We start from the raw sequence: 72089 nt of genomic DNA on the forward strand, positions 1-72089 counted from the left end.
TTCTAAAATTGGAACAAATTGGATCTATATGCAGTAATAGTAATAAAAATGTAATAGTAATGAACAAAAGGCTTCTTCTATGTTGCCACTTGTTTTCTACCTATATGTTTTTGGTTCATCAATTTTCCCACTAATGTCTATTAATGATTCATTTTTCTTATGTACCATTTTTATTTTATTTTCTTCTTTTGGCACATGTTTTAGTTTTTCCTTAGTGACTGTTTTGGGAGCTCTAACATCTTACATTTATGACAATCAGTTTTTATTCATGCCAAATTAGTTTCAATAGTATAGAAAAATTTTGCTGATCTCACAGATTTGTCCCTCAGTCTTGTTTTTATCTTTGTCATAGACTATAACTTCATGCATTGTGTGTCTCCTATGGCTTGATAGCATTTGTCCCCATACAAGCTTATGTTTTGGACACTTGTTCCTCATTATGGTAGCACTGAGCCAGGGGAACCTTTAAAATGTGCTATTTGGTGTTAATTTAGTCATTGTGGACACCAACCTCAGGAGGAATGGACCTTAGTCTCTTGGAATGACTTTTTGAGAAAATGATTTATGACAAATCAAGACTGCCCCTCTCTGCTCTATGGCTTTTATGGGTCCATATGATTTTTCATTTTCCACTTGCCCCACTCTGATGACAGCCACCATGCTGGAATAGAGCAAAGTGGGTACTCCCCAGAAGCCAAGTGGATGGGGTCCCTTTATCTTGTACTCCCAGACTCTAAAATTCTGACCTAAATGACTTTCTAATCACAAACTACTCAGCCTTAGGTATTTTCTGATGCAATAAAAAATGGAGTCTTGTAGTCATTCAGCATCAATGTTTGTTTGGTTCTACTGTTATTTCTATGTTCTCAATGTTATTTTTATGTTCTAAGTGTTACTTTTGCACTCATTTATCTTTAAGTAATTTTTAATTTTATATTTTAAAACACACCACAATGGAATGCATATTCTTATTACACATATTTGACACTTATATTTTTAAAACAAGAGTAAAGTGTTAGAAACTAAATACTCCATGACACTGACTATATTTAGCTACCATATAGAGCTACTGAGCTATAACTACCACTACTTCTAATTATTTTATGTGGGCTCAAGGTTCTGTCTTTTTTCATTTCCTTTAACCTTGATGGCTCTAATGGCATTTCTGGAAGAGTTGTTTACTCGCCACAAACCTTTTCTTGTAGAAATCTCCCCTTATGTTTTGAAGCACAGTTTTGCAAGGTATAGAATTATTGATTGTTAAAAAAGAAAACAAGTTCATTATGTCCTCCAATTGCCTTCCAGCATCTTGGATTCTCTAAGGAAACCCACTAATTCTGTCTTGTTCCCGATCAACTGTTTCTCCTGACCACTCACGAAATTGCCTCTTGCTATATGTTTTACAGCAATTTGACTACTATAGTTCCTCTTATCTGTGGATTCCCTTTCTGTAAGCTATAGAAAATTCCAGAATGAGCAACATATGAGTTTTAAATTGCAAAGTGTTCTGAGTAGCATGATGCAGTCTCACCCCACCCCACCCCACCCCTCCAGGGCATGAGCCTCTGCCTTCTCCAGCAGTTTCCCAGTTGATATACTGTTTTTGTAATACCTTTCTGATAGTTTCGAGTTGCCATCTTTGTTGAGAGACTGACAGTCATGATAGTGCTCCACTTGTGTAGAAGAGAACTTCTCTCCAATTACTCATGCACCACATTCTGTTTGTGCCCATGTTGCATTGTTAGCACCTTGGAGCCTAAGAAGAGAAGATACACCTTGACCCTATCCTAATGGAAAACATGATTTCCCACGAGACTATGACCCAAAAAATTGAGATATGTTTAATAAGTTTAGGATGAAACTCTTTCACAAATAACCTCAAGAGAAAGTACCAGTGACTAGGAAGTCAATTCTACTTCATTGTAATGCTAAAATGTCCAACCAGGAAGGAAGTAGAACCATGTTTCCATAGTATATGGTTGTATGCCAAAGTGTCCTTAAGAATGGCTCATGTGTAACCAAGGCAGTCTGGTGCATGCCTAACTCCCAGGATTGAACCTGATTTCATCTGACAATGCAAGGTAAACCTCCACCCCCACCACAATGCCACCATGATCTGAGGGATGAGGTATCAGTCCCTGGGCATAATGAGGAGCCAGTGGAGGCCCTTGTTCTCTCCAAAAAGAAAATTCCATAGTAGTCATCCATGGGAGAATTTAAGCCTCATTCTCATACCATGTAATACATGCAGAAGCACATATTTCTCGTGATCCTGGGCTAACATTTCGCAACCTCTACCAATTACTAACCTCTGAGAGTTTGAAAGTTTCTTAGAAGGAATTTCAGTGGTCAATTCTGCTCATTATTTATTTATTTGTTTTTGGGCACCAGGGATTGATCCCAGGGCTGCTTAACCACTGAGCCACATCTCCAGGCCACCCCCCTTTTTAAAATATATACTTTATTTAGAGACAGAGTCTCACTTGGTTTCTTAGTCCTGACTAAGTTTCTGAGGCTACCTTTGAACTCACGATCCTCCTGCCTTAGCCTCCCCAGTTGCTGGGATCATGGGCATGCACCATTCAGCATGGCTCAGTTAATTTTTCTTAATGATTAAAAGAATAATTGTTTTGATGATAAAGGTTGAAGTCAAGAAGTCAGAGAAAAGTTGTTTTTGATTTGTTTTTAGTCCCACCAGTTTAAGCAAGAGCCAGTAAGTGTTCGTACCAGTGCTGGATGAGAAGAGACTTACAGAAAAACTTCCATATGAAGTTGATTGCATGTAATAGAATGGATATCTGGCCAAGGACAAGGAGTCAAAGGCCACTTCAAAGTTCTTGGTGACAAAATGTGAGAACCCAGATGAAAAACAAGTTTGTGGGAGGAGAAAAGTGAAGACTGAGTCCAGCAGTGGAGATGTCTTGCAGTTTTCATTCACCATGGGTGGGTGATTTGTTCCAGGCCAGCAATCCCCAAAGGATTGCAAATTGCATGAATTTATGTATACAGTTTGCAGACAGTCTGCTCACCTCCTCCTATAATTTAAATGATCTCTAGGTTACTAGTACAATTTGATACAGGGCTTGGGCTGGGGCTCAGTGGCAGAGTGCTCACCTAGCACTTATGAGGGACTGGGTTTGATCCTCAGCACCACATGAAAATAAATAAATAGAAAAAAAGTTATTGTGTCCATCTACAACTGAGAATATCTTTAAAAAAAAAACTGGTACAAAGTAACCACTATGTAAGTAGCCATTATACCTTTGTCATTAATTGGGAGAAAGTCTGTACATTTACTTGGTACACAAGCACATCATGTTCAAATCCTTCCCAGCCACCAGGGTTTGAGACCTTGGGTGCAGAATCTAGGCATGTGGACACAGGTATTTCCAATCCCTGGAGAACACCCAGGGCAGGTTGTCTAGAAAAGGCTTAGAAATATGTTGTAGGAATTCCAATAACATCTGGCCCAGAGAGAGAGGCAAGTAGAGGGTCAGGGATGGCACTTGGGAAAGCAGGGGGGTGACAAGCAGAGCCTTGAGTGTTGGGGTGGCAAAGAGGACAGGCAGAACCTTTGGGGACACAGGGATGGTAAGCAGATATTGTGATGGGAAAACACTGAATGCTTGGGGAAGCAGATGGAGAGAAAAGACGTCACTGTTAATAAAATAAAAAATGGGGACAGAATAGATTTAGAAGCTCAGGAAGTCTTGACATTCAAACTCCTTCTCCATTCCAGAAGATTGCATTTCCCTTTCTGAGGAGAACTCACTTTGGGTTTTTTGTTTTGTTTTTGTTTTTTTTTTTTTTTTTTTTTTTTTTTTTTTTTTTTTAGAAAACTGGTAAAAGTGTTCAGTGGTTTTGAAAGATGATTTATGGCCCATGATTAAGGTTTTCTCTAGTTTCTGGTCACACAGTATTGGTCTCTACTTTTTTCCATTTTTCATGAATATCTAATCCCTGGCCTAACAGTGGATACTAAATTTATAAGCCAATGATTGTATTTTTAAAATGCAAAATTATTATGGAACTCTATAGGGTGATACATAATTGGTTCTCAAAGATGCAGCTCATCCCTGCCTTAGTTTATCTATCTATCTATCTATCTATCTATCTATCTATCTATCTATTTTCAGTGCTGGTGGTGGATCTACCACTCAGCTACATACTGATGGTGATGGATGTTTAGCATGCAGACGTGATTGATGGTATCATGCAGGTCAGGGAGTCATTTTATAAACCTGTCCCACTTTGCAGACCCCCACTTTTCTTTAAGAAAAGTTATTTATCTAGAGTCCTCTCTGGGCCAAGTCAATGTACTATCTTCCATTCCTCATCCAACAACCTGTGATTTCTGTTGCTTGAGAACACAAGTTACCCTGGAGGGAATTAGTTCCGGGACACTTTCACAGACCAGATTCCAGAACTCTAGGAGACAAGATGATTGCACCTAACCATCAAGTATGTAAGAACCATTCCAGACCAGCATGGGCCAAAGTGACCTAGAGTTGTCCTGGATCTTTGGCATGTCAACTTCCTGTTCCTGTCACTAGTGTGCATCTGCTAACTACTATTTCAGACACGTCCCTCACTCTATCAGATATCAGCTTATTTAAAGACATAGAGAAGGGAAAGAAGTACACTCTCAAGTGGGAATGTCCTCTCTGATAGTATGTTCTGCCCCTATTTTCCTACTGGTCCCAGAAAAATTCCAATGAAAACTGGTCAGTGCAGACCAAGGTGACTTAAGGATTGCATTTATATATTTAGAATATCATCTTCAACTTTTCATAATAAGTTTTTTCTATTGATTTTTTAAAAACTAAATGACAGCAGAATGCATCACAATTCTTTATTACACATATAAAGCACAGTTTTTCATTGCTTATTTACATATAAAGTATGTTAACACCAATTTGTGTCTTCATACATGTATTTTGGATAATGATGTCCAACACATTCTACAATTCTTGCTAACCCCCTGCCCCCACCCTTTCCCTTCCTCCCTTATTTCCTATCTAGAATTCTATTCCTCCCATGCTCCCCCTCCCTACCCCACTATGAATCAGCCTCCTCATATCAGAGAAAACATTCCACATTTGTTTTTTTGGGGGATTGGCTAAATTCACTTAGCATTATCTTCTACAATGCCATTCATTTACCTGCAAATGCCATGATTTTATTCTCTTTTGTTGCTGAATAAAATTCCATTGTGTATATATAATGCATATTTTTTTATCCATGCATCCTCTAAATGGCATCTAGATTGGCTCCACAGTTTAGCTATTGTGAATTGCACTGCTATAAACATCGATGTGGTTGTGTCCCTGTAGTGTGCCGATTTTAAGTCCTTTGGGTTTAGACTGTGGAGAGGGATAGCTAGGTCAAATAGTGGTTCCATTCCCAGATTTCCAAGGAATCTCCATACTGCTTTCCATATTAGCTGCACCAATTTTCAGTACCACAAGAAATGTATGAGTGTACCTTTTCCCCCACATCCTCACCAACACTTATTGTCATTTGCCTTCACAATAGCTGCCATAAAAAAAGTTTTAAAACAGTAAATTCACACACACACACACACACACACACACACACACACACTTTAATCCTACTTTCAGTTAAGAACTAGGATTTGGACCATGGGCAGGCCTCTGAAATCACACACAGCATCTCCCATAAAGTTGGGGCCTCAAGATGTCAGAGAAGCCTCACTGTTTCCTCTCTTTTGATTGTGATTTCTGGGCCAATAAAATTTCCTCTAGTTTGACTATATTTTATGTATTATCTAAAATCCTCTCTTGCTTTTTTTATTTTTATTTTTAAAAATAGTTTTTAGTTGGACAGGATACCTTTATTTTATATATTTCTTTTCATTGTGGTGCTGAGGATCGAATCCAGTGCCTCACAGGTGTCAGGCAGGTGCTCTGTCACTGAGCCACAACCTGAGTCCCTTGTTTATAGTTTCAAATTTTTGTGGGCATTCCTCCATTCTGGTGATTTATGAACCTTTTTATTTGAGGTTCATTGTGACTTTCTTCTTGGCATCCCAGCATTTCTGTCCCAACCAGACATGCTCTACAGTTCTTTATGGACCTCAAGTGTTACTAGAGGAACAATTAAATGATCATTTAGTTATCAAAGCACATAGGGCAGTGTTTCCAGGATGGAAGTCTTAAGAGGATGCTCATTATTATATTTCTATTTTTACTTATGTATTTAGCCATGGACTCTTGTGGTTTTTGCAGTGATCCACAAACGTGGTCCACAAACCAGCAGATTTCAGAAATTTTTCACATTGACAGCTATTTTCAAATAGTTGCATTCTGATTGAGGCACATTTTACCAAGGGTAAATATTAAGATTCTTTTAAAGTGCTCATGAATTTTCCTGGCTAGAATATTGCAGAGGGTTTTGCCAGTTTTCTTGCCACTCTGCTTATCTAATTATTGCTGAAAAACCTCTGGGATGCAAGGAATGCACCCCAGAGGCAAGATCCTGCAGCTGGCCACCCACAGACACCCACACCCACCCATCCAATTCTCCATCCCCCATTAATTGGGTGTCAGGTGCTGTTGGATTGTTAATTATTGGATAAAACCCAGTGTTTTGCCCCCAAGGAGCCCAAGGTCTAGCTTGTTGGTTATTGAACCACTGGGTTGGTTATTCACTTTTCCTTGCCTCTCAAGACAAATCTGAGCTCCATCCAGCGACCTATATCTAGTGGCACTGAGGCTTAGTAAAATCTCTCATTCTGGTTAAGAAAACTAACAGCAATAATAATATCTCTCATGAGCGAAGGCAGGGTTCTCGCCCCAAGGTGTACCTGGCTTTTTCCCTCTTCTCACCCACATAATCTTCTCCTCATCCTGGGCAAGACAACTGTATACTGCTCATCCCTGGAATCCTGGAAATGTGGCTTGACCTTCTCAGTCTTCCTTCAAGAAAAATGTTCCCATTTTACAAATGCAGCAATACTGGTCCCTCAAATACCCGGGCTGCTGGTACTGAGAAGCAAAAGTAAAAATACTGAAGATGGGGACTCGGGCTGGGGCTCAGTGATAGAACTCTCACCTAGCACGTGCGAGTCACTGGGTTCCAACCTCAGAACCACAGAAAAATAAATGGATAGAATAAATGTATTGGGTCCAACTCCAACTAGAAAAAAATGTCTTAAAATATAAATACCTAAAAGGCAATGTATCTAGCAATTAGGAAAATGCAAATTGAAACTGCATTGAGCTTCTCTTTCACTCCAGTCAGAATGGCAATTATCAAGACTACAGTAACAATAAATTGGTGAGGATATGGGGACAGGGAATGCTCACACCTTTTTGGAGAAACTGCACATTGGTGCAACCCCTCTGGAAAGCAGAATGGAGATTCCTCAAGAAATTAAGACTGGAACCACCCTCTGACTGAGTTATCCCTCTCCTCAGCATAAATCCAGAAGATAAAATCAGCATACTACAAGGACACAGCCACATCAATGTTTATGAGAGAACAACTCACAATAGCTAAGCTATGGAGCCAGCCTAAATGCCCATCAACAGATGAATAGATAAAGAAATTGTGGTGTGTATACATGGTGGAATATTACTCAGCTTTAAAAAAGGATGACTTCGTAACATTGGCCAGTAAATGAATGGATCTGGAGATTATCATGCTAAAGTAAAATTAGGCAATCCCCCAAAACCAAAGGTCACATGTTTTCCATGACATGCATTATCTATATCACAAGGAAGGTGGGGGGCAAGAAGAGAAGTTTTGTAGATGAGACAAAGGGGAGCAACAGGAAGGGAGGGGAGATAAGAACAGGAAAGACAGTAGCATGAAGTGACCATAATGTTTCTATTTAATTATATGAAAATACCTAAGTGAATCTACCCATCATGCCCACTCACAAGAATGGGGTCCTAAGGAGAATAAGGTATATTTTATGTTTGGATAAGTTTACCACAATGGATTCTATGGTCATAAATATCTAAGAAGAACCAATAAAACAGAAAAAAATTAAAAGTACTGAAAAGGACCATGGGACCAAATTGATAGCATCCTAGCCACATGAGGAAATGTCTTTAGGTACATTCCAGAATTTTCTAAACTGCTCCCTCATTGGATGGTGCCAAAGGTGTTGGAGCCTGTGGGAAGGTGGAGGTTCAGGGAGTTGCATGGAGAAGAAAGGACCCCTCCCCCGCATTCATCTGCAGGAGCAGAGGTCCCAGAGGGCAGGTAATCTGGAGATCTCCACGGTTAACTAAGGCAGAGAGGAGCATGGTGCACTCAAGTCTATGGAGTTATTTACCAAATTAGGAAAATCTGGAATTGGCTTTCCTGGACTCCCAATCAAACGCAAATTGTTTTTCCTTAAAGAGAGAGACCCTTGAGCCCCTCTTAATGAGAAGACTTCTGTGTATTATGTGATTTTTTGCACCACTGAGTTGGGGGGACAAGACCAGAGCTCTCTTTGGAAACACATCAGCTTTGTTTGCATCAAGACAAGCAGGTACAGTCTGTCTTTTTTTAATTTATTTTTTCTTGTCAAGTGCAGAGTATTCAGCTGATACTAAGGATGCACACCTGGGCGGGGGGGTCTCTGGTTTTTGGAGGAGGCAGGATCCCATTGCCTGCCATCCAAGGGGACTGGCGGGAACCAGGGAGAGCACCCAGGGTAGCCTTGATCTGTGCAAGGCTGTTATCCTGTGGCCACTGCAGGTATTTCCTCTCAAAAATAAAGAAAGGAAAAAAATTGTCACATGCCTGTTATTCCAGTGGCTGGGGAGGCTGAGGCAGGAGGATGGTGAATTCAAAGCCAGCCTCAGCCAAAGCAAGGTGCTAAGCCACTCAGTGAGACCCTGTCTCTAAATAAAATTCAAACTAGGACTTGGGAAGGGGCTCAGAGGTCGAGTCCTCTGAATTCAACCCCCCAGTGTCCAGAGAGCGAAGAAGCCCTGGTACAGCTGGGGTTTACCCAGGTCTGTGCTCTCCTGGGTCTCTTCTGTGCTGATCTCCTTATTCTGCCTCTAACTCAATGTGGGCTCCAGACACAGATTCAACTCAGCTGGAGGAACATCAGCTCTCAAGCTGCCAACCGGGTGGAAGCCTCCTTTAAGGCGCCTTCCAGGCCCCTTGTGAGCCTCTACCAGCAGTTCCCAAGGGGCAAAAGGGGACTTCTGCTTGTAGATTTTTGCGCAGATAAACTGAGGATAAGTCAGCACCCCGGAGATGCTCTGGGAAGTCTTATTATAGGTGGAGGCCCAGGTGATGAAACTTTCAAGAAATGACTTCAATTTTCTAACATTCAAACACAACAGAACTTAGAATTCTGGTCACCTTGACCCTAACCCAATGCCCAGACCCCAAAAGGAAAGGAAAAAAGAAAAAAGCTGAACCCAAACCCTGCCATTCTGGCCTCCTTCTTGCCTGGAGCGGATATCACCCGCTGTCACTCAAAAAGAAGGCTCCCTGGGTTTGGGCTGGGGTAGCGGTGTGGGAGCAGAGACTGACAGACGCCCTGACCAATCAGAAGCCCCTGTGCTGAGCGCTGTCCAATCCTGAGTGCAGCCAGTGATCTGGTGGAGGGCCTCCGTGCTCAGGTTGGAATTTTTTTCTCTGTGGTCCGCACTTCTAGGATTCCTGCAGTTGGACTTCAGGCTTCCCTCTGTGCCCAGGATCCCACGTGGGCCTGCCATGCAGGAGCCTAAGCTCCCCAGGGCAGGCTTGGTTGATCGGCATCAGGAAATGGTGAGTGTGCAGTGGCACTTGGTGCCTGGACAGGCAGCCTCAGGAGGGAGATGGGGCAGGGAAGCCGTCCAGGGGGACCCAGAGCTGGCCAACACCGACTCCTGGTGCTCTCTGCGTCCACAGGCCTGAGCCCATTGGGGACAGCGCACCTCAGTCCCCCTGGCCAGCCGGGTGGAAAGCGTGACAATGGCGGAGACTCCTGCAGCCTCCCCATCCGCCAGGGCAGCCTCAGCCCCTGCTCAAGTCATAAGTGGCAGGTGAGCGAGGCAGCCTGGCGTCTTCCTGGGCTGTGGTGGTTGACAGGTGGGACCACTAGAAGAATCCAATCTCCTAGCCCAGCGATGGTGCACACCTGTCATCCCAGAGGCAGGGGAGCAGGGGAGAGGCTGATGCAGGAAGATTGCGAGGTCAAGGCCAGGCTTGGCAACTTGGCGAGGCACTTAGAGACCACCTAGATGAGACTCTGCCTCTAAATGAAATGCAAAATCCTTCAAACACTTTTTTTTTTCCTGTAGGATGGGAGCTGCTGTGTACAGGGACCCTGCTTATTCCTGAGCTAGTTTTGTGGAGTTTATTTGTTTTGTGTTTTGGTAATTAACAGAAGAGTGCTTTACCACTCAGCTCTGACCCTGGTAGTTTTTAGTTTTTATTCTGAGCGTAGGTCTAGCTACATTGCTGAGGGTGGCCTGGTTAGGGTTTGATTGATAATGACTTTTCCATTGCAATTAAGTGTATGATTATTACATCCACGGGGGTCTGTGGGTGGACTCTGTTGACGTCATGATTCCTTGATGATAATTGTAACAGTTATACCAAATTATACCAGGAGTCTCCTATTTTGGTATAATTTTGAAACATAATTCTACTCAGTATGTGCTTCTTTGGGATGCTGGAGTGTAATTCAGTACCACGCACATCCTGCCCGCAAGCCCTACCAGTGCTCTGGGCCTCCAGTTCCCACACCACCCATCATGCTGGGTTGTCTTGTTCATTCACATCAAATCCTCTGCTGGAGATGGTTGCACTTATCTAGGCCTTTTCATTGCACTTCATAAAAAAAACGACATTTACATACATGTGGAGTCATCCATGAAATTGCTGCATTGTGATTTTCTTGGTCCTCAAATCACTGCATTATGATAATTTTATAATATGCATTAGTGCCTGGTAATTATAGCTCCTGCTTTTGCTCTTAGAGTTCAGAATTCTTGTCTAATTTTATATCAATTTAGCCTTCCAGGAGAATTTTCAAACTTTTTGGTTAGTTTCCTTCTTCAATGAAAAGGAAATCATGGTGAAATTTTGATGGGGTGTTATCATAGATGAACCTGAGGGAAGCAGTCCTCTTTATAATGCGGAGTCCTATCATCTATTCCCAGGGTGTGTAATTCAGTCTGTTTTGTGGTGATCTGTATTTGTATTTTTTTCAAATTCTGCAGGTGTCCTTTTAAAATATGTTTATGTGAAATGTGATATTTATGAAACATCAATATAATACTGACACAATGTTGCATAGTATTTGTCCAACTGTATGTAATATGGCAAACAAAATGTGGCTGATTGCCAGAAATGGTTATTTCTGGATGGAATTTCCAGGGTATCCTATTACTGAACTATATCCTCAGCCCTTTTTAAAATTTTATTTTAAAAAATTAATTTTTAAATGTTTTTTGAATTTAATTTTTTAAAATTACTATTACTTTTTTAAACATTAAGGCAGGGTTTCACTCCGTTGCTGGGGTCAGCTTCACAATTGTGATTTCACCTGCCTAAGCCTCCAGAAGACTGGATATATCAGGTGTGTAGCACCACATGCATCCCATCTCACAATTTCTTTCTTTTTTTTCAGATTTTTTAAAGTCATGATTTATTTTTTTATTTTTTGTTTTTAATATTTTTTTATTATTTTTAAAGATAAACAATAATAGTGGAATGAATTATGATCTTTCTTACACATATATAGCACAATTTTTCATCTCTGTATATAAAGTATGTTCACATCAACTTGTAACATTATATATGAACTCATTTCTTTCTGCATTACAATTGTTAATATACAGATATATCACAAATTTCATGTCTTTGTATATAAGATATGTTGACACCCAAATCAAGTCTTCATACATGTATCTTGAATAATGATGTTGATCATATCATTGTATAGTGAAAACCATGATGTTGTTAATTTCTGTCCATTTAAATTGTGACATTTGTCAATAATATTATTTATAGCTGACTAAAAACTCCATTGTGTGTATCACATTTTATTACTCAATTCATCTATTGGGAAATGCGTCCATAATGGGAAGTGCTTCCATAATTTGGCTATGGTGAATTGGGATGCTGGGAAAAAAATGCGGCTCTATCTAAAATAAACTATTAATTAAAATTACAGACAGCCAATATTCATGGCTACTCGGACATGTTTTTCTGATACAAATATGTCAGGCATAAGAAAACAATTCACTCTTGATCATTATATATACGTAGTAGCATATTCAAATAATTTTTTTCATTATGGAAATAGTGTTATTTTGGGGGCAAATGTCACTTGCATTTTTGTTTGCCTTTTGAAATCTTTTATTATTTTATAATTATTATTTTTGCTATGGTTTTGACTTTTTTCTTGTTCCTCTACAAAAACTTTTTTTTCTGGCAAAATATAATTAAAATCTAACTTACAATTTTTAAGGTTACAATCCCACAGATTATACAGTAGTCACAATGTTGTAAAGTGATCACCAGTGTTTAGTTTCTGATATTTTTATACATAAAAAATAATTTCCTTCTAAAACCTATTTACATTCTCCCAAATAATTATTTTTAATTTTTGCATCCCTTGTCATTTTTAAATCTGTTTTCTTACATTTTTAGGTTTGTGTAAATTTTAATACTGGTTTGTTCACTAGACAACAACCTTTGGAAAGATAAAAGGCATAAAAATTTGTTCCTTATGGATTTGACTTTTAAGAACGTACTGATACATGGGCTCATCCAGGGCAGGGCTATCAGTCTAGATTCCCTAAGGGGGCAGTGTGTACATTTGAGCTACAGTTTTTGGAACAGTGGTGTTTGAACTGGAGGAATAATTTGGGGACTTTATGAATTCCAAAATAAAGAAGGGTGGACACTAAGTAGAAACAAAGAAAAGTAAAAAATGAAAGTTTAAATAAAAATTATGCTTATGGTACACTAGGATCATGATTGATTGTTTTAACTTAATGATATTAGAAATTAATGGGGATTGGTAAAAAATATTTCAAGTAGAAGTTTTCAGACATTGAAGTTTCTACTACATATAGGAGACACAGAAACCCACTAAATTCTGTGGTTTTCCAAGAAAATGACTGAAATATCTGTCAAATGTCACTATGTTATCATGGCCTTAGTGGAAACTATTGCATTTGTTTTTGTGCTGCTGTAATCAAACCCAAGGTCTTGCACAAGCTGTACAAATTCTGCACCACTTAACTACAACCATAACTCCATAAAATATTATTGTGTAAATATCTCTAAGTGAAAACCTTACAAGTTATTCTGTATTTATGCAAAAATTATATACAATGAGTCATTAATGAATGGATTATAATAAAGGTTTTTAAGATACATGCTTAAACTATGTAATTCTGTATTTTATATATCAATAATTATAAATCTAAGTATATACATATACAGAAGTCTATAGAAAAACAGATGTAGATAGAACTCAAATCTCATCTCCATGGATCTGTATATATTTATTATAACTTCTAATTATATTATTCTTACTATTGCTCCTTATGAGTTTCTAATATCATTATATGTGATAGTGCCATTTTGAAACTCATTGTTTTCTTGCTCAGTGTTTTCTAAAAATATTATTTAGTTATCAATGGACCTTTATTTGTTATTAATTTATATGTGGTGCTGGAGATCAAACCCAGTGCCTCATACATATGTATATGTATATTTGGCAAATACTTCATCTAGTTTCTTCTCATTCAACTTATAGCATACTTCAAAATACAGAATAATTTTCAACAGAATAAAAATTCATTAAGTTTCTCATTTATAGATGCTGCTTCTGGCTTTGAATGTTCATGTCAAGGACAAAGCCATATAGAATTTCTGCTATGTTGTCTGACACAAGCTACAAATTTAACATTTTCTATCAGATGAATGATTTCATTTTTTAAAAGTTGTAAGTTCTGTGTCAAATTTATTTCTTTGCATACAGATGCCAAGTTATTCATAATTAATTAAAAATATTATATCATCTCCAGTGAAGTCCTTCCCTTTCTTGTAGTTTTTGAGTTTCTTTCTAGGCTTTGTTCTATTCCACTAATCTGTTTGTATACTCCTTGCCACATATCTCACCTTTTGGGTTACTTTAAGTTCTTAGTACATCTCAGCATTCAATATTTCAGTCCTGTAAACTTATTCTACAGAATTGTTGACCACTCTATATGCCTGCCTTCTCCATTTAGCCTTTAGAAGCCAATTTTTCAATATTTATGCAAAAAACTTGTTAGGATTTTATCATGCTTGTGTTTAATCATTTATTAGAGTTGTAGATAACTAACACTTAATATTGAATGTTCCTTTATATGTTTGCTAGTTGTAGGGTCCACTAACTTACAGGAAGTTGATCAACAGTGTAGATGATATTCTGGGACTTATAATTGACATCAGAATTAAGTAAAAGACTGCAAGTTTGACACCTGAACTAGTGACATTTGTGCAAACCAGTGTCAAATATATGTTTTATAAAAAATATTTTTTAGTTGTTGATGTACCTTTATTCTTTATTTATATGTGGTGCTGACGATCAGACCTGGTGCCTCACACATGCTAGGAAAGTGTTCTGCCACAAAGCCACAACCCCAATTTGATTTTCTGCAAATTGATTTTCTGCAAATTCACACTTTTTTTTAGAAAAAATAAATTTTAAATGACATTGTAGGTGAGGACCCTAAACTGACTGCAGCTATGTGTCTTTTAACTGGTGAGAATTGTGTATCTGGAAGACTAAGCATTTCCTTTCTTTGCAAAAGGCATCTGAGATGTGTGGACTTTATTTTCTTAGCTGTCCAGAATTACCTCACTCACTTCTTAGGAATGAGCCACAGAAGGCTACAGTGTTACAGTGAGGGTGCTCCACAATTTGGAGAATATATTTATTCTAACATGTCAGGATTTTTATTTTTTTGTGTTTTGTGAACAGTGACTCTAATCATCTACTAACCTGATCTGTCTTCTTGTGGTTGTTCTTTCATAAAATATTGATACCTTACAATTGCAATTTTCTCAGTTATTTAAACATTTTGCTATTGAAGATTTTTAATTAGTTATTTCTGTATATGGGGTGATTATGCTCTGGTGTCAAGGTAATTGTTCCAATAAAGTAGCTATGTTTAAGTAATTAGGATCCATCCACATGCAGAAAACCCGTGTGGACACTTCTGGTGTGTCTTACTGATCTCATCTTCCTTTTACACACACAGTTGTTGACCGTCCTGTGCCTCTTATGAATAATAATTTTATTATGTATTTCTCAAAACCATCGTTTTCCTTGGTTATATTTACTTGGTTGTATGAGTCTTAAGTAACTTATTGTTACTATTATTTTTCCATTACAATTATATCAAAAGGTATTTTTTTATTAACCATTTATTTGCCTCAGTATTTGAACACATATGTGCTGTTGTCTGGGCCTCTATTGTACCAATCTTATTCACTCGTTGAAGTGCTTATAGAACTTGAAATATTTCAAGTTTGTCTTTTCACGAGGTGGAAGTGTCACTTTACATGTCTCCAAACGTTAATATTATATGAATATTTTACACATTGGGAATGTGTCATGGATGATACTTGAAATTAATTGTTTTGGGAGCTCAATCTATCTCATGGATATAAAGCAGAGAGAATAGGAACCAGACTGTTTTCAAAAGCTTTTTTACCACTCTTTTTGTCTCCCTTGAGCACAATCTACTTATGAGAATATCTTTGAGGAGTCTGATTTGCATCTGTAATGTCCACCAAATTTCACATTCACTGATAGCAGGAAAGTTAGGAGTTGGGCTTTTATTCATTGCTTGGATTATGGTATATATCCTTCACTTCACTCTGATATGGAATACACACACACACACACACACACACACACACACTGTTTTGGACTTATGTATTTTCCTCTGAATTAGATAATGAAATGATAATGGAAAGTATCTTATTCCATAATTAAAGTCACTCTCCTACATGACAGTTGGTTCTACTAACTCTTAATTCAAACTAAAATCTGAATAATGGTTTGGTCCATGTGCTATTGATCTACCAATTTTTATTTCAGGAGCCATTGACATTCGGGGATGTGGCCATTAATTTCTCTGAGGAGGAATGGGAATGCCTGGATCCTGCCCAGCAGAATTTATATAGAGAAGTGATGTTGGAGACCTACATCAACCTGCTCTATGTGGGTGAGCATAACTTTCCTTTAAAATTCCAATTATCATTATTTAATTTTGTTCCCTTGAAGTATATATTTTGGGAACTCTCCACAAGAATGAGTTTCACATTTATGCTATCAATAAAGGAGATGGGGTAGTTCTTGGTGCTGACAAAAAAAAAATGTTGATGATGTTTCTTTTCATCTTTAATGTTTTCCTTTGTTTGCATGATATATACCCTTTACTTGAAATATGGCTTCCTTAGAGGAATGCGGTGATGTCAAATCCTGTGGCCCACATATACCAGAGGACATAGTTGAGGTAAAGGAGGAAGCCTAAATTCAAAAAGGTTGATTGAGAAGTTACCCAACAGAAAAGATTTTTTAGAAGCCTTGATTTCTTTCTCTTGTTATCATAGAAGAACCTATCCTGTTTTTTGTGCTTTAAAATTACCTAGTCTCCTGCTTTTCCTCCAGTAATGTATTGGAGAAATTCAAATTAACAAAAAAAAAAACACTCCCCTTGCCTTGTGAGTCTCAATATTATCTGACAGCACTTCCAGAACTTTTTAAAATATTTTTCAGTTGTGAATGAATTTCTCATTTATTCATATATGGTACTGAGGATCAAACCCAGGGCCTCATACATGCTAGGCAAGCACTCTACGACTAGTCTACAACTCCAACCCTTCTTGCATTATTTGCAGGAAATTTTTGCACATTTCTCAAGACCTCTAGGTCAACCCATTGTAATACATTACTATCATAAGTCATTTTCTCTAATCTTATTTGTACATTATTTTCACTAAAATTTCCTTATCAGAGTTCTTTCTGAATACGTGTAATGGATTTTCTGTGAAATTATCTGCCATAGAATGAATGTCAAGATGGACAAAGATTGCTCTTGTGAGAGATGTTGTAAGTTGTAGTTGAATAAGAGGATGTGTAAAATAATAAATCTGTGGATATTTACCATTTGGTTGGTTAATTTTTTCAATAAGTTTTTAATTGTGTACAGAGGGTTCCATGTTATAGACGGGGTTTCCTCATTTCAGTTAATTGCTTTACAAATTAAGATATGCATGACTCTGGTTTGTATTGCCAATCATATTATATATGCTTTTGCTTGTATAAATATTAAGCCTCTTTTTTCTATGACTTTTGTATTTTATCTTGATTGGCTTTTCATTCTGCCCATGTACTTAGAAATTGAAGTTTTCTATATGTAAATGTAATGGGATTGATGACAGTGATACTCGAATGGTGAACTACACCTCAAGCTTCTTTTCATTCATATTTGGAGAGAGGTTCTTACTAAGTTATTGAGGATGTCTTGAATTTGCAATTCTTCTGCCTCGGACTTCCTAGTAGCTGAGATTACATGCATGGTCATCACTTGTATATTGATTAGTTTGTTCTTTTTTTATAGGATAAAAACCTTAATAAATAATAAAGACATTATTTTAAATGTAGCTTTTGAGAAATGTTGCAATTCTCTTTTATGAAATTTTGTAATTTTTATTATAATCAAAACTACAAAATAAAACTTACTGCCTCCAAAATTTTAAATAGACAGTTCAGTAACATTAATTCAAATTTTTATGCAATATATCTCTAAAAAGTTTGCATCTCCAAAAACAAAAACAAAAACAAAAAAACAATGCTTAGGAAGCAAGGGCTGATTTCTGTCTCCCCATCACAAAACCATTCTCTTTTGTTCAGAAAGCTGCTTCTTTAGTTTAGAGATGTCATGTTCTAGAATTCTGCAGTATTCTTTCTGTGACATTTCAGTTAACCTAGTATACATATATTTTGTAAAATATATAATTAGAATAAATTCTTTGACTTCAAAGTTTTATTGTTTCTATATTTCAAATTGGCTCATCCATTATTTACAAGGGATATTTGGTTTGCATCCCCCATGATGGCTCTGTTGAATAACATTGTAACAACACTGATGTGTAATGTTTTTAATTTGCTATTGATGTGAGGGCTTATTGCCACACTCACTTAGAACCCCGTTTACCTAACTCCATGTCTTCATTTACAATTGAATGCTGTAACTTTTAGTATATTTTTTAGCAGAGAAAAGTCTTCTTATTTGTATTTTGGGGGATATTCATATAATTTAACAGATTTCTCTTCAAAAAAAAAAAAAAAACCTTTTTAACAATGCAAGTTTAATGAATGTTACCTGGAGCCTCTAGTTAACTTTAAGTAGTATAAACATCTTTTAATTTTTATCTTTCAATTCTTGAACAACAGCATGCCCAAGAGTGTTCAAAATACTTACACATATTGAGTGATTTTTGAAAATCCCTACCACTTTTGACTTCAAGTATTTATTCCATGTTGGTTAAAAAATGACTATCACTTAAATATTTATTAACCTTTTTTAATACATAAAATTGGTCTATCCAGCATAATATCCCATTTGTGATTAAGAACAGGGATTCTGTAAGTCTACAATAGTTTCAAAATATTTTCAAAGTCTTATGCTTTGCAATTACCATTTTGCTTCACTGTATTTCCCTTTTCAGTAACTAGGGATTGATGTCTTTTAGTATGACAGTGATTCTTGGTTTTTATTCAACTCTCTCAATGTTTTCTTTGTGTGTTTGGAAAGTAGGATGTTTGTTGTGAATGTATTTACTCTTAATTCAGAACCTAGGGAAAGGTTCCTTGTCTCTATTTTGCCTCTTTTCAAAGGTTATTTTTAAACTTAAAACGTCTTCTATGTCCAATTACTGTCTTAAACTATGTTTTGTGTACAATAATTTAGACAGCCCAGATTGTGTTCGGTCACCTTTGTATGTGTCCTTCTTATACCCTCTTGCTTTCCATGTATGTGTGTGTCCTTAGACTTAGAGTATCCTGCGCACTACCAACAGTTGTAATTTTTAGAGTTAATTCAGATAGCCAAGGTTTGTTTTGATCAGAATATTGTAATCTTGCATTTGTCAACAAAAAATTTAAGAACTGAATTATCTCTTTCATATACTTTGTATGAGTTTCAACTTGACTTCACTGTATTAAAAAATGAATATATTTATGTGTCCTTTCAAAATTATATTATTGTTACAGATATATATGCCTATTTACAGTTTTGTTTTTATGCTTTTGTCTTTCAAATTCTATTGCAAAATTACATATTTTGCAATTCATCATTACAATACAATAGAATTGTTGGTGGCAAGACATGTTTAAAATTTCATATGACTTTTTTTACTGTGCACACTTACATTTTAGTATGAAGAATTACATTTAGTACTTTGTGGAAAACAGCTAGTGTTGATGAGTAGTGTGTGCATTTTTATATCTTTAAAGTCATCATTTTCCTTCTGTTTTGAAATACAGTAGCTGTGAATATAATTTCTTGGTTGATAATTTTATTCTTTCATTTTTTTGAAAATAGCCCTGAATTCCTTTCTGTCTTGTGAAGATTCAACTATGGATTTCACAATTATATAATTACACATTTCTAGGTGACCCATATTTTTCTCTTGGATGCTCTCATTATTCTGAGTTTAAAAACTTAATTTAATACCTGCTTTGAGTCTTTACAACTTGGTGATAATTGAGTTGCTTGGATGTTTTATTTTTCCTATTTTCTGAGATGTGTTTATTAGTTCTAGAGAGAGAACTTAAGGATTATTTGCCACTGTTTATTTTATTTTTTTCATTTTACTTTGGCTGGCCTTGAAATTTTGATCCTTCTGGCTCAACCTCCTATGTTGCTGTGTACAACCACCCTTAACACTTTCAGAAATTTTCTAAAGAAATTCTTTCAACACACATTTTCTGCTTATTACTATTAACAATTCTTGACTAATTTTTATTCTGTTTTTGTGTGTTGGTTTAGTTCAGTAAACTTCTTTTAAATGATAATTTACTATTCCCTCGGATTAATTCATAACTTTTCTTACAGTTGACTTAGCTGTGTTTTTTTTTTTTTCTGGTGGTAAGCAGGAACCCCTTTTTGAACAGTCCCCAAATATTTGCATGTTTCATATTCTTTTTAATGAAGCAGAAAAAAGTTGGTAAATTTTTAAAATATATTGTGAAGGAGGAAAGACTTTGTGTAACACAATGTATTTTCCTCTACTGTATTACCCTTCACAGTAATGTACTCATCTTGGATACTGTGAACAGTAAGATGATTTGAAAATTTCTCAAAGTATTTTTCTGTGTAGATTTTTCTTTGATTCATATATATTTCTTCCGTAACAATGGACTTGGATTTAATAATCCACTCCCCTGCTGATGTTCCTTAATTGCTGTAGTTTCCTATGTTCGCAAAATATACTCAGCCCAGTACAGTAAGTAAACATGATTGTTTTTTATTTATTTTTTATTTATGTCAGCCATGACTTCTTATCATCCTGGAGATATTTTACCAGAGCAGGGAATAAAAGATCGAGAGAGAAAGTATGGAAAGTGTGACCTTGACTATTTACAACTAAGGAAACAATGGGAAAATATAGGTGAGAGTAAAGTTCAAAAATTGTATTATAATGGACAAAACCAATTAGTATTCTGTATTTGTGATAAAAATGTTATGGCCAAAATACACCTAAACAATTAATATCTGAAATTTTTTTTAATCTGTTCCAATTAGTATTAAGGAGCTGTATATATGTGTGTTTAAGAATATATCCACAACCATTTTTGATGACTATATTTCCTCTGAAAGGAAATGAGGAAAATTTGAAAAGATATCTGGTCCTTGCATAAGTTTTTAACTTAGCCAATTATAAATGTAACAGTGAGCTAAATTTCCCTTCAAACATTTGCACAGAGACAATATTTAAGACAAATTTCAAAAAGTGATTCTTTTGAGAGTTTTTTTTTTACAAAATGGCCATTTTTTCTGCAACAAAACAAATGGACAATATTAAGAATTGTAGAAAGGTTTCTACTTTCCCACTATTGCTCAATGACAATGCTGATACAGATTTCTGGAAAGTGCACTACATAGATAATGCTATAAGAACACCATTAGCCATGTATCTACCCTGAGTAATTACCAGTATATTTACATTGGTGATAAAAATTATGAATATAGAGAAACTTTTAGTAATTTTCTAAAAAAAATTACCAAGATGATAAATATGGGAAAGTCTTGCTTCAGTGCTCAAAAACTATTACTCATCCAAATATTCATAGTCAGGACAAAACTTGCAAGTTTAAGGTATGTGAAAGGGCTCTTAATCACAGTGCAGAGCTTGCTCAATACAAGAGAATTTATAGAGAATGAGAGCCCTATGTTTTCAAAGAAAATATCAAACCATTGGCTTGCTCAACATCTTCTAAACACAGTAGATACTATGACAGTAATAAACCCTATAAATTTAAAGAATGTGGAAAAACTTTTAGTGAAACATTACAACTTGTTAAGCATCAGAGGATTTATACTGAATAAAAGATCTATAAATGTAAAAAGTGTGGCAAATCTTTAAAAAATTATCAACTCTTACTCAACACCAAAAATTTATTCGCAGGGAAGACCTACAAATGTGAAGAATGCAATACACTCAAAAACTTTATTCATCATCACAGTGTTCATACAGGAGATATGCCATGCAAATGCAAAGAATGTGACAAAACTTCTAATAGAAGCTCCAATCTTATTTGTCACCAGTGGACACACACTGAAGAGATGCCCCACATATGTAAACAACTTTGTGAAACTTTTAGTCAAACACCAACCCTTAAAAATCACCAGAGAATTCGTACTGGAGAGAAGCCCTACAAATGTAATGTGTGTGGCAAAACATTTAAAACAAACTCACAGGTTGATTTCCACAACAGGATTCATACAGGAGAGAAGCCCTACAAATGTAAAGTGTGTGGCAAAAGTTTTAATACAAACTGGCGTCTTGATCGCCACAACAGGATTCGTACTGGAGAGAAGCCCTACAAATGTAACGTGTGTGGCAAGAGTTTTAGTCAAAAATCATCACTTACTCAGCACCAGCGAATCCACACTGGAGAGAAGCCCTACAAGTGTAAAGAGTGTGGCAAAGCTTTTACTTGCACCTCACAGCTTAAATGTCACAAAAGCATTCATACTGGAGAGAAGCCCTACAAATGTAAAGTGTGTGGCAAGAGTTTTAATACAACCTCACATCTCTATTGCCGCAACAGGATTCATACTGGAGAGAAGCCCTACAAATGTGAAGAATGTGGCAAAAGTTTTAATCAAAAAATAGTACTTACTAAGCATCTGAGAATCCACACTGGAGAGAAGCCCTACAAATGTAGAGAATGTGGCAAAGATTTTAATCAACAATTATCATTTACTCAACACCAGAGAATCCATACTAGAGAGGAGTCCTATAAATGTGAAGAATGGCAAAGCTTTTAATATTGAAGATCACATCTTACTAAACATAGATTTTATACTGGGGAGAAGTGTTACAATGATAACATTGCATCAGTGTCTTTAAGGATGAATCAACCCTTATTTCACAGTAGTTCAACACTATTTCACACCAGAGATATGATAGCACAGAATTTATAAATGTAAAATGGGTGACAGAGTCTCCAATAGTAGTTCACACCCTACTCAGCACCTCAGAATTCATACTAGTGAGAGGACATGTGGAAAAATTTTTGCAAAGCTTTTGGCCATTGATCAAACATTTTTCAAACACTGGAGGATTTATAGCATATAGAAACTCAAAGAATGTGTCCAAGACTGTATTCAAATTTCGAACATTTTTAAATTTCTGACCTCATATCTGTAGCAAGTGTGGAATAGCATTTGTCCAAAGTGTGTACCTTAGATAACAGCAAAATATTTACAAAAACATCGTGACAAATATAAAGATTGTAGTAATTTTTCATGTATAGCCCATCCCTTGAAGTATTTAGGACCTAGGAGGGAAAAAAATCATTTAAATGTAGAAAATGGGTAATTGCTTTTGACATTTGCTGAAAATTATCTTAACACCTGTTTAGCTGATATTGTAGAACTAAGGAAATAAAAGTATAGAATTGTGCATCCTTAAAAGGACATAATTTTAGTATAAATCAACAATTACTAAAGAGTCTCATTTTTCACAACTGGAGAAATAACAATTCTCAGAGTTGATTATTTCAGAAGTCTCTTAAAATTTATATGAAATTTAAAATTTAAATTTTTAAGAGCCTCTTAAACTTAGGGACTGTTAATCAATAAATCACATCCTCAGATTTTTGTTTTCTTTTTTATTTAGAGATAGGTGTTGCTACGTCGTATAGGGCCTCACTAAGTTATGGAGCCTGACTTTGAACTTGCAAAGCTTCTCACATCCCTAGGGTCATGGCATGGTCCACCATGCCCGTTTTACAGAGCATTTTTACTTATATTCTATTACAGATGCAATTTGTTACTAAATAAAGTGTGAATTTCTTAATGTAAACCTTGTCATGCATTTAATGATGTCATTAGGTCACACATCTCCCACTATTCACTTTGCTAATGGATCAATGCAATAGTAAAACATTCTATTGGGTATATCATGCTATAACTTCTCCATTAATTATTTCATATGTTTAATCAAGTATTATTTGGATAATATAATTTATGTAAATTATATACTCTCTTGTTTGTAATTATGGGAAAATTAAGAGAGTTATAGGAAAGACCTAGGGATATTAAAATAATGCCCAGATATTTCTAGTTTGAATTATGAGTTTAACATTTCACCTTATAGAGAAGCAGTACACCCTAAGGGATCTACAACTCTGGACAGTTATACAAGCTCCCAATCAGGGAGAGGAGAAAGACCCAAGAGACTAGGAGCCAAAGTGCATATTCAGGCAATAAAGGATGGTTGCTGAAGGGGGAAATAGTCTTAATGTTTCTTTGGGAATCCACTTGGTCCATAGGCCCATCCTAACTCTTGGACTGAAGAAACCATGCAGCTCCTGATGAAATCTATATCTGAGGTGATTATACTCACCTCTAGTATAGGAAAAACATCACAATTTGGGACCACATCTTTAGTTTTGGATACCCAGTAAAAACGTGTAACTGAAAACATGTAAAATGATGACTGTAAAGAGAAAAAGACATACTGTAGGAGCATTTATGCCCCCATATTTTTTATTTGATTATATATTTTGATTTTGTAGACCCTTTGGTTCTACTTAATAATTTACAATATAATGTTTGTTATACTTATTGGATTATACCATAGATAGCATGTGTCATGGTCTCCCAGAACCCTCTGCAACCCAGTAATTGTAAGATACTATAAACTAATCCTGTCCCTCCTCAGATCTTATAGCTCCAAGAGCCCATGACACCACAGAGAGAGAAACACAATTTTGATTGCAATAAACCTCTAGACCCTCATCTACAATCCTGTTCAAAAAGTGAAAACACAATATTCTCTTCATATGTGAGCCTTTTGGGTAAACAAAATATTTAATTTAACTTTATTTGGGAAAATAAATATTGAAATATAATGATAAGTTCTAGGAGAGTAATATTCACAACATTCTTTATTCCAAAGGGTAAATCTCTAGGTTTCATGCTTATCTCCACATTATTTTATGCAGAAAACTGGCTTCATTTTACATATGAGAGTGTAAACTGTTTATATGGCCAGGAGGGAAGATTCAGTCCTAGAGGTCTAAGGAAAATACTAAAGATCTTCCCTTTTCTTGATTGAATGATGTCTGCAATCCTTGATGAAACAGCTAAAGAATGCTGATTTCTCAATGCATCTGGCTGGGTGGCTCACTCATTGGAATCCCAATTTATTTAGTCATCTCAAGGCTATCACTCTCTCCTCTAGGATCTGACCTGTTCTTGGGAGGACTTGGTGTTCACCAGGTCATGCAAGATGTTAGAATGAAGTTTTATTTGTTCTAACTTGTATTTATTCAGCCTCACTTTCAATACAAGTTAGAACAAGACTTCAGACTCTCACCTGTGGAGAGGATGCTCTGCCCAGCACTTCCCAGTAAAGACCCTGAAAAGCTCTTTGGGACTCCTCAATACATAGGTTCAGTGGTTGGGTTTTCCTAGTCTGGCAATACAGTTGCCTGTGTCTTTCACTTTTGCTTTCTATCCTGCTTTCATAGTATTACTCAAGGAAACACTGTCTTGTGTGAAGAGAGTGTCGTCCTTATCTATTGGATCTGACCTGCGAAGTTGAGCAGCTGTCCACATGCTGAATGTCACAAACACATATATGTGTTATCTAATCAGTAAGTAGTGTATCTTTCAACTGCATGATTTTTTATTGCATGGGGGAGGAAATTGAGAATGCTTTCTTTGAGTGCCCACAGCACTATTCATAGTATTCATAACACTGCTGTGTAATGTTTCCTCTCCTCTCAACTTGTAAGTATTGTTCTTGTGCTGCTTTGTAAATCAAATAGAAAAGAGTTGTAAACCAAAAATTTTGTGATTATAGCTAGGTGCGCAGACTGCCTTGGGCAACTCTATTTACCATTTTGTTTTGTATGGGCTCAAGGTACTCTTTTATACTTTTATTTAACCTTAATGACATTACCATTCATTGAAGAGTTTTTAACTCACAAACCTTCTTGGTATACAAATTTTTCCTTGTCATTTTTAAAATTTCTTACTGTTTTTAGGTATACATGATAGTAGAGCAAATTTTGTCATATTATACACGGAGTAAAACTCATTTTAGTTAGCATTCCATTCTTGAGGTGTACATGGTGTGGACCTTCCCTGGTGGTGTATTTATATATAAACATTGAAAAGTTGTGTCTGATTCATTCTATTGTCATTTGTATTCCTATTTCCCTTTTCTTCCCTTCAATCCAACTTTGTCTAATCCACTGAATTTCTATTCTCTGCCCCACCCTTGTTGAGTGCTTTAGCATTTATATATATTATGTATTATATGTAATGTCTGTTTCATTCTACTATCATTCCTATCCCCATATTCCCTACCCTCCCTGCACTCCTCTCTACTTAATCTAAATAAATATTCTTCTTCACCCCCATTGTGAATTCGCATGTGGTTGGACAAGTTTGGACTAATTTGATTTTAGGACCAAAAGTAGAGTAATTTAAGTTTCCTTATCAACATGAGAAAATGATCTCAATCAAGATCCTTTTGCAGATGTGTCCAGGAAACTTTAAGGATTTGAAGCCCATATCTCTTGGATTGCTGTTATCCATCAGAGAAGACAATAAAATTAAGAGAGATGACATGTCCCACTGGGGCAGCCACAGTTCTGTGTTCTCCAGTGGGAACTTCTTGCCTTTCTATAGACGTTAAAATTACAAATCTGCAGAGACAGGACTGAAACACATCCTTTCCATAAAACTTACAAGTGTCTGTGCTCTGCTCAGCTTATTCAGGTGACAAAGTACTTCTGTGTCCTCAGATGCAGAGTTAGTGTGGATTCTAAAAAGGGCATTGGAGGAGGGAATTCAATCTACTAGTGAGCTTTTCCAGTAGCTTCTTTGCTTCCCAAAGAAGCAAACATCTTTAGAAGACAATATCCTCATTGCACCATACCAAACATGGTCCTCTGGGCTCATTAGAACTGTTGGAGCGCAGAGGACCATGTTCTGTATGGTGTAATGAGGATATTGTCTTCTAAAGATGTTTGCTTCTTTGAGATCCTGCTAAAATGAGTCAATTTTTCTTATAGGGAATGTCAGTTTTACTTCTTCATTTTTCAATTTAATAACTTCATGGGACATAACTTACATATGGTATGTCATGTAGAGATTTAAAACACTACAAATTTGTATACTTATTACCAAGGAATTAATAAGTTTTAATATTTTGATTGATAATCTTGCTTTGGTCATCGTCATAACTCATAGGACAATTATTGTTTGAGTAATTGTACATTTTGAAATCTTTAGAGGGAAATGAGGTTCTATGTTCAAAACCTCATTTTATACAATGGAATCTCACATGGTTAAGAACTTTCAGTTGGTAAATGTCAAAAAAGGTACCGTGATCAAAAGGAAGTACATTAAGTCTTTTAGAAAATCAAATAAATGTGCTGGTAAGTTCCAATTCATGGTGGCAAATTATAGGCTTGTGAATATAATTCACAAGAATTTGGAAGAATATTTTTATGTATTAGTCCATTCTGTTTTAATCACTAAAACATTTTGCAATATCTAATAACGGAAATGTGTAAATTTAATTTTGCTTAGAGGAACATTCTGTACACTTGAAATCCATCCTGCCCTGGTGACTTTCAGATTTTTTTCCAAAATTCAATTTTTTTATGTCATTAGCATGCACAAATAAATGTCACCCCAAGACACACAGAGTAAGATAAAGCAGGAAAGCTGAAATCAGAACTTGACTCTTCCATCGCAATATCAGTCAGGGAAAATGGACCCTCCTACAAGATCGTGTGGATTTCCCAGTAATGAGAGCTTGGGGTCTTCAAAGAAGTGCTTGGGCTCTCTCATCCCTGAGGATGTCCACAGAACAGAGTAGAGGAGAGTATGGCTGTGGAGTCTCTAATTAAGTCCTCCAGAGACTACTCAGGAAGCAGGCCTGATTTTATTGTGCAGTTACCATGTATATGTACTCAGGCAGTGACTAAGCAAAATATAGACAGCCACCAATGCAATGTCTGCTAACTGTCCTTTAAGTGAACAATAAAAGAGTGGGACTGCAACACATGGCCTCGTGCCCAGTGTTGTGCCGATGGGGTAAGCAGTTTGCCACCCACACGCCTAGCATAGGGGGTGGCCTGCCACTCAGACGCCCTTAACCTATGACCTATATGTAGTACTCCATGCACTTGTGCCCGCAGAGAAGCACCTCTGGGGCTATGAATCATTCCCATTCTCCAGGATGCTTCCTAACAACAATGGTCCTTAGCATGGACATTACAATAGATATTTCTTCACAACACTACCATGGTACATTTACACAATTTTAACCATATATAATTGATGCACATCATTCAGTGATGATTGTGGTTGAAAACTGGAGCTAGCAAAATGACCAGACTGTGCTTTCTCCTGGCCACTACCTGTATGAAGATTAGTTCTCCTCATTATTGCATTAAATTGTGTCCCTTTCTTTGAAGCATACTATCAGGAAAGGGTCTAAGTTTTTCCCAATACTGATATATAAATTTACCATCAGAAAACAATTTTCCAACAGTTTCAAGGCAATAAACAATCCATCCATGAGTTCTTGACTGTTACTGCAAATTCATGGCACCTGCACACTCCAGTTTGTATAACTGCAGATTCCTCAGCTACACTGACTTTAAATTCATCCAATGGCCTGGAGACCCGCATGATTAAAACATGCCATTTATTGAGTGTTAGAAAACTTGGATTGTGTAACATTCATGTGTTTAAAATGAATTAATGCAGATTCCATGTGTCACAGAAAAGTGATACAATGCAGTTTTTGGTTTTAAATTTCACATTTGTTTTTGTTGTTGACACAAGGCAATTTTAAAACGCTCCTCTTTTCCTTTGTACCACAAATTGAACCCAGGGCACTTAGTCATTAAACTATATCACCATATAGAACTCAATAACTCAATTAATAACTTAACTCAAATATATAGAATACATATCAGATCTCAGGTGGAAACCCGGCATCATGCCCGGCCAGACCTGAGGAGGAAGCCTGGCCCCACCCCACTCGCTAGTCTGGAGGAAGCCTATCGACCCTTAAAACCCAAAATAAAACTTTTATTCATTGAATATTAACAGTTTCCCCATTTTGTTTCCATGATCTTTTTTGCATTTTACTTTCACCTTTACTTTTTACTTTGCAGTGAACAGTTATTTTGATAATACTTTCATTTAGATTATTTTCCCTATATTTGTGAATGGATTTTGCCTCAATTTTAACACTGCTCATTGATACTGTATATAATTTAAATGATTTAATGTTGACCATTTACCCATGAAATTATTGAACTAATTCTTATGTTTCATTAGTTCATGGATATTGCTTAGAAATATTATAGAAATAATAGTATCATCATCATATGCTATTTGATTTTTGATGTATAAAATCCCATTTAATATTCTCAAACAATGTTTAGAAGTTAGAAAAGCAGACTTTTTTTTTCTTTTTCTAAAAATAAATTGATAAATGCTTCAGTTCACACCATTAAGTATGAAAACATTTCATAGCTGCCCTTAAGTGGATTGAAAAAGAATTTTTCCCTGGTCATAATTGGCTATAGGTTTTACAGTAATTTGGTAAGTGATTTGCCAAAAGCTTTTCTCTATCAAAATGATTTTTGGAAACTTACCATATGACAATGTCCCTCATGGTCATGAAGTCCAATAATACTTTTTGTTGTTGTTCTTAGTTTGTTAGGGGTTTTCAATATCTGGGTCAACATCTATAGGAAGATGGTCTGCAATTTCTATTCTTATGCTGTGTTAGCTGGTATTTCTGGCCTTACAGAAAGAATTAGTCAATTTTCTTCTTCTACATTTACATGTGATCATGAATTATTGTTACTGATTCCTTATTACACGTTTCGTAGAAATCACCTGTGAAGGCACCTTTTTAAAAATGTTATTACTGTTTTTTTTTTTTTGGTGTGTTAATTTTTAGAGCGGTTGCCAGATTGGCCTCAAATTTCTTAGCCTAAATCCTACTCCTGCTGGGGCCTTGAGGTACTGAAGACTAGTGGCATGTGCTTCCAAATCAGCATAACTGCAAGTATTATTATGAGCAGCTGTAAAGTTAAATGTTGATTTGTACCTCTATTTTATATTTTATCACATCTGGGTCTACTAATGCATTTATTGATTTCTGAAGTAATTTTCAAAGTTGATGATTATCTAGCAATTTATCTATATTTTGTTGTTTTCCAGACTTGAGATTTTCTTGGCAATTAAGATGGAATAATGAGGAAGCATAATGTGGGAAAATGAAAACCTGGCATTTTGCTAATTGATCTCAAGATGCCCCATGAAGGATGGAGAGTGTGCACCCATAATCCTGTGAGATAAATAAAACAGAAAAGCTAAATTATCAGTTTATGTAGCCTAATATGTGATCTTGATTAACTTTCATATGTCTTTACACACTTGTTTAATTTTTAGGGCAGAATCTAAGTAGTTTACCATATTTAAATTAGGTTCTGAGGGGTTTATATTAAATTTTGGTGAGTTGTGTAAGTTTCTTATATTTTGGATGTTGCGCTTTTTCAGACATGGGGCTAGAAACAGTTTTCTTTAACCCAGTCTACTTTTACATTTCATTGATTGATTCCTTTGCTGTATAGAAGCATTTTTAGCTTTATATAGTCTGCTGCGTCCCCTCGCCAGCAAAGGAAACACGACACAGGATTCTTCCTTCAGCAGTTTATTCAGGCCTTGTTTAGACATGTCTTTTAGCTTATTTCTCTCTACTACTACTCCTACTGCTACTTCTACTGCTACTCCTACTACTACTTCTACTGCTACTCCTACTACTACTACTCCTGCTACGTGCCCCAGCCCTAATAAAGCAGATAAAGCCCCAATGCACAACTGCCAAGTGGATCTTTCTCATAGGGTGTTTTACAGCTACGTGCCGACTCTCCCAAAATAAGGAGTTGTTTATCACAGGCCACGGCGCTTATCAGCGCCATCTTGTAATGGCGGCCACAGTACACAGAAACGGCTCACTACATAGTCTCAGCTGTTTTTCCTTGCCCAGTCTGCATATTCTATCTAAAACCATTGCCAACACCAATGGCAAAAAAAAAAATTCTCATTTTCTTCTGGAATTTTTATGATTTCAGGTTATATCACAATGAGATATAACCACAGGCTTGTGGACTCAATCCTCAAAATGTTGGTAGGTAACACATACTGCAAAGGATATGCAGAAAAGGAAACATTTGGACATCCTTGCAAATCAAAACTACTCGAAGATTTCACCTAACTCCATCAGAATGGCAGCAATTATGAAAACAAACAACAATAAGTGTTGGTGAGGACACAGGGACACAGCCAGATCAATGTTTATGGCACCATAACTCACAATAGCTAAACTATGGAGCCAACACAGAATCCCTTCAGGGGATAAATAGATAAAAAATGTTGCATATATACACAAAGAAATTTTACTCAGCAATAAAAGAATAAAATCGTGGCATTTGCATGTAAATGGATGGAGTTGGAGAAGATAATGATTAATGAAGTTACCAATACCCCCCCTCTAAAAACAGATGCTGAATATTTCCCTGACATAAGGGGGCTGACTCATAGTGGAGTACACAGGGGGAGCATAGGAGGAATAGATGAATTCTAGATAGGGCAGAGGGGTGGGAGGAAAAGGGAAGGGGACGGGGATTAGCAAGGATGGTAGAATGTAATGGACAACATCATCCAAAGTACATGTATGAAGACTTGAATTGGGTGTCAACATATGTTACATAAAAAAGATACAAAATTGTGATTTATATGTGTATTAAGAATTGTAATGCAAAAGAAAACATGAATAGCATTAACTTACATTAGTTAGAGCAAAGTGAAAGGAGGGGAAGGCAGGGGATGTGGGGATAAGAAAGAGAATGAAACAGACATTAGTACTTTATGTATGTATGTGACTGTATGACTCATGTGATTCTACAATATGTATACTCAGAAAAATGAGAAATTATATCCCATCTATGTATGATATATCAAAGTATATAAATGCATTCTACTGTCATGGATAACTAATTAAAACAAATAAAATTTTTAAAAAAGACCATAGTAGAGCCAATGGTGCAAGTCCACAAAGGGGACTTCAAGAAGCTTGGAGCATAAGCAGGTGACTGCTTCTCTTGCTTTTTTCCAAATCAAATCTATTGAACACCAATATATATGTTCATTACAGGTATTCCCCAGGCTTCCTGACTCAGCCTTCTGGAAGCACACTCACAGACACCTGCAGAGATCTTCCACATTCTGTCTTAAAACTGAATAAGATAATGATGGTGTATCTCTGTCACTGGTAAGGCAACCCTGGGTCGATACCCCAGAAACAAAAGAATATTCTCCAATAACACAGATAAGCTGGAGGACTTTAGGATAAGTGAGATGATTCCAGTTGCAGAAATACATTGTATACTCTATGTTCAGAGCCTGGAAGAAAATAAAATGGATGTGTAGGGAGAGCCTGGTTGTTATCAGGGAGCATCATCAATAATATCACATCATATACTGGAATTCCAAAAGACAGCAGGATTTTGTTTTTAGTGTAGAATTGGATAATTATGAGATATAATGGGTTTTATCATCACATAGCAATTTCACATAGTTATGGGATTCAGTGTGTTGTTTATATATACGCAAATACATGTATTCATAATATCCAAACACCCTCTTCTGCCCTTGATGAGCCCACACACTCTTTAGCCATACTCATCACTATTGTACTTGCACATGATATTATATTAGTTAACATATGAGATGTGACACTATTGTGCATGTCTTCACTTAGCATGACATCATCCAATTTCATCTATTTTGCAGACCATTAGAGGAGTTTGTATTGATGGCTGAGTAATACACCATGGTGAATATATAATATACTTTCTGGTGGATATGTTCAATTGCTTACCTACATCATTTGCTTTTCTCTATATCTGTATTGTTAAACATACTGTTATTCAACTTGAATTTATGTAACAATGAAAGCAACAACTACAAAAGAATGAAGAAATTGGGAGTGGGGGCACATACCTGTAATCCCAATGGCTTGGGAGGCTGAGGCAGGAAATCCACGAGTTCAAAGACATACTCAGCAAATTAATAGGGACCTATACAGCTCAGTGAGACCCTGTTTCTAAAAAAAAAGTTAAACATGACTGGATAAGTAGCTTTGTGATTGAGTGATACTGGGACTTATCCCTAGTATACCCCCCCCCCAAAAAAAAGAGAATAAAGAAACAAGAAAACTATGTCCTAACCTGATTTTATCAAATGAAAAGAAGCCAAGGCATAAGAAAAATCATATTCTTTAAGTTTGTTAATATAAAGTTAATAAGCTATCTCTTTGAGTCTTTCACAAAGTGCAATATTTTGAGAGCATTCAGTAGGTTATATTACATGAAAAACTGCTCTTGTGCAAATAATAAAATAAAACCTTAGCCAGGTGTGGTGGTGCATGACTGTAATTCCAGTGTCTCTGGAGCCTGATACAAAACCAGCCTCAACAACTTAGGGAGGGACTAAGCAAGTCAGTGAAACCCTGTCTATAACTAAATTACAACAAAAGATCAGGAATGTTGCTGAGAGGTTGAGTGCCCCTGGGCTCAATCCGCAGCATTAAAAACAAAACAAAAGATAAAAAAGAAATAAGACATTAAGGCTGCTGAACATTTATATTTTCTGTGTTCCAAATATTTGTCCCAATACTCCCAAGTTTGCTTCATCCATAAATTTATAATTGAAATCTCTAGTTATTTGTTTGTGAGAGAAAAGAGACAGAGATGTTTCTGAACTGTGCCATTCCTTTGCTAGTTTCTGCCATAAGCTAGGCAAAGATCTGCCCATTGTGATCCCCAAGGTGCTGTGGCTCAGTCCTTTCTCTTCATGCAAGGATGCACCTTGAGAAGTGGATGTTGACTTGACTGCTAAAGTGGGGAAGAGGTAAAAGGGAAGTAATGTGTGTGGGCGTGAGGGTGGGGTGTGATAATGATGACTTCTGACCAAGTCCTACCCATGATCATCTTTTTAAAATGTACCCAGTAAATGGTTTGTTTTCTTATATATCTTCTGGGATCCTGATGCTACAGTTAAATGTGAGGGACCCTATTCTCCATACCCAGCTACCTTAGCATTGTTTTTCTCAGTCTGATGCCTCAGAATTTGAAATACCTAGTCCCCCTTCCTCCGACCCTTGACCTCATGTCTGTTTTGCTTATATTTTTAAGATCTGGGCAATCCTCAAATACTAAGTTGCAGGTGAATCCACAATTGATGTTCCTCTTCCAAGGATGAGGATAGACATTTTCTCTCATTGTGGCCTCTCCCTTCTACTCACAAAATGGGAACATTATTCACGTTTGCAAACCTAGATATTATCCTGAGCCAACCTATAATATTAAAGTCAAGGATTCAATAACTTGGTCTGGGGTCAAGGTTAGAGCATCTGCCTAGCACATGTGAGGCAATGGGTTCAATCCTCAGCACCACATAAAAATAAATATATAAAATAAGTTACTCTGTCCACTACAACTAAAAAATAACAAAAAAGCAAATCCCTACCAGGGTTGTGATGGCACATGTATGTAACCCCTGGTGCCCTGGAAGTCGAGCCTTGAGGGTCACAACTTTGAGTCTAGCCTCACTATCGTGGCAAGACCATATCTCAAAGAAAAATAAAAATTGGATGATGATAGAGCTCACTGCTAGACCATACCTAAGTCCTGTCCTCAGGATCACAGGGCAAAGTTTTTAATTCCTATCTTTTTTCAATGATTTAAAGTCACCACAAAAAAGAAGGTGGCTTAGGGATAATGGTATATTTTCTAAAAACAAGCCATGTTAAATGTTCAAGTGTTCATATTTCTTGAAAAATTCCCAAGTATTTTGCTTTTGATATTATGGTCATTAGAACTGTCTTTAATTTTATGTTTGCTACTTACTTTCTTATGCACATAAATAACTGATGATATTAAATTTTTTTACTGTTCTGAGCACATCTGTTGCTTCTAATAGTAATTCGTGAACGCCTACATTAAAAATGTCTACTTAAAATCCACTTCAACCTCATACCTCATATTGGAAAACCACAAAAGTTAGACAGCAAAAAACAGAAGTAAGTTGCAATAACCCTTTGACAAAGGCAAAGATACTGGTGAGAATCTCAGAACAACTCTATTCCCTAAAAGTCAGAAACCAAGAGAACACGACAATAATCTCCCCCACACACATGATTTTATTCTTTTATTGCTGAAAAATTCCATTGTGTATATATAATGCAATTTTTTTTATCCATTCATCCACTGAAGGGCATCTAGGTTGGCTTCACAGGATAGCTGTGTAAAATGGTGGTTCCATTCTCAGATTTCCAAGGTATCTTCATACTGCTTTCCATATTGGCTGCACCAATTCGCAGTCCCACCAGCAGTGTATGAGTGTGCTTCTTCCTCACATCCTTGCCAACACTTGCTGTTGTTTGTTTTCATAATAGCTGCCATAATAAAATTTTTACTATAGTAAAATTCACAAACACACACACACACACACACACACACACACACACACACACACACACGGGTTTTGCTTTGGTGTCTCTGGACAAGACCATGTGGAGTAGGAACCTACAAACACAATGTCATCCTACTGCCAGTTAAGAGTAGGAATTGGTCCATGGGCAGAATTCTGGAATAACCCACAGCATCTCCCATAAACTTCAGAATTAAAGGGGTGTGAGGCCTTGACATGTCAGAGAAGCCTCACTGTTTTCCTCCCCATTTCTTGATAGTGATTTCTGGGCCAATGAGCTTTGCTCTATTTTGATTACATTTTATGTTTTATCTAAAATCCTCTCTTGCAAGAACACAAGATCCAAGAAACACAACATAACCTCCATGTCCCTGGGATCACAACCAGCTATAGTGTCAGATCTTTGATTGCTTTACTTATTTACTCACTTCATTTGATCTATTTATTAATACAGGTAGACACCAGCAACCGCTCTAGGTCCTGTTGGAAGGTAACAGTCACACACCTACACACAACATCCTAAAGGGAGACTGTGGAAACAGGAATTCTGACCCTTGGAGACTGTTGAAACAGGAATTCTGACCCTTCATTGTTCATGAAGACTCACCCAATATCAGAACTTTGAATATTTTATTTTGAGGCAGGTTCTTGCTAACAGGCCAACTGTGGCCTCATACTTGAGATCCTCCTGAAGCAGCCTCTGAAATGCCTGGCCTTACAGACATGTGCTACCGAACCATGTCCTTTGCTTATTAAAAAATTGCATAGCTGCTGGTTATCATCCTCCAGTGATATATGTGATATCGCACCCCAATCATTAAAAAAACCCCACACAATTCCAAAGCTCAAGTCTGACTCTGGCTGTGTGAGGTTGTGTAATGGGAATGGACTCCAGGGAGAGAGAGAGAGACATCAGCTCAGAAAAAGTAGGTTCCTTGGTTTTCATGGCAGAAAACAACTTTATTTGTCAGGCGCATGGATACACCTATTTAGAAAAGCAGATACACATTCAGGAAAGAACGTGAGAAGCCGGGAATTCAGTGAAGTAGGTAGAGTGCTTGCCCTGCATGCACAAGGTCCCAGGTTCAATCCCCAGCACCAGAAGAAGAAAGAAAGGAAAAAAATGTGAGAAAGCCCTAAAGAGAGAGACAGCAAATACGTGGTCTGACGTGTTGCTATTTGGAGAGGGACATTTAAGTGGGGCTAGACTAGAGATGGGGCCAGAGCAGGCTTCTGTAATTTCTCACCCATTTTTCTAACCTTGCTCACATCATGCTCGTATTTGGGGGTACAGGAATCTTGTCTAGGAGAAATGCTGCATTGCAGGGAGTTGCTTTTTTTTAATATAAATCTGATCTTTATTTTTAAAAATAGTTCTTATTTGGACAGTATATCTTTATTTCATATATTTCTATTTAATGTGGTGCTGAGGATTGAACCCAGTGCCTCACAGGTGCTAGGCAGGTGCTCTGTCACTGATCCCAAACCCCAGTCCCTTGTGTTTAATTTCAAATATTTTGTGGGCATTCCTGCGTTTTGGTGATATATGAATCTTTTCCTCTGAGGTTCAGAGTAACTTTCTTCTTGGTATCCCAGCTTTGCTGTCCCAACCAGACGTGTTCCACAGTTCTTTATGGACCTCAAATATTGCTAGAGGAATGATTAAATGATCATTTAGTTATCAAAGCACATAGGGCAGTGTTTTCAGGACAGAAGTCTTAAGAAAATGCTCATTATTGGATTTCTATTTTTACTTATGTATTTAGCCATGGACTCATATGGATTTGCAGTGATCCACAAACCAGCAGATTTCAGAAACTTTTCATGTTGCCAGCTCTTTTCAAATGGTTTCATTCGGATTGAGGCACATTTGACCCAGTGTGAACATTAAGATGCTTTTAAAGTGCTCATGAATTTTCCTGGCTAGAATATTGCAGAGGGTTTCCCCAGTTTTCTTGCCAATTTGTTTATCTCATTGGTGTTGAAAAACCTCCCAGATGCAAGGAATGCACCCAGAGGCAAGCTCCTGCAACTGGTCATCCACAGACCCCCACATCCACTGATCCAATTATCCATTCCCTGTTAATTGGGTGTCAGGTGCTGTTGGATTGTTAATTATTGGGTAAAACCCAGTATTTTGCCCCCAAGGAGCCCAAGGTCTAGCTTGTTGGTTATTGAACCACTGGGTTGGTTATTCACTTTTCCTTGCCTCTCAAGGCAAATCTGAGCTCCATCCAGGGACCTATATCTACTGGCACTGGTACCTTAGAAAAATTTTTAATTTTGCTTAAGAAAACTAACAGGAAGAATAATATCCCTTATGGGGGAAGGAGGGGTTCTGGTCCCAAGGTGTCCCCGACTCTTTCCTTCTTCTCACCCACATAATCTTCTCATCATAGGCCAGTCAACCGGGTACTGCTGATCCCTGGAATCCTGGGCATGTGCCTTGGAAATGTTCCCATTTCACAAATGCAGCAAAACTGGTCCCCCAAATACCTGGGCTGCTGTTACTGTGAAGCAAAAGTAAAAATACTGAAGATGAGGACTGGTGCTGGGGCTCAGCCATTGAGCACTTGCCTAGCACGTGTGAGGCCCTGGGTTCCATCTTCAACACCACAGAAAAGTAAATGGATAGAATAAAGGTATTGGATTCAACTCCAACTAGAAAAAATATTTTAAAAAATAAATACTGAAAAGGCAATGTATCTAGCAATTAGGGAAATGGAAATTAAAACTGCACTGAGCTTCTCTTTCACTCCAGTCAGAATGGCAATTTTCAAGAATACTGTAACAATAAATTTGTGTGGATGTGGGGCACAGGGAATGCGCACACCTTGTTATAGAAACTACACGTTGGTGCAACCCCTCTGGAAAGCAGGTTGGAAATTCCTTAAGAAACTCAGACTGGAACCACAGTCTGACTCAGTCATCCCACTCCTCAGCATAAAGAGGATAAAATCAGCATACTACAGGGACACAGCCACATCAATGTTTATGATAGCACAACTCACAATAGCTAAGCTATGGAGCCAGCATAAATGCCCATCAACAGATGAGTATATAAAGGAATTGTGGTATACATACATTGTGGAATATTACTCAGCTTTAAAAAAGAATGACTTCATAACATTGGCCAGTAAATGAATGGATGTGGGGATTATCATTCTAAAGTAAAATAAGGCAATTTCCCCAATCCAAAAGTCACATGTTTTCCCTGATATGTGATATCTACATCACAAGGAATGGGGGGGTGGCACAAAGAGAAGTTCAGTAGATTAGACAAAGGGGAACAACAGGAAGGTAGGGGAGATAAGAACAGGAAAGTCAGTAGCAGAATCAACCATAATGTTCCTATTTAAATATATGAAAATACCTAAGTGAATCGGTCCATCATGCACACCCACACGAATGGGGTACTAAGGAGAATACGATATATAGGTATATTTTATGTTTGGATAATTTTATCAAATTGACTTTATGTTCATGTATAACGAAAAAGGATGAATAAAACAGAAAAAGATAAAAAAAGTACTTAAAAGGACCATGGATCCAACTTGATAGCATCTTAGCCAGATAAGGAAATGTCTTTAGGTACATTCCAGAATTTACTAAACCTCTCCCCTATTGGATGCTGCCAAAGGTGTTGGAGTCTGTGAGAAGGTGGAGGTTAAGGGCGCTGCATGGAGAAGATAGGACCCCCCCATTCATCTGCAGGTGCAGGGGTCCCTGGGGGCAGGTAATCTCGAGGCCTCTATGGTTAACAAAGGCAGAGAGGAGCCAGGTGCATTGGAGTCTATGGAATTATTTACCAAATTAGGAAAACCTGGAGTTGTCTTTCCTGGACTCCCAATCAAACCCAAATTGTTTTTCCTTAAAGAGAGAGACCCTTGAGCCCCTCTTAACGAGAAGTCTTCTCTGTTTTATGTGACTTTTTGCACCACTGAATTGGGGGGACAAGACCAGAGCTGTCTTTGGAAACACATTGACTTTGTTTGCATCAAGACAAGCAGGTAGGGTCTGTCTTTTTTGTTGTTTCTTTTTTCTTGTAAAATGCAGAGTATTCAGCTGATACTAAGGATGTGCACCTGGGCAGGGTGTCTCTGGTTTTAGGAGGAGGCAGGATCCCATTTCCTGGGATCTAGGGGACTGTCAGGAACCAGGGTGGCCTTGATCTGTGTAAGGCTGTTATCCTGTGGCCATCGGAGGTAAAAAAAAAAAAAATAGTGTCACACGCCTGTCATTCCAGCGGCTAGGGAGGCTCAGGCAGAGGGATGGCAGATTCAAAGCCAGCCTCAGCCAAAGCAAGGTGCTAAGCAACTCAGGGAGACCCTCTCTCTAAATAAACTTCAAGCTAGGACTGGGGAAGGGGCTCAGAGGTTGAGGCCTCTGAATTCAACCCCCAGTTCGCCAGAGAGTGCAGGAGCCCAGGTGCAGCTGGGGTTTACCCAGGTGTGTTCTCTGAGGGTCTCTTCTGTGTTGATCGCCTTAGGCATTCTCCATCCTCAAAATGGGATCCAGATAGATTCAACTCAGCTGGAGGAACATGAGCTCTCACGCTGCCAATTGGGTGGTAAACTCCTCCAGGGCACCTGCCAGGCCCCCAGTGAGCCTCCACAAGCGCTGGCCATGACGCACTGCGCAGTTCCTACTGGGCGAAAGACCAGTTCTACTTGGAGAATTTTGCACATATAAACAGAGGACAAGTCAGCTTCCCGAAGTAGCTTTGGGTGGTCTTATTATAGGAGGAGGTCCAGGTGATGAAACATTCAAGAAATGACTTCAACTTCCTAACATCAAAACCCAACAGAACTTCCCTGACCCTAACCCAATGCCCAGACCTCAAAAGGAAAAGAAAAAAAAAGAAAAAAGCTGCACCCAAACCCTGCCATTCTGGCATCCTCCTTGCCTGGAGCAGATATCAGCCCGCTGTCACTGGGCTGGAGGTGGGGGGGTGGGGAGAGGGGAGACTGACTGACGCCCTGTCTAATCAGAAGCCCCGGTGCTGAGCGCTGTCCAATCCTGAGCGCAGCCAGTGAGCAGGGGGCAAGCCTCTGCGCGCGGTTTGGGATTTATTTCTCTGGAGTCCGCGGTTCCAGGACTCCTGCAGTTGGACTCCAGGCTTCGCTTCATGCCCGGGATCCCGGGTGGCCCTGCCATGCAGAGGCTGAAGCTCTCCAGAGCAGGCTTGGTTGCTGGGCACCAGGAGATGGTGAGTGTGCAGTGGCATCTGGTGCCTGGAATGGAAGGCTCAGGAGGGAGGAGGGGCAAGGAGGCTGTCTGGCAGGACAGGCTGTAGTGAGAACCTGAGCTGGCTGACCCTGACTCAGGCCACTTTCTGCGTACACAGGCCTGAGCCCATTTGGGACAGCGCCCCTCAGTCCCCCTGGCCAGCCGGGTGGGAAGCGTGACAATGGTGGAGACCCCTCGCGGCCTCCCCATCCCTTGGGGGGCAACCACAGCCCCTGGTCAGGTCCTATGTGGCAATTGAGCGCAGCCACCTGGCGTCTTCCTGGGCTGTGGTGATTGACAGGTGGGACCACTGGGAGAATCTGATTTCCAAGCCCAAAGATGGCCCACAACTGTCATCCCAGAGGCTGGGGGAGGGCGGGTTATGCTGGAGGATTGGGAGGTCCAGGCCAACCTCTTCAAGTTGGCGAGGCACTTAGAGACTCAGTGTGACCCTGCCTCTAAATAAAATGCAAAATAGGGCTTGGTATGGAGCTCAGTGGTCGAGGACCAATGAGTTCAATGCCCGGTACCCCAAAATAAAAAAAAATAATAATAAAAAATCAAATCCCCAAACACCATTTTCCTGCAGGAGAGGAGCTGAGGTGTACAGGGACCTCGCTTATTCCTGAGCTAGTTTTGTGGAGTTTGTTTTATTGTTTTTGTTTGTTTGTTTGTTTTGTAGTTAACAGAAGGGTGCTTTACCACTCAGCCATGTCCCCGGTAGTTTTTAGTTTTTATTCTGCCCTCTGGTCTAGCTAAGTTGCTGAGATTGGCCTTGTTATGGTTTAATTGATAATGACTTTTCCGTTGCAATTAAGTATATGATTTTCACTTCCACATGGGTTCGTGGGTGGACACTGTTGACGTCGTGATTCCTGGATGACAATTGTATCAGTACAGCTTCCCAATGCACATGTTGGGTAATAGCAATTTTTTTTGCTCTTATAATTTTTTGTTCATATAACTCAAAAGTTTCTTGGCTAAGTTTACATATATTTAACTTTGTAGATGAATTTTAGGACTGAATGCTTCCATTAAGAGTAAAGCATGCTGGATTGTTTATTAGTGCATCAGAGTTATACATAATACTACAGGCATATGGCACCATGTAAAACTTACCCATGGTATTTTATACCATTTTTTAATCTGAATATCACATTTTTATTAATATATTATCCTGTGAACTGATGTAAGTGCACTCCGGTTGGGGATTATCAAGTGTCTTTAATGGCAAAACAGTTTCCACAAATAGTTAAGAAGCACTTAAACTCCTTAAGTTTATTAGAATTCTATGGTTTCCTATCTTCATTGATACTATTTCATTTTCTCTCTGATAGGGTTTTAGTTTACATTTCTCTGGTTTCTAAAGATGTTGGATTCTTTTATTCTCATTATTAAACACATGGGCATCTCCTGTACAAATTGGCAGCTCAAGTCTCTTCTGTGCTGGATTTCAGAGTGTTGGGACCATGAGAATGAACACTCTGTGGGCCCTTTTCCTACCCAAGCCGGCTGGGATCTGCAGGGTCTCAGGGATTTCTCCCTCCTGAGGTTTTCTTTCTTTTTGGGGGGGGGCATGGGGAGCATAGTGGATTGGACGCAGAGGTCCTTCCCCACAAAGATACATCCCTCATACTTTTTATCATTTATCTTGAGAGAGGCTGAGTCTGGGCTTGAACTTGGGCCTCAGCCTCCTGAATGTCTGGGATTACAGGTGTGGCCCTCCTGCCTGGGTCCCCCTGAATGTTCTAAATGTAAGGGAAGCAAAGTGTCAGATCCACAACCCCATCTCCCAGATGAAACCTGTACACATGTATCAATGAATTCCTCAAATTCCAGTCCCCTGTTCCCATTTCCAGTGACAGTTTTTCCTCCCCAATGTAATAAAATAAGAAGCAAAGGTTTTGTTTTCTGTATATGAGCATTTCACATGTACATTTCACATGTTTCACAAGTACACCAAAAACCACTTGACATTTGAAAAGTGTATGCGTGTGTGTGTATGTGTGTGTCTGTGTGTGTGTGTGTGTGTGTGTTTGTGTGTGTGTATTTGTGCATGTGTATTCTCCCTTCCTCTGCCAGGCCAGACACCTTTTCAGAATGTTTTGGGCTGAGTGTCCCCCCTGTGGACTGCATGTCCTAGGGGTCTCATGCCCTCTGTGATATTTTCCTGGTCCTGTTTTGGCTCTGCCTGACATGAGGATGCCACACCTGGAACATCTGAGGTCTCCTGAGCGTCTGGTACATATCAGACACCTGTTGACCAAGGTGCATTTAAGGAAAGTAGTTTCTCAGGGGAGTAGGTGATGGCCCTGCAGCTGGGAGGAGTCTCCTTAGCCAGAGCCACTTCAGAAGTTCCCTCATCCTGGCTCCTGTGGATCCTGGAACAGTGATGGGCATGCAGCCATATATTAACACACTGGTTCAAGTTCCTCTGGGAATGCATCCAGAGTTGTTGTTGTTTTGTTAGCTTTTAAAGAACTCCATGCTGTTTTCAAAAATGGCTGCAATGAGCTTATATTCTAGCCCCATGTGAGCAGGTCTCTTTCACCATATCCATGTCATTGGAGGACTGGTTCCTTTGACTGTTTGATAGGAGCCTTTCCCACAGCTGCACTCAGACTGAGAAGCTGTCCTACTTGGCTGGGGGCTGAATTCCTGATGCAATTGGTTAGAACCCAGGCTGCCTGTGCTCACTGCAAGAAGGTGATGTGAGCCTATTCTAGAAAGAAACAAGGATCTGTGCTTTTGACAGCTTTTGCTTCACTTCTGGGAGGGGGGATCATAGTCCAGGGAAGTGCTTGCACACTAATGTGAAGCCCCTCCTTTCTGAGATATGCACATGCACAGTTGCCACTGCTCCCAAAGCTTGGTGGGTTAGGATGGAGTCCATGGAATGGGAAAAATATTGGGACCCTGAGTGCCTGGACATCCTTCTTCCAGAAAGAACTGGTCAGGACTGGAGTTATTATTGAGGTAGGGGGGAGAGGGCTAGGGCACGGCTGTTGGGGAGAATGCATTTGTCCTGTCTACCCTCAGGTACTGGCTAGGGAGGAGCTCAACTGTTAGCAACACAGTTTGCAGATCATGTTGCAAATCCCTTCTAGGGATAAACTGGGACCCTTGATCTCACTCCCCTTCTGCCATTGTCCCATGAATAAAGCTCATGACCCTCCACAGCCATCGAAAATCACCCCCTTTCTCTCATCCTGATACTTGTGTATATCCAGCTCTTTCTTCTATGAGCACCAAATTCTGTTTCCAGCTACAAGTCATTTCGTGTCCCATGTGCTCCATTTGTGATGCCAATCAGTTTTCCTCTACTCTGGGTGACACTGGATTTTGGTATTCTGTCCCAATTATGTGGCACATTGCTCAAGGCATGACTAATGCCCACGTGTCCCCCAACTTTGCCTGCCCTTTGGATGGTAGAGATTTTCTGAGTGGTCGAATGCATAGGTTTCTCAGTCCATTATAACTTTATTTAAAAGGGACACAAAACAGAAGTAGGTGTTTATTTGGTCTATCCATGTGTGAAGGGAATCCAGGAGCCTCCTATTCTGGTATAATTTTAAAACATAAACCTACTCAATATGCTCTTCTTTGGGATGCTGGAGTGTAATCCAGTACCACACAAGTTCTGGACCCAAGCCCTATGAGTGCTCTGCGCCTCCAGTTCCCACACCACCCTTCACGTTGAGTTGCCTTGTTCATTCACATCAAATCCTCTGCTGGAGATGGTTGCATTTAGCTAGGCCTTTTCATTGCACTTCATAATAAAATTGACATTTACATACATATGGAGTAATCTATGAAATTTCTACTTTGTGGATTTCTTGGTCCTCAAATTATAGCAATATGATAATTTTATAATATGCATTATTGCCTGGTAATGATAGCTCCTGCTTTTGCTCTTACATTTTAGAATTCTTGGGTAATTTCATATGAATTCAACCTTCCAGGAGAATTTTCAAACTATTTGGTTTGGTCCCTTCTTCAATGAAAAGGAAATCATGGTGAAATTTTGATGGGGTGTTGTCATAGATGAACCTGAGGGAATCTGTCCTCTTTATAATGAGGAGTCCTATCATCTATACCCAGGACATGTAATTCAGTCTGTTTTGTGCTAATCTGTATTGGTATTTTTTCAAATTCTGCAGATGTACTATTTAAGTATGATTATATATGAAATGTGACATTTATGTGACAGCTATATAGAACTGACACAGTGTTTCATAGTATTTGTCAAACTGTATGCAATATGGCAAACAAAATGTGGCTGACTTTCATAAATGGTTATTTTCCATAGTTTATATTTATTCCCAAATTGACATCCTCTTTCACCAGACCCCGGGTCTCGGCTCTGGTGGAGTGTGTTGTGTCCCCATATGAACAGGTGCTGTAGGGTCCACATCTGTTTCTGTGGACCTTCATGATAATCCCACATGTTCTTCAACACTGTCTCCATTTGCGTTGAATGTGACTTTATGGTACAGCCCCTCCTTTCTAAAGACGTTGACTGCTTTGTGATGAAGGGACATTTAGATACCTGCTATTTAAAGGGGCTGTTCATGGCTGTTGTCTGCGTTTCTTTTGTAGTCTCTGTTCTCCTTTCTTAGAAGAGTTTCGTTTAAGGTGAGGCAATTGGTTTCTTTCATCTGTCACTTCTCCTTGTTCTCTTTAATAGAGTCATTTGAGGAATAGAATTTTTGTTTTCATATATACAATGTATAAATATTAAAATATTTTTTTTGTAACTTTGAAAAGGATTTTTTTCGTTCTTTTTTTCCTTTTGTGAAACTGGGGATTGGAACCAGGGTGTCCTATTACTGAACACTATCCTCAGTACTTTTAAATTTTTTATTTAAAAAATTTAATTTTTTCTTAATTTTTTTTATAATTGTTACTGCCTATTTATTTTTAAATTTAGGCAGGATTTTACTCGGTTGCTAGGGTAAACTTCACAATTTTGATCCCCCTGCCTCAGCCTCCAAACCACTGGATATATCAGGTATGTAGCACCAAATGCATCCTATCTCAATTAGTTAATTTCTTTCTTTCTTTCTTTTTTGCTTTCTCTTTCTTTCTTTCTTTTTTCTAGGTGTTTTTTAGATCATGATTTTTTATGGTTTTTATTATTTTTTTAAATACATGAAGACAGTGGAATGCATTACAATTCTTATTTCACATGGAGCACAATTTTTCATATTTCTGTATATAAGTATGTTCACATCAATTTATGCCATTATACATGTACTTTTTTGCATTACAACTCTTAATACACATATATCACAATTTTTCATCTCTCTTTGTATATAAGGTATGTTGACATTCAATTCATGTCTTCATACATGAACTTTGTATAAAGATATCCATCACATTCCATCATCCTTGCTAATCCCCTGTGCCTTCCCTTTCCCTTCCACCCTCTGCCCTATTTTGAATTCATCTATTCCTCCCATGCTCCCCCTCCCTAACCCACTATGATTCAGCCTCATTATATCAGATAAAACATTCAGCATTTTTTTGGGGGGTGATTGGCTGACTTCACTTAGCATTAACTTCTCCAACTCCATCCATTTACATGCAAGTGCCATGATTTTGTTCTTTTTTAATGATGGATAATATTTCATTGTGTATATAAGCCACATGTTTTTTATCCAGTAATCCACTGAAGGGCATCTAGGTTGACTCCATAGTTTAGCTATTGTGAATTGTGCTGCTATAAACATTGACCTGGTTGTGTCCCTGTAGTGTGCTGTTTTTGTTTCTTGGTATAGTCCGAGAAGAGAAATAGTTGGGTCAAATGGTGGTTCCATTCCAAGATTTCCAAGGAATCTCCATACTGATTTCCAAATTGGCTGCGCCAATTTGCAGTCCCACCAGAAGTGTATGAGTGTACCTTTTCCTCACATCCTCACCAACATTTATTGTTGTTTGTCTTCATAATAGCTGCCCTTCTGACTGAAGTGAGATGGTATCTTAGAGTGGTTTTAATTTGAATTACTCTGCTTGCTAGAGATGATGAACATTTTTTCATATAATTGTTGATTGATTGTATATCCTCTTCTCAGAAGTGTCTTTTCAGGTTCTTGGCCCATTTATAGATTGGATTATTTATTTTGGTGTTAAGACGTTTGAGTTCTTTATATATCCTAGATATTAGTGCTCTATCTGTTGTAAGTAGGGTATAAATTTGCTCACAGAAAGTAGGCTCTCTATTCTATTGGTTTTTTTTGATAAAAATCTTTAGTTTCAATCCATCCCATGTGTTGATACTTGGTTTCAATTCCTGTGCTATAGGAGTGTTTTTAAGGAAGCTGTAGCCTAATCCGACATGATGGAGATAAGGCCTACTTTTTCTTCTATTTGGAGAGTCTCTGGTTTAATTCCTAGATCCTTGATCCATTTTGAGTTAACTTTTATGCATGGTGAGAGAGAGGGATTCAATTTTATTTTGCTGCCTATGGATTTCCAGTTTTTCCAGTACCATTTGTTTAAGATGCTATCGTTTTCCCAGTGCATATAATTAGCACCTTTGTCTAATATAAGATAATTGTGGTTCTGTGGGTTGGTCTCTGTGTCCTCTATTCTGTACTATTGGTCTACCAGCCTGTTTTGATGCCAGTACCATGCTGTTTTTGTTACTGTGGCTCTGTAATATAGTTTACTTCTGGTATAGCAATGCCACCTCCCTCCCTTTTCCTGCTAAGGATTGCTTTAGCTATTCTGGGTCTCTTATTTTTCCAGATAAATTTCATGATTGCTTTTCTATTTCTATGAGGAATGCCATTGGGAGTTTGATCAGAATTGCATTAAATCTGTAGAGTGCTTTTGGTAGTAGGGTTATTTTGATAATATTAATTCTGCCTATTCAAGATAAAGTTAAATCTTTCCATCTTCTAAGGTCTTTGATTTCTCTAGTGTTTCATAGTTTTCATTGCGTAGATCCTTCACCTCTTCTTGATTCCCAAGTATCTTTTTTTTCTATTGAGGATATTGTGAATGGGGTAGTTTTCCTCATTTCTCTCTCAGAGGATTTGTCACTGATATACAGAAATGCATTTGATTTATAGGTGTTGATTTTATATCCTGCCACTTTGTGGAATTCTAGTTTTGAAGTTTTCTAGTGGAGTTTTTTGAGTCTTCTAGGTACAGAATCATATCATCAGCAAATAGTGCTAGTTTAAGTTCTTCTTTTCCTATACTTATTCGTTTAATTTCTTTCATCTGTCTAATTGCTCTGGCCAATGTTTCAAGAACTATATTGAATAGAAGTGTGAGAGAGGGCATCCCTGTCTTGTTTCCGATGTTAGAGGGAATGTCTTCAGTTTTTCTCCATTTAGAGTGATATTGGCCTGAGGCGTGGCATAGATAGCCTTTAAAATGTTGAAATAAGTTCGTGTTATCCCTAGTTTTTCTAGTGTTTTGAACATGAAGGGGTGCTGTATTTTGTCAAATGCTTTTTCTGCATTTGTTGAGATGATTATAAGGTTCTTATGTTTAAATCTACTGATGTGATGAATTACATTTATTGATATCTGTATGTTGAACCAACCTTGCATTCCTGGGATGAATCCCACTTCATCATGATGAACCATCTTTTAGATATGTTTTTGTATTTGATTTGCCAGAATTTTATTCATATTTTTTGCTTCTGGTTTTTAGAGGTATTTGTCTGAAGTACAATTTCTTTTCTATGTTTGATTTTAGAATGAAGGAGATATTGGCCTTATAGAGTGAGTTTGAAAGTGCTCCCTCTTTTTATATTTCATGGAATAATTTGAGGAGTATTGGTGTTAGTTCTTCTTTGAAGGTCTTGCATCCATTGAGTCCTGAGATTTATTTAATTATTTATTTTTGGATGGTAGGCTTTGATGGTGTCCTCTATTTCATTGCTTGAAAATGATCTGTTTAACTTACTCAGTTTGTGAAAGTCACATGATTCTAGACATTTGTTGATGACTTCAATATTTTCTGTTTTATTGCAGTACAAATTTTCAAAATAATTTCTAATTATCTTCTGTATTTCTCTAGTGTTCATGGTGATATTTCCTTTTTTTATCATGGATTTAGTATTTGGAGTATTTTTCTCCTTCTCTACAGTAGGATGGATAAGGTTTTATCAAATGTATTTGTTTTTCAAAGAGCCAACTTTTCATTTTGAAAAATTAAAAAAAATAAAAATATATGGTACCAGAATATATTACAATTCTTATTACACGTATATAGCACAATTTTTCATATCTCTGTATATAAAGTAGGTTGACATCAATTCGTGTGTTCATATGTGTATTTTGGATAATGATGTCTATTATATTCCACCATCCTTGCTAATCCCTTTCCCCTTCCCATTCTTCCCACCCCTCTGCCCTAAATAGAATTCATCTATTCCTCCCATGCTCCACCTCCCTATCCCACTATAAGTCAGCCTCCTTATATCAGAGAAAACATTCAGCATTTGTTATTTTGTGTTTGGCTAACTTCACTTAGAATTATCTTCTCCAAAGCCATCCATTTACCTGCATATGCCATGATTTTATTTTCTTTTATTGCTGAATAATATTCTATTGTGTACAAATGCCACGTTTTCTTTATCCATTCATCCAATGAAGTGCATCTATGTTGGCTCCACAGTTTAACTCTTGTGAATTGTGCTGCTAAAAACATTGTGACTGTGTCCCTGTAGTATGCTGTTTTTAAGTCCTTTGGTTATAGACCAGGGAGTGGGATAGCTGGGTCAAATGGTGGTTCCATTCCCAGTCACTTTGTCACTTTTTATTTGCTTCTTTTGTTCCAATTTCATTGATTTCAATTCTGATTTTAAATATTTTCTGTCCTTTACTGCTTTAGGTGTTAATTAATTGTTTTTCCTAGGGCTTTGAGATGTAATTTTAGGTCATTTATTTGACTTTTTCTTTTTTTAAGGAATTAAATCCAAGCAATGAACTTTCCTGTTAGTAATGCCTTCATAGTGTCCCAGATATTTTGATTTGTTGTATCTGTGTCCTCATTCACCTCTAAGAATTTTTAAATCTCCTCTTTGATGTTTTCTACAACCCATTGTTCATTCACTAGCATATTATTTAGTCTCCAGGTATAGGAGAAGCTCTATTTTTTATCATTGATTTCTAATTTCATTCATTATGATCTGATAGAATGCAGGGTAGTATCTTTACTTTTCTGTATTGCTTAGACCATATGTCATGCCAAAAAACAACTCTATTTTAGAGAAGGATCCATTTGCTGCTGAGAAGAAAGTGTCTTCGCCTGTTGAAGGATGAAATAGTCTATGTATGTCAGTTAAATATAAGTTATTGATTGTATTATTGACTTCTATACTTTCTGTCTAGATATTGTTTGGAAGATCAATCCAGTGGTGAAAGAGGTGTGTTAAAGTCACCCAGAATTATTGTCTTGTGGTCTACTTGGCCATTAAACTTGAGAAGAGTCTGTTTGAACGTAGATGCTCCATTGTTTTGGGGGTGTGTATATTTACAATTGTTCTGTCTTGTTGGTGTATGGTTCCTTTAGGCAGTATGTAGTGTCCTTCTTTATCCCTTTTGATTAACTTTCACTTGAAGTCCACATTATTTGATATAAGAATCTAAACCCCTGCTTGCCTGCACATTTCATGTGAGTGGTAGTATGTGTTTTAATATTTATTTTTTTGTATATGAACATAATACCTTTATTATTTAGTTTTATGTGGTGCTGAGGATCGAATACAGGGTCTCACATGTGCTAGGCCAGTGCTTTACCACTGAGCCCCAGCCCCAGCCTGAGTGATATATTTTTTTCCAACCTGTCACATTCAGTCTGTTGGTGTCTTTTCCTACGATATGAGTGTCTTGGAGGCTGCATATTGTTGGTCTTTTTAAATCCAATCTGCCTGTCTATTGATTGCTGAGTTGGAACTAAACTTTCAGGGTTATTATTGAGATGACATTTGTATTCCCAGTTATTTTTGTTTATTTTTGGTATTTAACTAAGTCAGTTTCTCTTTGATAGGTTTTTCCTTTAGAGTGATACTACCCTTTTCTGATTTTTTATTGTTGTTTATTTCCTCCTCATGGAATATTTTGCCAAGGATGTTCTGTAGTGCAGGTTTCTCGTTGTAAATTCTTTTAATTTTGTGTATGATAGAAGGTTTTTATTTTGTCATAAAATAACATCTGAATTGAAATCTAATTGCTAATCAAAATTTAATTTTGTTGGGTATGATTCTTGGTTGGCATCCATTTCTTTCAGAGCTTGGTTTATATTGTTGCAGGATCTTGTAGATTTCAGGGTCTCAGTTCAGAAATCAGGGATCCTAATTGGTTTTCCCCATATGTAATTTGATTCCTTTCTCTTGTGGCTTTTGGAATGCTCTGCTTCTCCTGTATGCTAGGCGTTTTCATAATGATTTGCGTTCATATAGACCTGTAGTGATCTTGTTCATTTGGTGTCCTATATGATCCTTGTATTTGATTTCCCAATTCACCCTACATGTTTGGAAATTTCTGGTATTATTTCATTGAATAGGTTGTCCATTTCTGTAGTTTAGACCTCTATGCCTTCAGCTATCCCAATAGTTGTTAAATTTGGTCTTTTCATATTATCTTACAATTCTTGAATCTTCTGCTCATGGTTTCTTACCATCTTCACTGGAGTCAACTTTATTTTTTCAAGATTATATATTTTGCCTTCAATGTCAGAGGTTCTGTCTTCCAAGTGATCTGTTCTGTTGGAGATGCTTCCTATTGAGCTCTTAATTTGGTTTACTGTTTCCTTCATTTCAAGGTTCTGTTGTTTTTTGTAAAAATCTCTATCTCCTTATTGAAGGAATCTTTTGCTTTTTGTATTTGCTTATGTAGCTCTTTATCAAAATGATCCTTTGTTGCCTGTATTTTCTCTCATATCATCCTTTAATTCACAGAAAATTATATACCTTATCTCATTTATCCTGCTATTCTGACCATGGATTCTAATAATGTAGCATCTTTGTTTTGTGCACATTCTTTCTTGGTTTCTCATGTTTTTCATGCATCTTCCCTTCCAGCTCTGTGTTTTGAGATATATAGCCATGTAGGCTTATAGAGTCCACAATGGGTTTCAATACCTTTCCTTTTCAAAAATTTATTTATTTTTTTAAATACATGACAACAGTGGAATGCATTACAATTCTTATTACACAAATAGAGCACAATTTTTCGTATCTCTGTATAGAAAGTATATACATGCTAATTTATGCCATTACATATGTACTCATTTCTTTCTGCAATACAAGTCTTAATATACATACACACACACACACACACACTATATATACATATATAATCACAATTTTTCATATCACTGGTTGTATATAAGGTATGTTGGCACCAATTTGTGTCTTCATACATGTACTTTGGATAATGGTGTCATCACATTCCACAATCATTGCTAATCCCCTGCTTCTTCCCCTCTCCTCCAACCCCTCTGCCCTATGTAGAATTCATCTGTTCCTCCCATGCTCCCCCTCCCTACCCCACTATAGTCAGCCTCCTTATATCAGAGAAACCACTCAACATTTTTTGGGGTGTTTGCGTAACTTCACTTCTCCAATACTGTACATTTACCTGCAATTGCCATGATTTTATTACTGCTGAGTAAAATTGCATTGTGTATATATGCCCCATTATTTTTATCCATTCATCCACTGAAGGGCATCTGGGTTTGCTCCACAGTTTGCTATTCTTCATTGTGCTGCCATAAACATTGACATGGCTGTGACTCTGTAGTATGCTGTTTTTAAGTCCTTTGAGAATAGTCTCAGAAGAGGAATAGCTGCGTGAAATGGTGTTTTCATTCCCAGATTTCAAAGGAATCTCCATAGAGTTTTCCATGTTGTTTGCACCAATTTGCAGTCCAACCAGCAGTGTATGAGTGTGCCTTTTTCCCCACATCCTTGCCAACACTTGTTGTTTGTCTTTATGATAGCTGCCATTCTGACTGGAGTGAGATGATATCTTAGACTGATTTTGATTTGCATTTCTCTAATTGCAAGAGATGATGAACTTTTTTTAAAAAAAATATTTGTTGATTGATTCTACATCATTTTCTGAAAAGTGTCTGTTCAGGTTCTTGGCCAATTTGTTGATTGGATTATTGGTTTTTTTGGTGCTTAGCATTTTGATTTTTTTATATACTAGATATTAGTTCTCTATCTGATGTGTGAGGGATAAAAATCTACTCCCAGGATGTAGGCTGTCTGTTCACCTCAGATATTTTTTCTGAGAAGAAACTTTATAGTTTGAATCCATCCCATTTGTTGATTCTTGGTTTTAATTCTTGTGCTATAGGTATCCTATTAAGGAAGTTGGGGCAGCCTAGCCTCATGTGATGAAGATTATGGCCTACTTTTTCATCTGTTAGATGCAGAGTCTCTGGTTTAAATTGTAGGTCCTTGATCCACTTTGAGTTGAGTTTTCTGCATGGTGAGAGATAGGGTTTTAATTTCATTTTTTTTGAAAATGGATGTCCAGTTTTCGCAGCACCATTTGTTGAAGAGGCTATCTTTTCTCCAATGCATGTTCTTGGCACCTTTGTCTAATATAAGATAATTGTAATTTTGTGAGTTTGAATATGTGTCCTCTATTCTGTACCATTGGTCTACTGGCCTGTTTTAGTGCCAATACCATGCTGTTTTTGTTACTATTGCTCTGTAGTATAGTTTAAGGTCTGATATAGTGATACCACCTGCTTTGCTCTTCCTGCTTATAATTGCTTTAGCTATTCTGGGCTTCTTATTTTTCCAGATGAATTTCATGATTGCTTTTTCTATTTCTATGAGAAATGTCATTGGGATTTTGTTCATAATTGCATTCAATCAGTATAGTGCTTTTGGTTGTATGGTCGTTTTGATAATACTTATTCTGCCTATGCAAGAGTAAGGTAGATCTTTCCATCTTCTAAGGTCTTCTTTGATTTCTTTCTTTAGGGTTCTGTAGGTTTCCTTGTATAGATCTTTCACCTCTTTCGTTGTTTCCCAAGTATCTTTTGTTTTCTTTTTTTGAAGTTACTGTAAATGGGGTAGGTTTTCTTATTTCCTTCTTGAGGCTTTGCCACTGATATACAGAAATGTCTTTTTTTAATGTGTGTTAATTTTATATAGTGCTGGTTTGCTGAATTCATTTTTAGTTCTAGAAGTTTTCTTGTGGTGTTTTTGGGGTCTTCTAAGTATAGAATCGTATTCTCAGCAAATAGTGCTAATTTAAGTTCTTTTCCTGTAGTTATTCCTTTAATTTCTTTCATCTGTCTAATTGCTCTGGCCAGGGTTTCAGGAAATATGTTGAATAGAAATGGTGAGAGAGAGCATCCCTGTCTTGTTCCAGTTTTTAGAGGGAATGCCTTTAGGTTTTCTCCCTTTAGAATGATGTTGGCCTTAGGCTTAATGTAGAGAGCCAGTATGATGTTGAGGTATGTTCCTGTTATCTCAAGTTTTCCTAATTTTTTGAACATGAAAGTGTGCTGTATTTTGTCAAATGGTTTTTCTGTGTCTCTTGAGATGATCATATGATTCTTATTTTTAAGTTTATTGATGTGATGAATTACCTTTATTGATTTCTATATGTTGAACCAACCCTATATTCCTGGACAAACCCCACTTGATCTTGGTGCACGACCTTTTTAATATGATTTGTATTCATTTTGCCACAATTTTATTCAGAATTTTTGCATCTATGTTATTGGAGATATTGGCCTGAAGTTTTCTTTCTTTCATTTATCCCTGCCTGGTTTGTGGATCAGGGTGATATTGGCCTCATTGAATGAGTTTGGAAGTGCTGCTTCTTTCTCTATTTACTGAAGTAAATTGAAAAGAGTATTGGTATTTTGAATTTCTTCTTTAAAGGTCTTGTTTAACTCGGCAGTGTATCCATCTGGGCCTGGGCTTTTCTTGGTTGATAAGCTTCTGATGGCATCTTGTATTTCATCATTTAATATTGTTCTGTTTAAATTGTGTATGTCTTCCTGATTCAATCTGGGCATATCATATGACTTAAGAAATTTGTTGATGCCTTCAATGTCTTCTATTTTATTGGGGTATACATTTTCAAGATAATTTCTAATTATCCTCTCTATTTCTGAGGTGTCTGTTGGGATAACACCTTTTTCATTATGTATGCTTGTTATTTGAATTCTCTCTCTCCTTTTCATTAGCATAGCTAGGGGTCTGTCAGAGAACCAACTTTTTGTCAAGGTTTAATTGTTTCTTTTGATTCAATTTAAGTTCTAATTTTAATTATTTATTGCCTTCTACTGCTTTTGTTGTTGATTTCTTCTTCTAGGGCTTTGAGATGAAGTATGAGATCAATTATTGACTTTTTCTTCTTTTAAGGAATGAACTCCATGCAATGAAGTTTCCTCCTAGTTCTGCTTTGATGGTGTCCAAGAGATTTTGATATGTTGTGTCCATGTTCTTGTTTACCTCTAAGAATTTTCAAATCTCCTCCTTGAAGTCTTCTGTAACCCATATTTAATTCTATTGTACCAAATTGATTCATTCGTTGAACTGCTTATAGAACTTGAAATATTTCAAGTTTGTCTTTTCACGAGGTGGAAGTGTCACTTTACCTGTCTCCAAACATTAATATTTTATGAATATTTTATACATTGGGAGTGTTTCATGGATGACATTTGAAACTAATTGTATTGGGGATCTCAATCTATCTCATGGATAGAAAGCTGAGAGAATAGAAACAAGAACATTTTCAAATGCTTTTTTACCTGTCTTTTTTCTCCCTTGTACACAATCACCTTATGAGAATATTTTGAGAAGTCTAATTTGCATCTGGAATGTCCGCCAAATTTCACATTCACTGATGACAGAAAAGTTAGGAGTTGGGCTTTTATTCAGTGCTTGGGTTATGGTATATATCCTTCACATCACTCTGATATGAAATATATATACTGTATTTGGACTCATGTATTTTTCTCTGAATTAGATAATGGAAAGTATCTTATTGCATAATTAAAGTCACTGTCCTACATGACAGTCAGTTCTACAAACTCTTAATTCAAATTAAAAACTGAATAATGGTTTGTCCATGTTCTATTTATCTAACAATTTTTATTTCAGGAGCCATTGACATTCGGGGATGTCGCTATTGATTTCTCTGAGGAGGAATGGGAATGCCTGCATCCTTCTCAGCAGAATTTATATAGAGAAGTGATGTTGGAAAACTACAGCAACCTAGTCTTTGTGGGTGAGCATAACTTTCCTTCAAAATTACTAATTATCATTATTTAATTTTCTTCCCTTGAAGTATATCATTTGGGAACTTCTCCACAAGAATGTGTTACAGATTTATGCTTTCAATAAAGAAGATGGGGTAGTTCTTGGTGCTGACAAGATAATGTTAATGATGTTTATTTTCATCCTTAATGTTTTCCTTTGGTGGCATGATATATATCTTTCACTTGAAATATGGTTGACTTAGAGGAATGCAGTGATGTCAACTCCTGTGGCCCACATATAGCAGTGGACATAGTTGAGGTAGGGGAGGAAGCCTACATTCAAAAAGGTTCATTGAGACATTATACACCAGAAAATATTTTTGAGAAGCTTTGAATTATTTTTCTTGTTATCAGAAAAGCCTGTCCTGTGTTTTGTGCTTTAAAATATATAGTATCCTGCTTTTCCTTCAGTAATGTCTCCATGCATTCAAATTAACAACAAAACACCCCCCTTGCCTTGTGAGTGTCAATATTATCTAACAGCTCTTCCATAATTTTAAAAATATTTTTAGTTTTTAATGAATTTCCTATTTATCCATATATGGTGCAGAGAATTGAACCCAGGGCCTCCCACATGCTAGGCAAGCTCTCTAACACTACTCTACAACTCCAGCCCTTCTTTCATTATTTGCAGGAAAGTTTTGCACATTTCTGGAGACCTCTAGGTCCAGCCATTGTAATACATTACTATCATAAGTCAGTTTCTCTAATCTTATTTGTACATTTTTTCAAGAAAATTTCCTTGTCAGTGTTTTTTTCTGATATGTGTAATGGATTTTCTGTGAAATTATCTTCCATGGAATGAATGTCAAGTTGGACAAAGACTGCTGTTTCGAGAGATGGTGTAAGTTTTATTTGAGTTAGAGGATTTGTAAAATAATACATTGTTAAATATTTACAAATTGCTTTTTTTTTCTTTTTTTAATTGTATACAGTAGGTTTCCTGTTAAGGACTGGGTTTCCGCATATCAGTTAATTGCATCACAAACTAAGATATGTATGATTCTTGTTTGTATTGCCATTAATATTATATGTGCTTTTGCTTGTATAAATATTAAGCCTCTTTTGTCCATGACTTTTGTATTTTATCTTGATCGGCTTTTGATTCTGCCCATGTACGTAGAAATTGAAATTTTCTATGTATAAGTGTAATGGGGATTGATGGCAGTGATACTCTCATGCTGAACTACACCCCAAGCTCCTTTTCACTCATATTTGAAGAGAGGTTCTCACTAAGTTATTGAGGATGTCTTGAATTTGCAATTCACTTGTCTCAGACTTCCTAGTAGCTGAGATTACTTGTATGCCCATCATTTGTATATGGATGAGCTTGTTCTTATTTATAGGATAAAGACCACATTATTTGAAATGTAGCTTTGAGAAATGTTGCAATTCTCTTTATCTTTTAATTTTCATTGTAATCAAAACCACAAAATAAATCTTACTGTCTCCAAAATTTTAAATATACTTTTCAGTAACATTAATTCAATTTTTTATGCAGTATATCTCTACAAAGTTTACATCTCAAAAAATATAAAGAATGCCTAGAAAGCAAGGGCTCATTTCTGTCATCTCATCACAAAACTATTCTCTTTTGTTCAGAAAGCCTCTTTTTTAGTTTAGAGATGTCATGTTCATAGAATTCTGCAGTATTCTTTCTGTGACATATCAGTTAACCTAGTATACATACATTTTGTAAAATATATAATTAGAAAATTCTTTGACTTCAGAGTTCTATAGTTTCTATAATCCAACATGGCTCATCATCCTTCTCAAGGGATATTTGGTTTGTGTCCCTTATGATGGCTCTGTTGAATAACAATCTAACAACACTGGTGTGCAATGTTTTTAATTTGCTATTGATGTGAGGGCTTATTGCCACACTCACTAAGAACTCCGTTTACCTGACTCCATGTTTGCATTCACAATTGAATGCTGTAACTTTTAATATATTTTTTTTAGCAGGGAAATAGTCTTATTTGTATTTTGGGGGATATTTATACAATTTAAAGGATAGATTTCTCTGCAAATTTTTTTTAACAGTAGGAGGTTGACGAATACTACATGGAGCCTCTAGTTAACTTTAAGTAGTATAAACATCTTTAAATTTAATCTTTCAATTTTGAACAACAGCATGCTAAAGAGTGTTCAATCAAGTGACACATATTTAGGGATTTTTGAAAATCCATACCACTTTTGACTTAAAATATTTATTCCATGTTGGTTACAAGATAACTATCACTTAAATATTTATTAACCTTTGTTTTAATATATAAAATTGATCTAACCAGCATAATATCCCACTTGTGATTCAGAACAGGGATTCTATAAGTCTATAGTAGTTTCAAAATATTTTCAAAGTCTTATGCTTTGCATTTACCATTTTGCTTCACTGTATTTCCCTTTTCAGTATGTGTGGATTGATGTCTCTTAGTATAACAGTGATTCTTTGTTTTTATTCAACCCTCTCAGTGTTTTCTTTGTGTGTTTGGGAAGTATGAAGTATGTAGCGAATGTATTTACTCTTAATTCAGAACCTAGGGAAAGGGTTCTTTTCTCTCTTTTTGCCTCTTTTCAAAGTTTTTTTTTTAATTTAAAACGTTTCCTATGTCCTATAACTGTCTTAAACTATGTTTTGTGTAGTATAATTTAGACAGCCCAGGTTTTGTTCGATCACTTTTGTATGTTTCATTATTATATCCCTTTGCTTTCAGTATGTGTGTGTTCTTAGATTTAGCATATCCTGTAGACTACCTACAGTTGCAATATTTAGTGTTAATTCAGATATCCAAGTTTTGTTTTGATCAGAATTTTGTACTCTTGCATTTGCCAATGAAAATCTCTAAAAATGAAGAATCTCCTTCTCCTACTTTGTATGAGTATCAATTTGACTTCACTTTACTAAAAAACTGAATATATTTATATGTCCTTTTAAAATTATATCATTGTTACAGGTATATATGCCTATTAACAGTATTGTTGTTATGCTTTTTTCTTTCAAATTCTATTGCAAAATTACATGTTTTATGACCTAACATTACAATAAAATAGAATTGTTTTTGCCAAGAAATATTTAAAATTTCATATGATTTATGACGCTGTGCACTTACATTTTATAATGAAAGATTACCTTTAGTACTTTTTGGAGAACAGATCCAGTGTTGATGAATAGTGTGTGTATTTTTATATGTTTAAAGTTTTCATTTTTCTTCTCTTTTGAAAGGTAGTAGCTGTGAATATAATGTCTCGGTTGATAATTTTATTCTTTCATCCCTTGAATATAGATAGACTCAAATTCCTTCCTGTGTTGTGAGGATTCGACTAAGGATTTCACAATTATATAGTTACACATTTCTAGGTGACCCATCTTTTTCTCTTGGATGCTCAGTGTTCTGAGTTTTAAAACTTGGATTAAAACCTACTTTGAGTCTTTACAACTTGGAGAAAACTGAGCTGCTTGGATGTTCATTTTTTCTATTTTCTGAGATGTGTTTATTAGTACTGGACAGAGAACTAAAGGGCGATTTAGCACTTTGCATTTTTTACTTTCTTTGGCCTTCAAATTTTGATGCTCTAGCTCAACCTTCTATGTTGCTATGTACAACCACCCCTGACTCTTTCCGACGTTTTCTAAAGAAAGTCTTTCAACATACATTTTCTGATTATTACTATTAACAATTCTTGACTAACTTTTATTCTGTTTTTTGTGTCTTGGTTTAGTTCAGTAAACTTCTTTTAAATGATAATTTACTATTCCCCTTGAGTGATTCATAACTTTGTCTACAGTTGATTTAGCCATGTTTTTTTTTTTTCTGTTGGTAAGCAGGAACACCTTTTTGAACACTCCCCAAATATTCACGTTTTATATTTTTATCTTTAATGAAACAGAAGAAAGTTGGTAGATTTTGAAAATATATTCTGAAAGAGGAAAATCTTTGTGTAACACAATGTATTTTTCTCTACTATATTACTCTCCATAGTAATGTACTCATCTTGGATACTGTGAACACAAAGATGATTAGGACAATCTTCAAAATAATTTTCTGTGTGTATTTTTATTTGATTTCTATATTTCTACAGTAATGATGGACTTGGATTTAATAATCCACTCCCCTTCTGATGTTATTTTTTGCTGTAATTTCTTTGGTTTGCATAATATACTCAGCCCAGTACAGTAAGAAAACATGTTTGTTATTTTTATTTATTACAGCCATGACTTCTCATCATCCTCGACAAATTTTCCCAGAACAGGGAATAAAAGAGAGAGAGGGAAGATATGGAAAGTGTGACTTTGACTATTTACAACCAAGAAAACAATGGGAAAATATAGGTGAGAGTAAAGTTCAAAATTGTATTATAATAGACAAATCAATCAGTAGTCCCTATTTATGAAAAAAATTATATGGTCAAAAGACACCAGAAGCAATTAATATCTGAGGGTTTTATATGTCTTTTAGAATAAATCCACAGCCATTTTTGAACTGAAAGGCAATGTGGAAAATTTGAAATCTAGTCCATGAATCAGTTTTTAACTTTGCCAATTATAAAAGTAGCACTGATTAAAAATTCCAGTCAAACATTTGTAGAGAAAATATATTTTTAAAAGTGATCCATTTGGAAGTTCCTTTATAAAATATCCATTTTTTTCTGAAACAAAAGATTAATTTCTCCTTGTGCCCAAATGGATAATATTAAGAATTGTAGAAAAGTTTCTACTTCCCCACTATTGCTCAATGACAATTCTGAAACAGATTTCTGGAAAGTGCACTATATAGATAATGCTATAAGAAACACAATAAGCCATGTCTCTACCCTGAGTAATGACCAGTATATTTACATTGTTGATAAAAATTATGAATGTAGAGAAATCCTAGTCCTTGTCTAAAGGAAATTTACCAAGATGAAAAATGTAGGAAAGTCTTGCTTTAGTGATCAAAAACTAGTATTCATTAAAATATTCATTGTCAAGAGAAAACCTGCAAGTGTAAGATATGTGAAAGGGCTCTTAATCACAGTGCAGAGCTTGCTTCATACAAGAAACTTTATAGAGAAAAAGAGCCCTATAAGTATAGAAGATATTGAGCAAGCAAATGCTTTGATATATCTTTTTAAACACAACAGATACTATGACAGTGATAAATTCTAAAAATTTAAAGAATGTGAAAAATCTTTTAGTGAAAAGTTACAACTTGTTAAGTATCAGAGGATTTAGACTGAAGGAGAGACCTGTAAATGTAAAAAGTGTGGGAAAGCCTTAAAAAGTTTTTCAAACCTTACTCAACATAAAAAAATTATTCTGCAGAGAAGAACTACCAATGTGAAGAATGCAATGCACTCAAGAACTTTACTCAACATCACAGTGTTCATACAGGAGATATGCCATGCAAATGCAAAGAATGTGACAAAACTTCTAATAAAAGCTCAAATCTTATTGGTCACCAGTGGACAAACCCTAGAGTGATGCCCTACATATGTAAACAATTTTGCAAAGGTTTCAGTCAAAAATCAAGCCTAAAAATTACCACAGAATTCATACTGGTGAGAAGCCCTACAAATGTAAAGTGTGTGGCAAGAGTTTTAATAGAAACTGAAATCTTGATCGCCACAACAGGATTCATACTGGAAAAAAGCGCTACAAATGTAAATTGTGTGGCAAAAGTTTCAGTCAAAAATCATCACTTACTTATCACCAGTGAATTCACACTGGAGAGAAGCCCTACAAGTGTAAAGAGTGTGGCAAAGCTTTTAATAGCATCTCACATCTCTATTGCCACAATAGGATTCGTACTGGAGAGAAGCCCTACAAATGTAAAGAATGTGGCAAAAGTTTTAATCAAAAAATAGTATTACTCAGCACCTGCGAATCCACACTGGAGAGATGCCGTACAAATGTAATGTGTGTGGCAAAAGTTTCAGTCAAAAATCATCACTTATTCATCACCATTGAATCCACACTGGAGAGAAGCCCTACAAGTGTAAAGAGTGTGGCAAGAGTTTTAATCACATATCATCACTTACTTCGCACCAGCGAATTCACACTGGAGAGAAGCCCTACAAATGTAGAAAATGTGGCAAAGCTTTTAATCAACAATCATCACTTACTCGACACCAGAGAACCCATACTAGACAGAAGTCTTATAAATGTGAAGAATGGCAAAGCTTTTAATATTGAAGATCACATCTTACTAAACATTATAGATTTTATACTGGAGAGAAGTTTTACAATGAAAACATTGCATCAGTGTCTTTAAGGATGAATCAACCCTATTTCACAGTAGTTCAACACTATTTCACACCAGAGATTTGATAGCACAGAAATCATATAAATGTAAAATAGGTGACAGAGTCTAAAATAGTTGTTCACACCCTACTCAGTACCTCAGAATTCATACGAGTGATAGGACATGCGGAAAAATTTTTTCAAAGCTTTTGTCCATTGATCAAACATTTTTTAAAACACTGGAGGATTTATAGCATATAGAAACCCAAAGAATGTGTCCAAGACTGTATTCAAATTTCTGACATTTTTGAATTTCTGACTTCATATCTGTAGCAAATGTGGAGTAGCATTTGTCCAAAGTGTGTACCTTAGATAACAGCAAAATATTTACAAAAAAGCCTTGACAAATATAAAGATTGTAGTCAGTTTCTTATCTATAGCCCATCCCTTGAAGTATTTGGGACCTAAATTTAAATGTATAAAATGTGTAATTGCTTTTGACATTTGCTGAAAATTTTCTTAACACCTGTTTAGCTGATATTGTAGAACTAAGGAAATAAAAGTATAGAATTGTGCATCCTTAAAAGGACATAATTTTAGTATAAATCAACAATTACTAAAGAGTCTCATTTTTTACAACTGGAGAAATAACAATTCTCAGAGTTGATTATTTCAGAAGTCTCTTTAAGATTTCTATGAAATTTAAAATTTAAATTTTTAAGCGCCTCTTAAACTTAGGGACACTTAATCAGTAAACCACATCCTCAGATTTTTTTTTTATTTTTATTTAGAGATAGGTTTTGCTAAGTTTATAGGGCCTCGCTAAGTTATGGAACCTGACTTTGAAATTGCAAAGCTTCTCACATCCAAAGGGCCACGGCATGGTCCACCATGCCCGTTTTCCAGAGCATTTTTACTCATATTTTATTACAGATGCAATTTGTTACTAAATAAAGTGTGAATTTCTTAATGTTAACCTTGTCATGCATTTAATGATATTAGGTCACACATCTCCCACTATTCACTTTGCTAATGGATCGATGCAATAGTAAAACATTCTGTTGGGTAAATAATGCTATAACGTCTCCATTAATTATTTCATATGTTTAATCAAGTGTTATTTGGAGAATATTATTTATGTAAATTATATACTCTCTCGTTTGTAATCATGGGAAAATTAAGACAGTTATAGGAAGACCTAGGGATACTAAAATAATGCCCATATATCCCTAGTTTGAATTATGAGTTTAACATTTCACCTTATAGAGTAGCAGTACACCCTAAGGGATCTACAACTCTGGAGAGTTATACAAGCTCCCAATCAGGGAGAGGAGAAAGACGCAAGAGACTAGGAGCCAACGTATGTATTCCGGCAATAAAAAAGGGTTGCTGAAGGGGGAAATAGTCTTAATGTTTCCTGGGGAATCCACATGGTCCATAAGCCCATCCTGACTCTTGCACTGAAGACATCATGCAGTTCCTCATGAATTCTATGACGTTCATCACTGAGGTGACTATACTCACCTCTAGTGTAGGAAAAACATCACAATTTTGGACCACTTCTTTAGTTTTGGATACCCAGTAGAAAAGTGTAACTAGAAACATGTAAAATGATGACTGTAAGAAGAAAAAGACATACTATAGGAGCATTTATGCCCCCACATTTTTATTTCATTATATATTTTGATTTTGTAGACCCTTTGGTTCTACTTAATAACTTACAATGTAATGTTTGTTATATTTATTGGATCATACTATAGATAGCATGTTCGTGGTCTCCCAGAACCCTCTGCAACCCTGTAATTATAAGATACTATAAACTAACCCTGTCCCTCCTCAGATCTTAAAGCTCCAAGAGCCCATGACACCACAGAGAGAGAAACACAATTTTGATTAAAATAAACCTCTAGACTCTCATCTACAAGTCCTGATCAAGAAGTAAAAACACAATATTCTCTTCATATGTGAGCCTTTTGGGTCAAAAAAACACAACCCACCAACATTTCATTTAACTTTATTTGGGCAAATAAATATTGAAATATAATGATAAGTTCTAGGAGAATAATATTCACACCACTCTTTATTCCAAAGGGTAAATATCTAGGTTTCATGCTAATCTCCACATTATTTTATGCAGAAAAGTGGCTTCATTTTACATATGAGAGTTTAAAATATTTATAAGGCAGGAAGGAAGATTCAGTCCTAGAGGTCTAAGGAAAATACTAAAGATCTTCCCTTTTCTTGATTGAATGATGTCTGAAGTCCTTGATGAAACAGCTAAAGAATGCTGATTTCTCAATGCATCTGGCTGGGTGGCTCACTCATTGGAATCCCAATATATTTAGTCATCTCAAGGCTATCAGTCCCTCCTCTAGGATCTGACCTGTTCTTGGGAGGACTTGGTGTCCTTCAGGGGATCATCAGGTCATGCAAGATGTTAGAATGAAGTTTTCTTTGTTCTAACTTGTATTTATTTGGCTTCACTTTCAATACAAGTTAGAAAAAGACTTCAGACTCTCACCTGTGGAGAGGATGCTCTGCCCAGCACTTTCCAGTCAGGACCCTGAAAAGCTCTTTGGGACTCCCCAGTACATAGGTTCAGTGGTTGGGTTTTCCTAGTCTGGCAATACATTTGCCTGTGTCTTTCACTTTTGCTTTCTCTCTTGCTTTCATGGTATTACTCAAGGAAACACTGTCTTGTGTGAATAAAGTGTCTTCCTTATCTATTGCATCTGACCTGCAAAGTTAAGCAGCTGCCCACATACTGAATGTCACAAACACATGTATGTGTTATCTAATCACTAAGTAGTGTATCTTTCAACTGCATGATTTTTATTGCATGGGGGAGGAAATTGAGAATGCTTTGAGTGCACACAGCACCATTAATTGTATTCATAACACCGCTATATAATATTTCCTCTCTGCTCAACTTGTTCATATTGTTCTTATGCTGCTTTGTAAAACAAATAGAAAAGAGTTGTAAACCAAAATTTTTTTGGTGATTGATAGTTGGATAGACTGACTTGGGCAACTCTTTTTACCATTGTTGTTTTGTATGGGCTCAAGGTACTCTTTTATACTTTTTTTTAACCTTAATGACATTACCATTCATTGAAGAGTTTTTAACTCACAAACCTTCTCAGTATACAAATTATTCCTTGTCATTTCTAAAATTTATTAGTCTTTTTAGGTATACATGATAGTAGAACAAATTTTGACATATTATACATGGAGTAAAACTCATCTTAATTAGCATAACTTTCTTGAGGTGTACATGGTGTGGACCTTCCCTGGTGGTGTATTTATATATAAACATTGAAAAGTTGTGTCTGATTCATTCTACTGTCATTTGTATTCCTATTTCCCTTTTCTTCCCCTCAATCCAACTTTGTCTAACCCACTGAATTTCTATTCTCTCCTCCTCCCTTGTTGAGTGCTTTAGCATCTCTATATATTATGTATTATATGTAATGTCTGTTTCATTCTACTATCATTTCTATCCCCATATTCCTTCACTTCTCTCTACTTAATCAAAACAACTATTCTTCCCCACCCCCATTGTGAATTAGCATACACTTATTGGAGACAACATTTGGCCTTTGTGATTGTGTGTGTGGGGGGGCGGCTTTAGCATGATATTCTTCAACTCTATCCTTTTACCACCAAATGGCATAGTTTCATTCACCTTTAAAGCTAAGTAATATTGCATTGGTGGGGGAAATATATATATATATATATATATATATATATATATATATATATATATATATATATAAATCACATTTTATTTATCCATTCATCTGTTGAAGGAAACATAGTTTGGTTCTATGGTTTATCTATTGTGAATTGTGCTGCTATAGACATTGGTGCAGCTGTTAACCTGTTTCCCTGTTTTTAACTCCTGTGGGTATAGTTCAAAGAGAGGGATAGCTGGGTCAAATGATGTTTCCATTCTGGTTTTTCAAGGCGTCTCCATACTGCTTTCCATGTTGGTTGCCCCAATTTGGAGTCAATCTCATGAGCAATGTGTGAGTGTCCCTTTTTACCCACAACCTCACCAACAGTTATTGTTTCCTGTATTATGAATGATTGCCATTCTGACTGAAGTGACATAAAAGTCTTAAAGTAATTTTGATTTACATTTTCCTAATTGCTAGATAGGTGGAATGTTTTTTCATATATTTGTTAATGGCTTATATTTCTTCTGTGAAGTTTTCTGTTCAGTTACTGAGTCCATTTGTTAATTGGTTTTTGTTGTTGTTGTTTGTGTTAATTTTGAGTGCTTTATATACCCTGGACATTAGTGCTTTTTCTGAATTACGTGTGGTAAAGATTTGTATAAAATCTGTAGGTTCTTTCTTCACATTATTGTTTCTTTTTCTGAGAAGCAGCTTTTTAGTTTGAATCTATCCCCTTTATTATTTCTTGATCTTTTAATATTTGTGCTGTAAGGGTGTTGTTATGGAAGTCAGATTGTGAACCAATATTCACCTCAGATTTTTAAATGGTATCCCATGTTCATTAATGTTTCAGTTTTATTGTTTCTCTCACTATCTTGCCTTATAGATCTACTTGTTCTAAAGAGTTATTAAATGATCTAGCTTCACATTCATGATTTTCTGATGACTATTATTTTTCAATATGTAGCTGCAGATTATTTAAAATATATATCTACTATTTCAGACTTTAACTAAAGCTAATACATGCCTTGTGTAGGAAATATTCCATCAGTATATCAACATCAAATCTATAATATATATAAATATATATAAAATCCTGGATTCAAATGCATGCACATCCACACCAGAGCTTGGCCCATAACACTTATTCTATACTAGTTCTACATTTTAGAACTCCATGAAAGTTGTTATAAATCCAAAGCCTGAGATTCACTCCCCAGACATTCTCCTTGCCGGGGATGGGGGGTTACGATGATGAAGATTGAAACAGGGGCACTCAACCCCTGAGCCACATCCCTATACCTATTTTATGTAGAGGTAGGATCTCACTGATCTGCTTAGTAATTTTTTTTTTTCACTGAGGCTGGCTCTGAACTCATGATCCTCCCTCCTCAGCCTTCCAAGCTGCTGAGATTACAGGCAAATACCACCATGCCCAGCTCCACAGAGAGACTTCTTTAACTGGTTGGAACCCACTTGTTCAGTATTTTTGGCCTAATCCTCACAATTAGCAATGAAATTATTTTCCTCTCTATGAAAAATCAGGGCTACAAAGAGATTGGACTCAACAACACCTAATTACACAGCATGTCCACATAACAACAAAGGTGTGGTATGCAATTCTCCACCCCTCCAAAGAGATTGTCTTGGCTCCACAAAGTTAGGAGTACTTGCCAACTCTCTCATGGCTCATTCAGAAGCCTCCAAGGAAGTGAATGTATATGAGGGACAGTATTCCAGGTGGCACGTTGGTGATTAATGGGCTATGTCAGGGAGTAAGGCAGAGCCCAATTCACCAAAGTCACAAAACTTTCATGTGGCTGGTCCAGGATGGGGGCTGCATGAGGGGATACTTTTCCTCCACCCTTTATGTCTCTTTCCTAACTCTTCATATGCTGAAATACTTGTTCATTGACTTGCACTCTTTTCCTGTTTCATGTTTCCCTCTCATGTGGCTTTGGAAGTCTCATGCTTTGGCGATTATTGTGACTTTCTTCTTCAGTTTTCCAACCTCCCTCATCCCATCCATGTGGAATTTCTGTCTGTGGATATTAGTTTTCATTTTATATATTTCCATTTAGTCCAAGTTTGTAATTACCTCTAGAAAAAACAAATGTCTCATTCATTATCATGCCTGTACTAACCCTTCATATGTCGATAATGGCAGTGTTTAAGAACTATCTTCTGATTTCTACAACTGGAACATAAATGAGTCTGCTTGAAATGACTGTCCTTTCTTTTGACTCCAGATAACAGGGATCCTTTTTAATATAGCGCATTAGTGCTTTTATGTATATTTATATACAGTACCCAGGAGACTGACCCTGCTTTTTACATGGTTTTCTCTCAGAAAACGTGGATTTGATCACGTAAGTTTCTTAGAGTGGACTGCAACTCGGACTCTGCCTCGGCTCTGACCAGATTCCATCTGCCTGTGATTTCTACAACATGTGACCTATAGGTCTTCCTCTCCTTTTTTTAATTTTAACATTTCACTTAGAACTTGAGCCATAGAACTGTTACTTTGGAAAGGATGACTTACCAAACCATCACTAACCACAAGAAAGTGTGCTCAATGTGCAAACTAGGAAAGAGGGGCCCATCACATACTTCAGGGCTTCAGGGAAATTATGGGGGTGCCAGGAGTCCCTCACATCGAAGTAGAGGCATTATAAGTTGTGGGACAGGTTTGGACTAATTTGATTTTAGGACCAGAATTATTGTAATTTAAGTTTCCTTGTCAACATGAGAAAATGATCTCAATCAAGATCCTTTTCCAGATGTGTCCAGGAAACTTTACGTGTTTGAAGCCCAGATCTCTTGGATTGCTGTTATCCATCCTAGAAGACAATAAAATTAAGAGAGATGACATGTCCCACTGGGGCAGCCACAGTTCTGTGTTCTCCATTGGAAACTTCCTGCCTTTCTACAGACATTAAAATTACAAATCTGCAGAGACAGAACTTAAACACATCCTTTCCATAAAACTTACAATTGCTTGTGCTCTTCTCAGCTTATTCAGGTGACAAAGTACCTCTGTGTCCTCAGATGCAGAGTTAGTGTGGATTCTAAAAACGGCATTGGAGGAGGAAATTCAGTCTACCAGTGAGCTTCCCCAGTAGCTTCTTTGCTTCTCAAAGAAGCAAACATCTTTAGAAGACAATATCCTCATTGCACCATACAGAACATGGTCCTCTGAGCTCATTAGGACTGTTGGAGCCAAGAGGACCATGTTCTGTATGGTGTAATGAGGATATTGTCTTCTAAAGATGTTTGCTTCTTTGAGATCCTGCTAAAATGAGTCAATTTTTCTTATAGGGAATGTCAGTTTTAGTTCTTCATTTTTCAATTTAATAACTTCATGGGACATAACTTACATATCGTATGTCACGTAGAGATTTTAAACACTACTAATTTGTATACTTAATACCAGGGAATTAATAAGTTTTAATATTTTGATAATCTTGCTTTGGTCATCTTCATAACTCATAGAACAATTATGGTTTGAGTAATTGTACATTTTGAAATCTTTAGAGGGAAATGAGGTTCTACATTTAAAACCTCAACTGAATTTTCAGTTGGTAAGTGTCAAATAAGGGACCCTGATCAGAAGGAAGTACATTAAATATTTTAGAAAGGGCTGGGGATGTGGCTCAAGTGGTAGCACGCTTGCCTGGCATGCGTGCGGCCCGGGTTTGATCCTCAGCACCACATACCAACAAAGCTGTTGTGTCCGCCAAGAACTAAACAGTAAATATTAAAAAATTCTCTCTCTCTCTCTCTCTCTCTCTCTCTCTCTCTCTCTCTCTCTCTTCTCTCTCTCTCTCTCTTTAAAAAAGAAATATTTTAGAAAATCAAATAACTGTGCTGGTAAGTTCCAATTCATGGTGCCAAATTATAGGCTTGTGAATATAATTCACAAGAATTTGGAAGAATATTTTTATGTATTAGTCCATTCGGTTTTAATCAGTAAAAACCTTTTGTAATATCTAATAATGGAAATGTGTAAATTCAATTTTTCTTAGGGGAACATTCAGGACACTTGAAATCCATCCTACCCTGGTCACATTCAGATTTTTTTCCAAAATTCAATTTTTCTTGTCATTAGCATCCACAGATAAATGTGACCCTAAGACCCACAAAGCAAGATAAAGCAGGAAATATGAAAGCAGTTCTTGACTCTTCCATCGCAATATCAGTCAGGGAAAATGGACCCTCCTGCAGGATCATGTTGGTTTCGCAGTAACGAGAACTTGGAGTCTGTAGAGAAGTACATGGGTTCTCTCGTACCCTGAGGAGGTCCACAGAACAGGGTAGAGGAGAGTGTGGCTGTGGGGTCTCTAATCAAGTCCTCCAGAGACCAAGCAGGAAGCAGGCATGATTTTATTGTGCAGTTACCATGTATATGTACTCAGGCAGTGCATAACCAAAATATAGACAGCCACCAATGCAATGTCTGCCAACTGTCCTTGAAGTGAACAATCAAGGAGTGGGACTGCAACACATGGCCTCGTGCCCAGAGCTGTGCCGATGGGGTAAGCAGTTTGCCACTCACACGCCTAGCATAGGGGGTGGCCTGCCACTCAGACGCCATTAACCTATGCCCTGTATGCAGTACTCCATGCACTTGTCCCCACAGAGCAGCACCTCTGGGGCTTCATCTTTCTTGACTTTAAAGAACAATTTCTCTTTTAGTGGCTTTTCTGAGGAGACATTTAAAATGATAGTAATATAAACATTATAGATGTAAGTGTGAATCCTGAGCTGTATTTTAAAACGCTGACAATTCATAAAAGTGAGCCATGGTTCTCATATCTACTTCTCACAAAGAGATGCCATCCATTCAGTGAATTCTTGCCCAGGGTTTGCTCCTTGTGTTACTGGAGGGTGTGTTTTGCATCAGAGGTGCTGGGTGATGGTGTCGCCCTCTCTGAGGTGGCAGTCATTTCTCCCTGGTGCTCTTCATAGATTCCCAGCACACAAAGAGCCACAGGTCAGAGGTTTCTGCCGAGGCTGACATCAGTCCCAAGCCCACTTGCTTGAAGCAAGACCAGTCTCAATTCTTCATCTCCCTTTTGTCTGTTAGTTTATACAAAGAGGACATGGGGAGGCTTGGCAGTAGTGGTGAAGCTGAACTTGGTGATGAGGACAACCCCAAGGTGTCAGTGTGCACATGTGTTGTTAGGGGTGACAGATCCTATTTTCTCACCCCTTATGAACAGCATGGGGTTCACACTGCATATGGGAGAAGAGATGCTTCTTCCTCTCACTTTCACCATGGAATGTGCCCACCCAGAGGTTCCAAATAACCCTAACTTGCAGCAGGGTATCCTTCTCCTGTAATTCTCTCTACTTCTGTCCTGACCACCAGCTCGTGTCCATTGCCTGAACAATCCTCACTAGATGGTTGCAACACAGATGATGGTGCATGTATCACACAGCCTCCCTGACTTTAGTGACAGCACCATATCTAACATGACTCCTTCCTGGATCCAGATACTAGAGGGAGTCTTTACTATCAGCTCTAAGAAACAAAACTTGTGATTTTTTTTTAAATTTCTTTTTCATGTGTGATCTGTTTTTTCTCATCTCCTCACTTGGCCTTTCCTTCTTCTTACCATATGTGAATTCTTCAAATGTAACCTATTTCAGAAATCTGTGTTAGATTCCCTGTGATTTACATATTCTTCCACACAGAATGCCCACTCTCGGGGGAAGATTGATTTCTTCAGTGCATAAAGAACATGAGTGCCCAGTACAATAGAGCATCTGTGGACCAAGCTGGAAGTATCACTCTGTAGACCCTTGTTTGAGGGATGTTTCTCAGATTACCTCCTTGATATCAGAGAGCTTGTGTTATGTCTCATGATATCCTGGACTATGTTGTGCCAGTCATAATGTGCACAGCTGCGAAGGTACATAGCTCAGGATTTCAGTCATCTATGAATCATCCCCATTCTCCAGGATGCTTCCTAACAACAATGGAGCCTCAACAGTGACATTAGTATAGATATTTCTTCACAATACTACCATGGTACATTTACACAATTTTAACCATATATACTTGATGCGTATCATTTAGTGATGATTGTGGTTCAAAACTGGAGCTAGCAGAATGACCAGACTGTGCTTTTTCCTGGCCACTACCTGTATGAAGATTAGTTCTCATTATTGCATGAAATTGTGTCCCTTTCTTTGAAGCATACTATCAGAAAAGGGTCTAAGTTTTTCCCAATACTGATATATAAATTTACCATCAGAAAACAATTTTCCAATAGTTTCAAGCCAATGAACAATCCATTCATGAGTTCTTGACTATTTCTGCAAATTCATGGCACCTGCACACTCCAGTTTGTATGACTGCAGATTCCTTAGCTACACTGA

The 72089-nt window shown here is 37.0% G+C and overlaps 2 pseudogenes; both read left to right on the forward strand.

Moving 5' to 3' along the window:
- Positions 1-9930: 9930 nt before the first annotated feature.
- LOC144250567 (uncharacterized) lies at positions 9931-40007 on the forward strand (annotated as a pseudogene).
- A 15988-nt stretch (positions 40008-55995) lies between these two features.
- On the forward strand, positions 55996-61971 carry LOC144250568 (uncharacterized; annotated as a pseudogene).
- The last annotated feature ends 10118 nt before the right edge of the window (positions 61972-72089 follow it).

Source organism: Urocitellus parryii, chromosome 16 (assembly GCF_045843805.1).
Source record: "Urocitellus parryii isolate mUroPar1 chromosome 16, mUroPar1.hap1, whole genome shotgun sequence".
In the NCBI taxonomy this organism is placed as follows: domain Eukaryota; kingdom Metazoa; phylum Chordata; class Mammalia; order Rodentia; family Sciuridae; genus Urocitellus; species Urocitellus parryii.